At 46.4% G+C, this 72,089-nt stretch overlaps 1 protein-coding gene across 1 annotated transcript; it reads right to left on the minus strand.

Annotated features, from left to right (window-relative positions):
* Nucleotides 1-4,448: 4,448 nt before the first annotated feature.
* On the minus strand, nucleotides 4,449-28,036 carry LOC138758889 (lipoprotein lipase-like). The gene is made up of 9 exons (XM_069928432.1): nucleotides 27,782-28,036; nucleotides 20,339-20,508; nucleotides 17,077-17,256; nucleotides 15,458-15,569; nucleotides 14,045-14,278; nucleotides 8,680-8,922; nucleotides 7,877-7,997; nucleotides 6,185-6,418; nucleotides 4,449-4,989 (listed from the first exon to the last, which is right to left on the minus strand). Exons 1-9 carry the CDS (start codon nucleotides 27,861-27,863, stop codon nucleotides 4,908-4,910), a joined length of 1,458 nt encoding a protein of 485 aa, XP_069784533.1. The 5' UTR covers nucleotides 27,864-28,036; the 3' UTR covers nucleotides 4,449-4,907.
* Between the last annotated feature and the right edge of the window lie 44,053 nt (nucleotides 28,037-72,089).

Consider the following 72,089-nt stretch of genomic DNA (forward strand, 5'->3'; position numbering starts at 1 on the left):
AATGGATTTAGAACTGCGTTTGATGTTACTCTGTTCTATCTTCGACTAGGAGAGCAAATCAGTGCCCAGTTAGTACCATTGTAATATATTGTCACTGGTGTGTAGGTGAGGAGTAAAATCTGGCAAAATGTGGGGAGAATAAAATAGAATTAGTCTGGGCTAGCATGGTCGGGAACTGAAGAGCCTCCTTCCATGCTACATCTCTCTCTACATGTGAGCTGCTGCATTGCTCCATCCAACCACTAACACCTCACCTGAGAGGGTAGGCACAGCCATTGTGTTGCCCTTTGGACAACCCTGTTGTTTAGTGAGAGGGCAATGAGTTCTCACCCTGAATCAATCATTCTACCAAGGGTGTTGTATAGGTCAACAGGCCCCCTCCATCAGCATCGTGCTCCCGAGCCCACCTATCCTACCTTTGCTCTTGTACGGAATGTGTAACAGGAATCCCACTGTTTAGGACAGACTCAGCAGGGCATCACTGTGATGGGGGTGGGTGGGGAAAATATGCATTCCGTGACATGCCAAGCCGGTCTGGGAACCTCCCACATTGCTGATGTTTCCAGGGCAACCATAGCAAGAGCTGCAGATTGTGCTAGTTACAGAGAGCACAAAGGCATCGTGCCAGAATAGACAAGGGGCAAACACTGTGGACAGCTCCTCCCCACCACCCAGATCCCACTGCCACACACTGATATAAATATGTCCATGTTACAGGGCCCATCTCTACTTTTGTACCCAGGTTACGGGGCCCCTCCCTGTACTAATGTACCCAGGTTACAGAACCCCCCCTCCTTCATACCAGATATCCAGGTTTACAGGGCCCCTCTCTGATTCCTGTACCCAGGTTTCAGGGCCCCTCTTTGTTACATGTACCCAGGTTACAGGGCTCCTCTCTGAATCCTGAACCCAGGTTAAAGGGCCTCTCTCTGAACCTGTACCTAGGTTTCAGGGCCTCAGAGACTGGGGCTCTGGTGAATTTTGGAGGAGAAATGCTGCATGTGAGCCATATGCCAAATCATTGGGGTTTCTGAATGGCTAGATAATGTATTCTTGTTGAACTTCAGTTAACTTGGCAAAATGTGGATAGACTACAGTGAGATGCAAAACCAGTGTACACCACATTCACCAAAGGTGCTCCTTGCCAACAGAAAGCATAACAAAGGCAGTAATGGCCAACTAAAAACTAAAATTAATCTCACCAACTTAAGCAGATCCAGGGAGAAATAAAACGGTCAATGGAAGTTAACCGAAGAAACAGTTGCATGATGTAAACATGAAGTGGAGTGGATCATAGAAGGTTGAGAAGGGATTTGATTGAGGTATTTAAAATTATTAGGGGTATAGATTGAGTTGATGTGGAGAGGCTTTTTCCTTTAAGAAAGAGAGAGATACAAACAAGAGGACATGAGCTGAGAGTTAGGGGACAAAAGTTTAGAGGAAACACGAGGGGGGACTTCTTTACTCAGAGAGCAGTGAGTGTGTGGCACAGGTTTCCAGATGAAGTGGCGGAGGCAGGCTCGATATTAGCATTTAAGGAGAAGTTGGAAATGTATATGGATGGGAAAGGAATGGAGGGTAGTGTAGGTCAGTGGGGTTAGGTGGGAGAAAGTGTTCCGCATGCCCTAGAAGGGTCAAGTTGGCCTGGGTCTCTGCTGTAATTGTTTTATGGTTAAATAAATTATAAGGAACATCAATATATCTATTCTAATCGGGATAAAATGTTGATCAGAAAGTGAAAATGAGAAAATGCTGGATATTCAACTGAATGTTTGAGGAGTAGGACCCTATAGCTATGGGAAGGACACCAATAAATTAGTCACAAAGTCATACAGCGTGGATGCAGGCTCTTCATCCTAACCTCCCCATATCAACCAAAATATCCCACCCACTCTAGTCCCACCTGCTTGTGTTTGACTCTTTCCCTCCAAACCTATCTATGGATCCATCTGAATGTTTCCTAAAACATTGCAATAGTACCTGCCTCAACCACCTCCTTCATCAGCCCTTTCCACACACCCACCACCAAACCTGTGTCCTCTGGTTACAAATTCCCTTACCCTGAGCAAAAGACTGTGCTCTCCTGATCAATTCCCTCTCATGATTATATTGACCTCTATGAGGTCACCCCTCATCCTCCTGCGCTCCAAGGAATAAAGGCCCAGTCTGCTCAACCTCTCCCTTCTCAGGTGCTCGAGTCCTGGCGACATCCGCATCAACCTTCTCTGCTCCCTCTCCAGCTTGACAACGTGACAACATGAGCGTGGTGTCTCTCCATATCAGACTTACCAAAATGCAACCCCTCACATTTCTTTGTATTAAACACCATCAATCATGCCTCTCCCCACCTGCCCAGATTTCGGATTCATTGTCAGAGAACATACATGACAGCACATACAACCCTAAGATTCTCTTTCCTATGGGCAAGGCTGAATTACCTCATTGGTATTGCAAAATGTAAACAAATAAAGAAATTCAAGCAGATAATGAATGTAAACAAACTGCAATACAGAGAGATTTTTTTTTTAAATCAATGAAGTACACAAGTAAGAGCCCTTAAACGAGTCTCCTATTGAGTTTGTTGTTGAGTCTGATAGTGGAGGGGTAGCAGCTCTTCCTGAACCTGGTGGTGCGAGTCTTGAGGCACCTACCCCTCTTTCCTGATGGCAGCAGCGAGAACAGAGCATGTGCTGGTTGGTATGGATCCTTGATGATTGCTGCTACTCTCCGTCGGCAGCGTTCCCTGAAGCTGTTCTCATAAGTGAGGAGGGCTTTACCTGTGATGTCTTGGGTTGTGTCCACTACCTTTTGGAGGGTTTTACGCTCAAGGTATTGCTGTCCCCATACCAGGCCGTGATGCAGCCGGTCAGCACACTTTCCACCACACCTCCGCAGAAATTTGCCAGGGTTTCTCGTGATGTGCTTTCTGCAAATCTTTGGCAACCATCTTCACTCTCTACAATATCAGTGTCATCCACAAACTTGCTGATCATGCCATGTACGTTTTCATCAAAATCATTGATTTAGATGACAAACACAGCCATGGGCCCAACACCGAACGCCGTTGCACACCACTGGTCACATGCCTCCAATCTGAGAAACAACCGTTTCTTCATCATCGGCACATCTGTCCACGGTCTTATGCACTGCCCACGCTGGGGTCACCTGTAAACTGGAGGAAGAACACCTGGGCGCCCTCAAATCAGACGGCATTAACATAGTTCCTGTCCAGTTCCTGTCAAACCCCTCCTATCTCCTTCTTTCCCCATCATCTTTCCTTCACCTCCCCACCGTCTCCTCAGAGAGTTACCCCCTCCCTCCATCATCTCTGCATTTCCACCTTCTACCCTCCCGCCCATGATCTCTTACCCATTAGCCTGTGCTTCACCTTTTTATTCAGATATCTATCTGTTTTTTTTTCTTAGAGAGCCCAGGGCCAAACATTGGTTAACCTTTGTGGATGCTGCAAGACCTTCAGAGTGTGTCCAGCCCGTCTCCAGCCCCCGATGTCTGCAGATTTTCCAATTCAACTCTTATCTTTTCTGTAGTAGCTGGAATGGAAAGTCTCATGACATTATATCAAGATGGCACTGGCGAGATCTCCCAGCAGATCCACTCCTTTCATAAATATATGGGCTCTACTCTGCGCCCCTCACTGAACACCCTCTGTACGTCATGCTGCCCTTGCTTTGCACTAAGATTTTTTTTCCTCGGCAATCGTGCTCTTACAGCTGTATGAACATCACAGTTGACCTTTAAATTTTATTCACAGCACGGTAGAAGCCACTTCCGGCTATTTACACCCGCACCGCCCCATCACACCCAAGTTATTCTACAATCCCGTACATTTTGAAAGGTGGGAGGAAATTGGAGAGCCCGGAGGAAACCGACACAGACACGGGGAGATCATACAAACTCCTGACAGACAGCTCCATATTCAAACCCAGGCCTCTGGCTCTGTAACAGTGTAACAGCTGCCCTACCACCTGGATGCTCGTGGGAGAACCCTGCTCGGTACCAGGGATCATGTGACAAATCAAATTAAATAAGTGAGGAAGGGAAACTAGAAGGAGAGATGGAGTGGGGGGGGGGGGGGAAGTTGTGGTGGAGGGAGTGGTGAACAGGTTTGCGGGTGGTGATCTGAGCAGGATGTAGAGAAGAGGAGACATCGGCACTGTGCCTCAATGTCCAAACAACCAGGAGCATGGATCTTATCCAAATGGTGGAATGGGCGTTGACCTGTTGCCCCAATGCATTGCCCCTTCCTCCAATGAGGTAAGGAGTTGGGGTAGGGTCCCACTGAGAGTTACCCCTACCTACCCTGCTCAAAAACAAAAGGAAGGCTCCCAGAGCAGTTCACAAACAACATGGTGGTTTTACAATTCAATCACATTTCTAACAGGGAAACCAGCAATTCACTCTGCACAGCAAGATTTCACACACAGATCTTGACGAGATAACAGGTTTATTTCAGTGAGTTTGGCTGTGAGATAAATATGGGTCAGATATTTAGCTTTCTTTAACAGGAGTGGCATGGGGCTTTACCTTATAGTGGGTGCCAGCCTTGGTTTAACATTAGGGAAGTTGGGACAGGCAGCGTGCGGTCCTCCCCCTTATCCTGCCCCTCTCAGTGGAGTCACTTTGAACGTTAGACCCAGGACTGGACTGCAGTGTGTGCTGCACACCCGCAGAGGGACGAGAGGGCAGCCGGCCGTGCTGCAGATACTCACAGCGCTGAAAAGCTCTGTTCCCTGAGGAAATGCACAGCATCCAGATAACAGCTCCTGGGCTATCTGCTGCCGGGGGGCTTGGCTGGGAATTCGAGGAAGACCAATGTTACAATTCATGTGCACCACCCATTCCTCCGAGCAGTGACACACTTTCCTCTCCACTTTACTCCATGTCTCTTAGTTCTGACACTTCACAAAAGTCACCTCCTGTGACAGATGCAGCTTCACTGCGGGGGCACCTTTCGCACAGAACACAAGCCTGCAGAGAAAGGAGAGACCAGTCAAGGGGATTAGCAGCATGGTGGGTTACAGCAGGGAAACAGGCCCATTCTGCCCACTGAGTATGTGCTCTCCCCATTTACCCAGTCCCTTCTCCAATCCCATTCCATCCCCTTCCCAGTGGCAACCCCCTCCCCCCACCATCGATTCTACCCCTCATCTAGACACTAGCGGCAACTGACCAATTAAACGGCCAGTCCACACATCATTCGGATGTGGAAGGGAGCTGAGGAACCAGGAAATGCTTCACGCAGTCGTAGGGAGAATGTGCAAACTCCGCACAGACAGCGACCAAAGATGCAGCAAGAACCTGGAGCTAGGAGCAGCAGCACTACCTGCTGAGCACCATGCAACCTGGGGTTCCTGCTCTCCTACAGGATGATCACCGTGACCTCGCCCCAACACCAAAGATGATAGTGACCCTTGCCCCCAAACCCAAACGTCGACCGACATCGACTCCTGATCCCGACAACAGTGACCCCTGGCCCCTTGACCCCAATGACAGTGATGGGCGTGAGTTAAGCAGAAGAGCAGGGAGATCCTGTTCCTCCCCTTCCCCCACCGATTTGCACCCAGCGACGTTGCTCTCCTTTCCTCGAGAACAGTCATGGGCCCTGAGGTGGCTGGGATCCCTTGTCCCAGCAAATCCATCTGCGTCTGGCATTGCCTCACACACCTCACCTCCTTCCCCCCGAACCACCACAGTCCAACTTCACCCCCTCCCCCCCGCCCATCCCACCTTGGTCCATCTGCCCCCAACAGGAAAGATTGAGTTGATGGATGCAGGTACAATAGTGTCTTTCAAAAGCTCTTAAATAGGCACATGGATGCAAGATAGAGAGTTATGGGTGTGAGGTGGAGGAAAAAAAACCAGATTGTTGTGTGGAGTTGGTTTGCATAGGTCAGCACAACTGTAGGCCAAAGGGCCTGGACTGTGCAATGTCCTAATGATCATTCAGCCAATCAAATTTGTGCTAGTTTCTGTGGGATCAATCCCATCACCCCTTGCTTCTCCTCCATTGTCCTCTCAGTTATTTTCCATCCAGGCCTGATCAGCTGCCCATTTGAAAGCCTGGCTTGTCCCTGCCTCCATCACAGGAGACAAAACCACACCCCGCCCCCCCCCCCCCCCCCCACCACCACCATCCGCTAAAGCCTGTGCACCCCACACCTACTTTTTCTGGGTCTCTCCCGCCTTCACTCGCACCCTCCTGATTTCCAGGCTGCTGGTGGTCTCCTCACTGCTGTCCCAGAACCTCCAGAGCGTCCAGGGCTTGGTGACCTTGCCCACAATGGTGGACCAGACGGAGGTGTTGTCTTCCCACTTCAGTTTCAACATCAGCAGCTCTCCGATATCCACCTCTGTGTGCAACAAGAACGACGACGTGGTGTTGGGCAGCACCTTCAGGCTACGAGGAACACAAGAGCACGAGCATAACTTGAGTCCACAGACAGAGGGGAACAAGGCAGCTCCAGGAGACTCTGTGGCTTCATCAACTGGATTTCCTGAATTCAGAATAAATCCCAGGATTCCTACATTCAACATTGCAGATAAAGAGCTCTCATTTCAACAGCATCTTTCCCACTCTGACATTTTTTTTAAATTACAGATAGACCACTTTTGAAGTATGGTCTTTGCAGGAAACGCAACTACCTTCACACACCAACCTAATGACAACAAATACCATTTATGGACAGTCCTTCGGCCCATTATAGCCATGGCTATTCACTCTGATCCCACTGGTCCATGTTTGGTTCATATCCTTGGATGTCTTGCCGTCAGCATCTGATTCCACCCCTCCTCTGGCAGCTAGATCCAGATGTTGGCCACTCCCTGTGTAAATAACATTCCCCTCCGATCCTCATCCTCTCACCTTGTATGGGGGAAAAGTTCGATATTTCCTACCTGTGCCTCTTCTAACCTCTGGTCTAAGATCAGAAAGGTGAGGTTTGGAGGGGACCCAAGGACCCAAGATTGGAATCTGGTCCAACCACTCTCACCTTCAGGAAGGGCCTGAGGTGGCAGGGCAGCCTGCGGGGATCATCAGGTGTACACTGAGCTCTCTCTCCAGATCAAGAGCGGCCATGGAGGCCAAGTCATTGGGTGTGTTGAAGGTGGAAGTTGTTAAGTCAGAGGGCTCTAAGGTTAAAGGGAGAAGGCAGTAAAATGGGGTTAAGAGGAAGAATAGATCGACCAGGATTTGAATGGCAGAACAGTCTCGATGGGCTGAATGGCCTAATTCTGCTCCCACATTGCCTGGTCTCACTGGTTAATGAGAGTGGTATTAGTAGAGTTTGATGGCTAGCAGAAACATAGAGGGATGTAGGGCCTCTTTCTGAGCTGCACAATTCATTAAGTCTATCAGATGGTGCACAAGGGCAGGCTTTGTGCAGCTCGAGGGGACCATGAGGCTCCTGGACCCTGGTAAGAGTGCAATGGAACCAGGACACAGTCTCAGGAATTGGGTGGGGGGGGGGGGAGTAGATCCCAAATGGAGATATGGAGGAATTGCTTCTCCCAGAGAAGGACAAATCTGCAAAATTCTCCACCGAAGGAAACAGTAAATGTATTTAAGACATGATTGCAGAGCCAGGAAATTAAGGGTTATGGGGACCAGTCAAGCAAGTGGAGTTTTCTCTCCATCGTCAGAGCAGCCTTGATCTGGTTGAGTGCCAGAGCAGGCTCGATGGGACAGATGACCAAGTCCTGCTCCCATGTTAAATTGACTAACCAACTCTCCCTCCTCCCTCAGTCCCCCTGTGTAATACCAAGTAGTGCCCTCCTGCCAGATTCCACCAAAACATCAACGGTTGTCCTGCAGTATAATAATCAACTCCCACTGCAGAGCAGAGCCGCAGACACTCACATTGGAAGGGCGAGCCCTCCGGTTTCATTCTTCGTCCCAAAGAGGGAAATGAGGAAGTTTGCAGCCGTCTCCGTTCTGTTGACATTTCTGAAGAAATGGATCTTCAGCTGATAGTGGTACACTGCAGGGGGAAAGGGAATACGTTTCTCAACAAGGAAGTCATTCAAGAGCTAGCAGACACCAATCTCAGCCAGTTTAACCCCTTGGGCACAGAGAGGAGCAGAGAGGAACACACGCGCAGACCGCAAACTGGAGTGGAGAAAAAAAACAAGGGAGTTGCTGGAGGAACTCAGCAGGTTGAGCAACATCTGTGGAAGGGAAAAGTCGACAGGGTAGGGTAGGGTAGAGGGGAGAAGGCCAGAGCAACGAGGAATGGGGAGGGGAAGATGGGGGCCTGTAGGTGATTGGTGGGGTGCAAAGGAGAAAGGATGATGGACAGACAGTAGCAGGCTGGGAGTGGAAGACACACTCCTGCACAAAAGCTGTAACCTTGTGAAAAAGGATTAATAGATTAATGGCTAAATCTCAAGCGCATGAGAAGCAGGGGAGGGTCATAGGTTCAGCATTTTATAAGGTAGGGTCAATTCTGGCAGCTCCCATCTGTCGCTGAAGTAGGTCCACCTCAGGCTCTGAATTCCTGTTAATTGAAGATATCACCTCAAGAAGGCAGCCAACATCATAATGGACCCCCCATCACCCTGGTTATAACTTCCTCTCACTGCTGCCTTTGAGCAGAGAAGCCTCTGTGAGCACGGTCACTGAGGTGTGCTCTGGGAGGGGGTGGGCTGGTCCCGGGCACTCACCTCTGAAGGGCATGTCCGCCGCCGTCTTCAGGTACATGCGGCCGCTCCTCTTGCTGCGGACCCTGCGCACATCGTAGCCCAGCGTATTGCAGCGGTTCTTGCGGCAGCTCAGGCACACGCCTCGTTCAAAGGTCTCCTGGTTGGAGCAGCGGTAGGCCAGGCTGGGTGAGTTCTTGTGGAGGAGGGAGTCGATGAATAGATGGATGGCTCGCTCATGTTGGCATTTGATGGCATCTGCCACCGCTGCAGGGGGATCAAAATGGCAGCATTCAGCCGAGGCCCTAGACTGTGCATAGGCCCAACAACTTACGCCTGGGTGGCCAGGTTGTGGTCATTCATATTAGAGAGAGAGCCCTGAGGGAATCATCCTACTCTCATCCTCTTAAGATCTCCCCACTCTCCGTGGAATCTCCCTCAAAGGATCTCCCCACTCCCTGTTGGATCTCTCTTTCCAAAATATACCAGGATACTTGGGATCTTAATGGAACAGCTTGAGAAAAGGAGGATTGTGGATTTCAACGCACAATAATGCCAGACAATCAATACACATAGCACCAATGAAACAGAATCAAAGATACACAGTACTGGTGAAACACGCGGAACCAGGGACACACGCGGAACCAGGGACACACGCGGAACCAGGGACACACGCGGAACCAGGGACACACGCGGAACCAGGGACACACGCGGAACCAGGGACACACGCGGAACCAGGGACACACGCGGAACCAGGGACACACGCGGAACCAGGGACACACGCGGAACCAGGGACACACGCGGAACCAGGGAGGCAGGGTACCATTGAAACAAGCAGTACTAGGGATAAAACAGTTTCAGCGGGGCATGCATGTGCACACACCCACCCACCCACACCAACCCACTGAAACACAGCACCAAAACCAATCTAGCTCACTAAATCAGATTTTAAATATCGTTTGGCACAGTGTTAATGTGATTGACCCCGAGGATGCAGTAGACCAGCTGGGACCAGCTGTGTACCAGTCAGCTATTGAAGGCCCCTCCTCCTGGAGTCAGTTGCTGCAGAGAGAGCAAGTGGGAACGAGAGGGGAATGGGGAGGGGAGGGGAGAGGGAGTGGGAACCGAGAAGGAGGAGGAGGGGGAAGAGGGGGAGAAGAGAGGGGGGGGAATGTGTGGCCTGAGAGAGACATGGATAACACAGGACTAGTGTGGGTGGGACAGTTTGGATGGCAGGGGCAGGTTGGGCTGAAGGGCCTGTTTTCATTCTGTGTGACTCAGTGCCCCAGCTCACCATTAGCCTCCCACCCCAACCCCCACACAGAGGTCAAACCTCCAAAGGGGCGATGATGACAAGGTAACACGGCCATCCATCCCTTTGGGCAAGTCAGCAGGAATGGAGTGAGGCCGCACACTCTGGAGGGAGCCCTTGAGAACAGCCCCTCACCTGGAGGCAACTATCGTCCATACGAAGGGGAAGCAACTGAAGTGCAAAGTTGAGCATTGGATACAAGACCATAAGACATAGGAGCCAAAATTAGGCCATTCAGCCCATTGAGTCTGCCCCATCATTTAATCATGAGCTGATCCATTTTCCATCTCAGCCTTATCCCCATAACCTTTAATCAAGAATCTATCAATTCCTGCCTTAAATGCACCCAATAACTTGGCCTATGGTGACAAATTCCACATATTTACCTCTTTCTGGCTAAAGAAATTTCTCCGCATCTCAGCGGATGCCCTTCAGTTCTAAAATGGTGCCCCCTTGTCCTAGACTCTCCCATCATGGGAAACAACTTTTCTACATCTACTCTATCCATCTTTCAACATTCAAAATGTTTCAATAAGAAATTCCCCCCCCCCCACCATTCTACTAAATTCCTATGAGTACAGGTCAAGAACTGTCAAACGCTTCTCGTATAATAACATTTTTATTCCCAGAATCATCCTTGTGAACCTCCTCTGAACCCTCTCCGATGTCAGCACATCCTTTCTTAAATTAGAAACCCAAAACTGTTTACAAATCTCCAAGCGAAGTCTCACCAGTGCCTCAACATCACATCCCTGCTCTTGTATTCTATTCTCTTGAAATGAATGCCGCATTGCCGACTCAACTTGCGAGTTTACCTTCAGGCTGTCCTGCCCAAGGACTCCCAGGTCCCTTTGCATCCGGGAATTTTCAGTTTCCTCCCGATTTAGAAAATAGTCTGCCCGTTTATTACTTCTACCAAAGTGCACGACCTGACACTTTCCAACATTGTATTCATTTGCTACTTCCCTGCCCATTCTCCAAACCTGCTGCAGCCTCCCTGTTTCCTCAACACTACCTGCTCCTCCCCCTACCTTTGTATCATCCACAAACTTGGCCGCAAAGCCAATCATTCCAGAATCTAAATCGTTAATGTACAACATAAAAAGAAGCCCCCGAACCCCGACCCCCTATGGAACACCACTAGCAACTGGCAGCCAATCGGAATAGGATCCCTGTATCCCAAATCTGCTCCTTGCCAATCAACCAATATCCTACCACGTTTCCTATTATACCATGGGCTCTTATCTTGTTAAGTTGCCTCATGTGCGGCACCTTGACAAAGGCCTTCTGAAAATCCAAACACACAACTTCCACTGCATCTCCTTTATCTAGTCTGCTTGTCACTTCTTTTTTGAACATTTTATTTTAAAAGACTTAAGCAGATACAAACAACAAGACATTTTCTTATCACACAACATAATAAAAATAAAATATTCCCCCTCTTCCCCAGATATTAAACTATAAAAGGCAAAGGAAAAAAATTAAAACACATCATCTGTACCACAACCTTAATTCAGTCTCTATTGATCTGACAGGATGGTTTGTATCTTCATTTTTTTTTGGGGGGGGGGGGAAATCATAAGTGCCTCAGGTATGGTGGTCTGTGCACTGTGCAGCAAAAAAAGAAAAATCACACAGAAACTGTGAGTGAGCTGAACCGAGCACCGACCACAATGGTGACCCCGACTTGACACTGGAAGGAAGGCCGAAATGGGCTATCCAGTGGCAACGAGGGCCCCGGCGGCGCAGGATGTCGTAGAAGTGTCTGAGAGCGGGGCAGCTTCTGGCTGTTGTGAACAGATACGTGGTGCTTCTGGAAACCGACAACAGCCTGACTATGTCCACGTGGACATGGTCAAATTATTGGTGTGTCGGCGGGAAGGACTGAAGAGGGGCTTCCACGTGCCTCTGCACCCTGGATGTCTGACAGTGCAGACAAGTTCTGGCCCAGTGACCAACCTGTTACGTGGGCCATGCCACATGAATCTGTTTGCGACTACTTGTCACTTCTTCAAAGAATTCCAATAGGGTTATCAAGCAAGACTTTCCCTCAAGGAAGCCACGCTGGCTGTTGACTATCTTCTCACGAGTCTGCAAGTACTGCGTAACCTCATCCTTGACAATCGTCTCCCAACATCTTCCCAACCACGCTATAATTTTCTTTCTGCTGTCTCCCTCCCTTGTTGAATAGTGGGGTGACGTTTGAGATTTTCCAGAACCATACCAGAATCTATTGATTCCTGAAAGATTACCAATGATTCCATAATTTCTACAACTACTTCTTTTAGAACCCAAGGCTACAATCCAGGAGATTTATCCACCCTTAGACCATTCAGCTTTCTGAGCACCTTCTCCCTTGAAATAATAACTGCACTCACTTCCCTTCCCAGATACCTTTCAATATCTGGCACACTGCCAATGTCTTCCACAGTGAATTCTGATGCAAAATAGACATTTAGATCCTCTGCTATCTCCTTATCTCCCATTATTATTTCTCCAGTTTCATTTTCTAGTGGTCCAAAATCAACTCTCATCTCTCATTTACTATATATACTTGAAAAAGCTTTTTGTATCCTGTAATATTATTTGCTAGCCTACTTTCGTACTTCATCTTTTCCTTCCTTGTGAGTTTTTTTAAGTTACTTTCAGCAAGTTTTTAAAATCTTTCCAGTCCTCTATCTTCCCACTCATTTTTGCTTCCTTAACCATATAACTGTTTACGGCGTGGAAACAGGCCATGTCGGCCCTTCAAGTACACGCCGGTTCATTTGAACAACTCCACTAGCTTCCCCCTCTTGCTCTCCACCCATAACCCTCCAACCCCTCACATCCATGTACACAACCAACCTTCTCTTAAATGACAGAAGGGACCCTGCAGCAACTATCTCTTTTGGAAGATCATTCCATTCTGCCACCACTCTGAGTGAAAAAGCATCCTTTAATATTTCACCTAAAGTTTTGCGCCTTTTCCTTGTATATTGATTCCCCTCCAGTTCAGATGCAACCTGACCCACTGTACAGGTCATCCAGTAAAGGTTCCAATGATCCAAGAACGAGAAATTCTGCCCCCTGCACCATCTCTCCAGCCACTCATTTGTCTGCACTATCTTCCTGTTCTGTCCTTCCCCAGCTCGTGGCATCGGGAGTGATCCAAAGATTACCACCTTGGAGGTCCTGCTCTTCAGCCCCTTTCCCAACTCCCTAAACATACTTTGCAGGACCTCTACCCCACTCCAGCCTATGTCATTGGTACCAATATATCCAAAGACCTCTGGCTGCTCACCCTCCCCTTTAAGAATATTCTGCACCCCCTCAGAGACATCCTGTACCCAAGCACCCAGGAGGCAACACACTATCATGGAATCTCTTGTGTGCCGCGATGGATGGGTTGTGACGCATTGAGGAGCCATGGTAATGGATGGGTTACATGGCAACAAGGATCCACGGCAGATAGGTTGTGGGGCAACAAGGAAATACAGCAATGGATGGGTTGCATGGCAACGATGAGCCACAGTGATGGATGGGTTGTGTGCCAACCCAGGACCATGGCTATGGTGGATAGAAGGTGGGGGAGCTGCTGGGGGCAGGGTGGATGAGGTAGGGCGATCCACACCCACACTGACTTAGTGCCCCAATGGGGGCCACCAAGAGGAGGTGGCTCATGCAGGTCTTCCTACTCTAGCGCTAGGTGGGGTTGGCCATCCCGTGGGGGTCTTCACCTGGGGTAGAGCCCTGGCGAAGACTCCCACTGGATGGTGCTATGAATCCATTTGGTCCCCTCCGAATGGAGGCAGGCATTGGCCGGAGCCTGTCCCAGCGCATGCTTGTGGCCCGCCACCACACGCACCCCCACCACCTGCTGGACAACCAGGACACATACACCCCTGGCCACTTATGACGTGTGCACCACCAGACAACTAGGACACATGCACGCCTGGACTAAAGTGGAAGTGAGTCGCTGTCGCTGAGGGACCCCCTAATGGTGGACCCCTCCCCAACCGGCTGTGCCCCTCCCCCTGGACTTGGATCCTAGCCCAAGTCCCCACCAACGGATTGAACCCTCCTCCGCCCCCTCACCGTATACGCCCTGTGACCTCATGTTGCTGAGCACCCGGCTCAAGCTGCATCCCGGCTGGAACCGGCCTCCATTGGGATAGATGTCCACATGGGCCACCGGAGCCTGGATGCCAATACTCCGGCCCAGTGAGCCGCGTGTGAAGGTGTGGAGGGCATCCACGAATGCTGCATCATCTGGGGATAGCCGGTGGTGGGCCTCAGTACCCTCAAACTGCGGCCCTGCCGGGTCCAGACCTGCGGGCAGAGGGAGTGGAGACAGGGGTGAATGGAGCAGCACAGAAACAGGTCCTTCAGCCCAACCAGTCCATTATGACCCAGGTGCAGCTCATCCTATTGCTTACCTTACCCATCTCCCTCCACCTTCCCTACCTCTGAACCTGTCTGTCCTTGCATGGACCACTTCCTCTAGCAGTTTGTTCCACACACCCACCACCCTATGTGGAGACCCTGTCTCTATTTCCCTTTGAAGCTCTCCCATTTCACCCTCTTGTTCAGGCTCTCCTACCTTTGGGAAAAGACTGATCATTCACCAGTGGCTAGGGTCATCCTGTGGTCAAGATTCCTTGGGCGGGAAACTCCTGTAAGCAGTTAGAGGTCATGGAGGTCTCCTGTCAGGGGTTAAGGACATAGGTCCCCTGGGGCAAGGGTCTCATGGAGGTCAAGGTTCTCCTGCGGACACGGGCTTAGGTATGTCCCAGAGGTCAGGGTTCTCTTGCAGTCAGGGATCTCCTTGAGGTTGGTCTCCCAGAGATCAGGGTTAGGGGTCAGAGGTGTCCCAAAGGTCAGACACCTCCCAGGGTTTAGGGGTCTCCTGCATTTGGGCGTTCATGGGATGCTCGCTCTGGGAAGTTCCCAGGGTGTGAGGACCCCCCCTCCTTAAGCAGTTGCTCCTCAGCCAGATCCCCGGAAGGTTTGAGCTTCACCACTGCCCCAAGCAGCAATAAGACCACACTGGGATGTCCCAGAATGGAGGCAAGGCCAAGGCTCAGACCTCTCCAGGATTTCCTTGAGAACTGGAGTCCAGACCTTCACCACCTGCCCTCAGCTGTAACAGGGACCCCTACCCCACTTCCATGATGTTCCCATCACTGACTCTCTCACCCATTGCCCCCAGACTGATCCATTCCCCCCACACTGTATGCCTTCCCCAACACCAATCCCCAACCCCACACCGACTCCCACCTTCCACACTGACCCCTATCCCCACACCGTCCCCCTCTCCAACATCCTCCCCCCACACCAACCCCCTCAACACCGACCTCCACCCCCCCTACACAACCCCCACACCAACTCCCTCTCCCCATTCTGTCTCCCTCCCACCACACCGACCCCCTCCTATCCCACCACACCTACCCCCACCCTGACCCCTCTCCCCCTACCCCCACCCCCCCTTCCCCCCACAACGACCCCCACCTGTGATCCTGCCGATGGTGTGGTTGGTGTAGGTGCCAGCAAACCCTGCCACGTGCGCCCCCAGACTGTAGCCCAGCATGTGGATGTGTTCAGCCGGGAAGCCCAGATCCTCCTGCAGAGAGCAGACTCACATCTCACTCCGAACTTCCCAGAACCGTCCGTCCGTCCGTCCGAGACCTCACCCCCCCCACCCCCATTCCCCTTAACCTCCCAAGCCTCCCTGCTGGGACATCCCCTCGTGCATCCCAAATGTCTCCAACTGATTGAAATGGGACTTCCCTGCTGGATTAAACTCAAATTTGCATTTCCATCACGCACCCTGTGGAACTATTCCATCCAGCCTCCGACACACAGCAAGGGTGACTGACATCCCTCCAAACGAGGGAGCAGCCAGGTTGAGAATCCTGCACACTCCTGACATCCCTTGCAGATGAGAACACGGCTGTGGGGAGTCGGAGGGAAGTCAGCAGCCGCAGGATTCTGAGGTGAATGCTTCAGTATTTACAGCCCGGTAGAAAGCCCATCCTGCCCATGGTGCCCAATTCCTACCCAATTAACCCACCAACCCCATAAAATTTGGGAGGAAACTAGAGCACCTGAGGAAAGCCCACACAGTCACAAGGAGAGCGTACAAACTCCTAACAGGCAACAGTGGATTCGAAACTAGAGCTGGTGAGAGGCTGAAAGGCCAAATGTTGCAGATGCCAAAAATCTGCAACAAAACAGAAAATGCTGGAAACCATGAGGTCAGGCGGCATCTGTGGAGAAATAAATGAATGGTTCCTGTTGAAGACCGGATCTGACAAGAGGTCCTCAGTCGAAAGCGTTCCTCTCTCCACAGATGCTGTCTGACCTGCAGTCTACTGTCAGCATTTTCTGTTATTATTATTATTATTATTAGAACAAATAAATAATGAAATTAAAACTTTGAAATGCAAGCGTTTATGGTCATCGGTACAATGAGTATTGTGGACAAGTGTAGACTTGGTCAGTGCATACGTTCTCTGAAATATGGACTGGATACAGGTGTGCAGTCTGCCAGATTGTTCTGCGGACACCCGGATTACATCAGTAATGGAACACCGTGGCTAGAGGTGCAGCAAGATCTGAGATGCAGGTCTTCATTCCCACAGGTGGAATACAGTCTGGTCCTGTGGCCTTTGCTGTATCTTGTGCAAAACGTCACTCTGTCCTCTGCCTTCCCAAAATGATCTGCACCCTGGGAAATGGCTAAAAACAATCAACACTATGGTGTTTCGTCATACCTGTTTGGGCTGACCAAGCCGGAGGCCTGTTACTCTTCACAGACATTGGTCTCGGGTCTGGTGAGGACAATATGGGTATCCCAAATGCTGGGGTTTCCTCCCACATTACATATATGGATAGATTAATTGCTTGGTGCCACTTGACCCCAGTACCAGAATTAGCATATTGGAGGGTGGGCGCGTGGGTGGGTGTTGATGAAAACGCGGGAAGAATCATTTGAACAAGGTTAGGTTCAGTGTAAAACATGGACAGCAGGGAGCTGTTGGACTGAATGGCCTGTCTCTTTGTGTCACCACGACTTGGCTGGGGAGTTTAGATTCAAAGAGCAGAACAGGTAGTCACGTCACACTCACCTCCAGCCATTCGACAAAATCAGCGATATCGCGGCCAACCAGTCTGGTGTTCCCCACAGCCACAGGGTAGTGCTGGTGGGCTCGGGACAGCCAGTCCACAACAATGACGTTGGCATCACCCTCCCTCTCATACAAGGCCTGCACCAGCTTCGGAACCCAGTCCTCAAACATACCAGTAACCTGCAACATAAAATATCACTGAAACCAAAATTCCACATGGATTCAGAAAACGAGAAGTGGGAGAGTGGGTTGCAGAGGAAGCGAGGGGAGGGGGCACCGCCGGGGACGCCAGGATGGAAAGTCTGTACGATTTCCACTGGGTTCTCTGAGAAAGCAACAATTGGACTCAGTGAGGGACTAGAATTGGGGTATATAACAGCGTGAGACTGTGTTGACATCATTTAAGGGAGGTGCTGATTACTGATTTGTATGATGGAGTGAGTGTCAATCTTGATCACTGAGATCGCTTGTAGAGATTGCTCCCACTAAGGGATTTAAATTGTTTGAATGGGACCTTCAACAGGGAATATAGATTATGGCAACTGAAGAGAGTATTTATTGTAAATTATAGTAAACTGTTTGATGAGAGTATTGGTGTTGAATTTTTTTTTTTAAATTGATTACACTGGACAATGAAGATTTTTGCTTCCTGAACATTTCGGATGTATTTTATGGATTTTGGGTTGCTGATCACAATAATTACTTGAAAATGTTCCTATCACATACCTTTTTCTAGATAGAACCTATTTCTGTTATTTCCTGTCATTTTTTAAGTTTACTTCAAACATATAAAACCATGAAGTGTAACACGTCATTGAAAATTAATTTTCTGCACTCGCACTTGGACTTCTTCCCCGCTGATCTCAGTGCAGTCAGTGACGGACACGGTGAAAGGTTTCACCAGGTCATTACGACCATGGTAATGCGATATCAGGGTTACTGGAATACATCAATGCTGGCCGCCTATTATTGAACACTGACACGAGAGGAATTAGATGCTTAGTACAAATGAAAATCAGCGGCAAAACTACAGCAAATCTGAAATTATTGTTACATTCAGCTTGAAGTTGTCTATCATAATCCCCATTTATTTTTCAGGCATAGTGTTTATGCTTCTACAGCGCCAGCGATTAGGACAAGACCAGGGTTCAAATCCCTGCTGTCTGTAAGGAGTTTGTATGTTCTCCCACCTGTCTGCGTGGGTTTTCTCCGGGGACTCTGGTTTCCTCCCACCCTTCAAAACGTACCAGGGGTTGTAAGTTAATGGGGTGCAATTGGGCGGCGCGGACTCGTGGGCCGAAGTGGTCTGTTACTGTGCTGTATGTCTACATTTAAATTCAAACCTATTGAAAAACATTGTTGCCCAGTGTTACTGCTCTGGATTATGCGATCATTCTGAAGTTAACATTATTGAGTGTTTGAAAGTTTTAATATTGGGTTGTTGACACTCAAATCTGAATTGCAAATACATGTTGAGTTTCATAAGTTATTTTTTTTAAAAAAGGTGTTTTGAAATCTATTTTTAAATATTGATTAATTTGAATATTGATCATGAATTTAATTTTTTTTTAAATTTAATTTAGAGATGCAGCACAGTAACAGGCCCTGCCAGCCCACACCACCCAAATACACCCACATGACCAATTAACTTAACAACCACATGTGTCTTTGGAACAGCCCGGTTAGGCAAGGTGCTTAGCACAACACCTTTACAGCGCCAGCGATTGGGAGCAGGCTTCGAATCCCGTGCTATCTGTAAGGAGATTTTACGTTCTCCCTGTGTCTGCGTGGGTTTTCTCCAGGGGCTCTGGTTTCCTCCCACCGTTCAAAATTACCGGGGGTGTTGGTTAATGGGGGGTAACTGGCCCGAAATGGCCTGTAACTGTGCTGTATGTATGTCTAAATTTTTTTTTATTTTAACATGAGAGGAGACCCGTGCGGTCACGGAGAGAATGTATAATCTCCTAGCGGACAGCGCTAGATTCTAAGATGGGAGACCAGTGTTGTAATAGCATTGTGTTAACTGCTATGCTAACAATGCTGGCATGAAATTCTGGTGTCCTTACCCGAGAAAGGATACACAAGCTTTCAAGACTGACAGGAGGTTGGCCAGGTTGATTCTGGAAGTGAGGGGATAATTTTGAGGAGAGAGGAGAGTAACCTGAAAGTTTTGAAGGATGAGGGGTGAATCTTGTAGAAATGTGTAAAATAATGAAGGACTCAACAAGACTGAAGCAGGGTGGTTGTTCCACTGGCAGGTGAAGCTAGAGTTGGGGAGCATGGGCTTAAGATTCGGGGGAGTAGATTTAAAAAGTAGAGCAGAGAGGAGGTTCCTGGTCCCTGAACTCCGCAGCTGTGGGATGTCCTGGTCTGGGTATCCAAGGTTACGTGGGACTGGACATGAACTCAGCATCAGTTACATCTCATCACACAAGTGATCTGGAGGTAAGACCATGTTCTGTGTATCTATGTTTCCCGATGACTACAGTGAGTAGAAAAACAAATTGTGTAGCAGACATGCGTCTGCACAGAGATATATAGACAGGTTAAGTGAGTGGGCAAGGATCTGGCAGATGGAGAACAATGGTGGTAAATTTTTGGAAGAAAAACATCAAGATCAGATTATTATTTGAACGGTGAAAGTTGGCAGCATGCAGCTGTGCAGAGGGATTTGGGAGAGCTTGTTGTGCATGAATCACACTAAAGCGGCAAATAGATCATTGCGAGAGAGCTTGAAGTTAAGAGCAGAGAGATTCTGCTGCAACTGTACAGGGTACTGGTGAGGCCGCACCTGGAGTATTGCACAGAGTCTTGGTCTTCTTACTTGAGAAAGGATAGACTGGCTTTGGAGGCGATTCACCAGATTGATTCCAGAGATGAGGGAGGGGTTAGCCTACGAGGAGACACGGAGTCTCCTATGATTAGATTCAGTGGAGTTGGAAAGAATGGGAAGGGATCTTATAGAGACATAAAATTATGAAAGGACTCAATAAGTCAGAAGCCAGGAGGTTATTTCCACTGGCAGGTGAGACTTGAACTCACCTCAAGGTTTGGGGGAGTAGATTGAAAGTCGTGTTTGCAGTGAGGATTGATTTGGATGGTTGCTATCGTGTATGGAGAGCAAACAGATAAATTTCCTCCAGCTTTGTAATGAGTGTTATTCTCCTCTTGAGTCATCACGACAACCAGCAATGAGAGTTTATTCAGATTTACAGAGCTTGACAGAAGGCAGACGTAAATGTTTCCTTTTGTTGCCACTTACTGTCCACCCATGGATGACCAGGAACATCCGAGAAGATTGGTTGAAGTTGCATTCCGAGATGCTTTGCAACCAGCCGGGCACAAGGAAACAGGAATCGGTCTCCGGATCCAAGGCATTTCGGAGAGAGAACTTTGTCACAATGCTACTGAGATCTTTTCTTGTCTGATGAGCTGTGGAAGGTGAAGACCAACTGTGAATGGAACAGCCCAACAACAGCTATTGAAGATATTGAGAAAAACAGAAGATATTGGAAGCTGGGCAATTTCGCCCCCCCCCCCACCCCGAGATTGTTCTGCCATTCAACAGAGCAACTGTTACCCACAACATTCAGTGATGGAGAACGAGTAAGTGATATCAGACATTAGATGGAATTAATCAGCAAAGGGAGGAGGGAGGACAGAGAAAAGGGTGTGACTGGAATATATGGATCACAGATCAAGGCAGAAGGTGATAGGAGAAAAATACACAACGAAATGTGGAAGATGAATGAGGACAAGTCATGGGAAGTGGAAGAGGACAGTCGCGATTGATCAATAGAAACTAAATTATTTCCTCCATTAGCAAGAACCACAATACTGATGAATGGAAGGGAGAATTTGAACATCCAGATGCACTGGTCATTAATATTGATGTAATCCCCTGCAGCCCTCCCTTTGCCATCTCCAAAGCGCCGCCTGCCCTCGCCTCCAAAGCGCCGCCTGCCCTCGCCTCCAAAGCGCCGCCTGCCCTCGCCTCCAAAGCGCCGCCTGCCCTCGCCTCCAAAGCGCCGCCTGCCCTCGCCTCCAAAGCGCCGCCTGCCCTCGCCTCCAAAGCGCCGCCTGCCCTCGCCTCCAAAGCGCCGCCTGCCCTCGCCTCCAAAGCGCCGCCTGCCCTCGCCTCCAAAGCGCCGCCTGCCCTCGCCTCCAAAGCGCCGCCTGCCCTCGCCTCCAAAGCGCCGCCTGCCCTCGCCTCCAAAGCGCCGCCTGCCCTCGCCTCCAAAGCGCCGCCTGCCCTCGCCTCCAAAGCGCCGCCTGCCCTCGCCTCCAAAGCGCCGCCTGCCCTCGCCTCCAAAGCGCCGCCTGCCCTCGCCTCCAAAGCGCCGCCTGCCCTCGCCTCCAAAGCGCCGCCTGCCCTCGCCTCCAAAGCGCCGCCTGCCCTCGCCTCCAAAGCGCCGCCTGCCCTCGCCTCCAAAGCGCCGCCTGCCCTCGCCTCCAAAGCGCCGCCTGCCCTCGCCTCCAAAGCGCCGCCTGCCCTCGCCTCCAAAGCGCCGCCTGCCCTCGCCTCCAAAGCGCCGCCTGCCCTCGCCTCCAAAGCGCCGCCTGCCCTCGCCTCCAAAGCGCCGCCTGCCCTCGCCTCCAAAGCGCCGCCTGCCCTCGCCTCCAAAGCGCCGCCTGCCCTCGCCTCCAAAGCGCCGCCTGCCCTCGCCTCCAAAGCGCCGCCTGCCCTCGCCTCCAAAGCGCCGCCTGCCCTCGCCTCCAAAGCGCCGCCTGCCCTCGCCTCCAAAGCGCCGCCTGCCCTCGCCTCCAAAGCGCCGCCTGCCCTCGCCTCCAAAGCGCCGCCTGCCCTCGCCTCCAAAGCGCCGCCTGCCCTCGCCTCCAAAGCGCCGCCTGCCCTCGCCTCCAAAGCGCCGCCTGCCCTCGCCTCCAAAGCGCCGCCTGCCCTCGCCTCCAAAGCGCCGCCTGCCCTCGCCTCCAAAGCGCCGCCTGCCCTCGCCTCCAAAGCGCCGCCTGCCCTCGCCTCCAAAGCGCCGCCGCCGCCTGCCCTCGTCTCCAAATCACCGCCTAGTATCATTAGGAAAGTATCTGTTATCTTTTCCAAAGCATCGTTCTCCAGCCCTGAGAATCATTCCCCCTCTCCAGGAATCTGGAAGCAACATCCTTTATTCCCCAGCCCTGGGATTCTTTCCCCAGCTTCGGGGAACTGTTCCCCAGCTCAGAATCAAAATTTATTGTCATGAACAAGTCATGATGGTGTTTTGCGGCAGAATCATAATGTAAGCATTCATATTACAACCAACTTACAACATTACAAAAAAAAATAAAAATAACAGTGCATGAAAAGTTAGGCCGTGTCTTTGGCTCATTGATCATTCAGGAATCTGGTGGCAGCAGGGAAGAAGCTGTCCTTGTGCAGCTGAGTGCTCGTCTTTAGGCTCCTGTACCTTTTCCCCAGATGGTAGTGTGGCCTGGGTGATGGGGGTCTTTGAGGATAGAGGCTGTCCTTTTTTAAGACACAGCCTCATGTAGATATCCTCGATGGAGTGATTCTTCGGGAATCTGGAAGCCGCATCCTTCATTCCCCAGCTCTGGGGTGTGTGATAGCCCTGAACGAGTTTGATAGTATGCTGCAGACACAGGCTGATTGTAGTGGTACTTTGGACTCCAAACCTTATCTTGAAGAATGGGATCAAAGTTTGCATCTCCTAACAGGAGCATTATTGAAAGCAACCTGCATTCCTTGCCAATCCCACTGACCAGCCCTTGATCCATTACCTCCTATGCCTTATGATTCAAGATCCCTCTCCTTGCTGTAAATGGTCCCACCTTGGGGTGATTCCATTGCAAAGATCAGTATAGAGGGTGTGATGATGTAATAAGGGGAGGGCGTATTATACTGCCTGCTTGCTATTGGCTATGGCTGGCCAGTGGGAAAGCATCTCCATCTGTTATACCAGTAGGTGGCGTATCTTTACAGCCATAGACCTGCACTGGTCTGGGCTACTGAGCATGGGTGCCGCCATCTTGGGCATGGACCTTCAATGGTCAAGTATAGGCTGTGGCTAAAATTCCACTGCTCCCTCTGGTCTTCCTGAAGCACACTTCAGAGCAAGCTGCTGCTCTACCCTGGGTGCTCCCAACTGCTGCTCATCAATAAATACATAGTAAATAATGGCATCGAGAGGGGTATAGAGAGTCAGAGTTTTACAGCACCAAAGCAGGCCCTTCAGCCTAACTTGTCCATGCCAACCAAGTTGTCTACCTGAGACAGTCCCATACTTCTCTAAAACTTTCCTATCCATGTCTCTGAGAGTTGAGCCCTACAGCCCTGGCAAGATTTTAATTAATCTTTCTGAACCTTTCCAGCTTAAAGACATAGCTACATAATACTCCAAGTGTGACTCCTCTGACTCCTTCCATCAAGCTAACCCTGAGTCTAACTGACCAACTCATCTTAGATCCCTTGTGATCAAACCTTCTGGATGAGCCTATCAAGTGGAATCTTGTGAAACCATTAATGAAGTCTTTTTTATGCATTATTACCTCTTTTGGTATTAGGGCATGACTCCAAAGCGATCTTAAAAATTAAAGTCCATGTGGACCACATCTACTTATCATTCCTCTCAGTGACTTAAAAAAAAAAATGGAATTTGTGAACCGTAATATTCCAAGGCCATAATTTCCATGAATCATACCTTTCCTTTTCAAATGCTGGTAAATCTTGTCTCTCAGAATCCCCTGCAGAAACATCCTTACCACTAATGTTAGGATCACTGCTGTGGTCCCCTGGATGGACTTTGTGAGCTTATTTAAATAAAGAGAACTCTCCAGTCTTCTGGCACCTTATGCATGGCTAATGATGATGCAAATATTTCTGCCAGGGTCCCAACTATTCCTTTGCGAGCTTTGCACAGTCCCAGGTTTTATCTGGCAGGAGGAGGGGGGTTTAATCCACTTTAATACTCCCTGCATCTCCCCTTCAGTAATATAGACATGTTCCCTTGCCACAATTCCTTCCATGCCATGGACTTTATCTTCACTTCTAGCTGCCTCAGAAAAGCACCAATATATTAAAGGACACTTCCCATCCTTAACACACTCTCTTCTCCCTTCTCTCTCCAGACAGTTGGTATGTGTTTAAAAATATACACTTCCCAATTCAAGGACAGTTTCTTTCCTGGCATTATCAGTCTCCTCAATTGCCTTCCCATTAATAGAAGATAAATCCTTGCAATACATGTACTTTCTCTCTTCAATGCAATACCCTACACTTTTGTTCTATTTAACACTGTGTTTGTATTCTTGCACTTCCTATTTAGAGGTTGACTTGCCTTGTGACACTCCAAACCAATTTTTCACTGTATCTCAGTAAACGTGACAATAAATAATTAATTTAAAGATCTTGTGGGAGGTACAATTAGTGCAATGCTGTTACAGCACAGTAATCAGTAATCAGGACCAGGCTACAAATCCCCTGCTGTCTGTAAGGAGTGTGCAAGCTCTCCCAGTATGTATGTGGGTTTCATCCAGAGGCTCCAGTTTCCTCCCACCATTTGAATTGTACTAGCGGTTGTAGGTTAAGACTCTGCATTCACCCAACCCTTCTTCTTACGATTGTGCACACCAGATCACCCCTCATCCTCCTGCTCTTCAAGGAGTAAAGCCCCAGTCTGTTTAGCCTCTCCTGTAGCTCAGGTCCTGAATTCAGGCAACATCCTCGTAAATCTTCTCTGCACTCTTTCGAGCTTGACAACATCTTTCCTGGAGCCTGGTGATGAAAACTGAACACAATACTCAAAATGGGACCTCCCAACTTCTACACTCCATAGTCTGATGAAGGCCAATGAGGCAAAAAACCTTTCTGACCACCCTTTCTACCTGTGATGCCACTTTCAAGGTACTAAGTTCCAGTAATCCCAGATCCCTCCACTCTACAACACTCTCCAGATCCCTACCATTCACTGTGTAGGTCTCGCCATGTTAGACCTCCCAATCTGCAATACATTTCTCTGTATTAAATCCCATCATCCATTCCTCTGCCCACCTGCCTAAGTGTTCAAGATTCTGCCCCAATCTTTGACAACTGTCTTCACTATCTATAAACCGACATCAAACCTTGTGGTACACCACTAGTCACAGGCCATCAATGTGTAAAAAAAAACCTGCCCCCATCGCTCTATGCTTTCTTCTATGAAGCCAATTTTTTATCCACTCAGCTATCTCATCTTGGATCCTATGCAATCTAACTTTGCAGAGCAGCCTACCATGTTGAACCTTATCCAATACCTTGCTGAAATCCATAGAGGGAGAGGGAGAGGAAGAGAACATCTACAGCTCTGCTTTCATCAACCTTCTTGGTAACATCTTAAAAAAAACTATCTGATTTCTGAGCCACTTACAAAATTGTGCTGACTATCTCAAATCTGCCCTTGTCCATCAAAGCACTTGTATATCTTCTTTCTCAGAACACTCTCCAGTAATTTAACAACCAACAGCTCACTGACCTGTTGTTCCCAGGCTTTTCATTTCAGCCTTTCTTGAATAGAGGTAGAATATTTGCCACTCTCCAGTCCCTTGGCACCTCACATGTGCTAATTGGCAACTCATAAATCTCAGCCAAGACACCTGAAATTTCCTCTCTTGCTTCCCATAGTGTGCTCTGATAAATCTGATCAGGCCCCAGAGATCTGTCTATCTTCATAGGCATCAGGACCTTCAAGACCTCCTCAACTATAATACTGACCGTTCTCAAAACATTACCATTGATTGCTCCAAGTTCCCCAGTCCTCATATTTTTGATCCACAGTAAAAACAGAAGTGCTCTTTGAGTACATTGCCCATCTCCATTTTTCTCTCATTATCATTTTCCCCTTATAAAATCTCTTGGGATTATCCTTAATGTTATCTGCCAGAGCTGTCTCTGATCTCTTTATGCCCTCCTGATTACCTACATTTTTTATATTCTTTAAGGGATTCACTTGATCCCAGTGGCCTCTGCCTGACAGATACATGCCAACCAAGATCCCTACACCAAGCTAGTCCCCTCTTCTCACTGCTACCTTCCGACAGAGAGTATAGAGGCCTGAAAACCAGCACCTCTCGGTTCAAGAGGTCACAAAAGTCTGCGGTCACCATGGTTGAAGTAAAAACAACACTGGAGAAACCTAGCAGGTCAAACAGTGTCCTTTATATCGCAAAGATAAAGAGAAATACACTGGTGTCTATGGCGGCGAGGACTACACTGGATTGTCTATAAATTTTTTGTGCAGTGTTTCAGCAGAATTTTTTTAAATAAAAATATCCCTGTAGCTAGTTTATAACAACAAAAACATTTTTCCTAAGCCCAGCTTACATGTATCAATATACCTACAAGGCTACAATTCGATGCTCATTTACTTTTTGAACCTTCTAATGTGCTCCGGTCACAGCTGTCATTATTGCCCAATTACGACGACATTTCAAAACACGTGGTTTTGTCTGCACGCGCCCACCAGCACGCACTGTTGTTTTCGTTGCTGTTGAAGTTTTTACAGACGCTGCTTTTGTCAAATTTTCTGGTGTTTTAGCCTCAATATTGCGGTCATTAGTATTTGTGAACCTAGATCAATAACTTTTTTTTTGAAAATGAAGCAGGAATTAAAGGAAAAGGAGAAAAAAAATCAAAAGAGGGCTTCCGCTCAGTTACTAATAATGTAACTAATAAAGTTTTCTTTAAAGCCTGGGAACAACAGGTCAGTGAGCTGTTGGTTGTTAAGTTACTGGAGAGTGTTTGGAGAAAGAAGTGCTTAAATGGTCAAGGGCAGATTTGAGATAGTCAGCACAGTTTTGTAAGTGGCTCAGAAATCAGATCTTTTTTTTTGGAAGATGTGACCAAGAAGGTTGATGAAGGCATATCTGCTCTGCATATGACATAGTAATTTAAAGGTGTAAATTTTAATTTTGCCAGTTGTTAATCTCAGTGATATATGGGATTTACATTAGAACAAAAACATTACTAAGGATTCTGTATGGTCGGTCTGGCGCAGGAGGTTGGGGGAAGTGGGTGGAAGGTGGTTGGGACACCATTGAGTTCCGGCATTGGGTGACACCACTGGAGTCATAACTGGATACATAAGTTAAAGGGGGGGGGGGAGAATGTTGGTCTCTCGGTTCGGTTCAAGAACAACAGTAGGAAAGGTCACTTTTTTCTGCCCTAGGTTATATTATCTATATTTTTAAAATGTATTATTTGTTTTAATTCATTGGTATTCTATTGCAGATGGGTTTTTTGGTTATTTTCTCGTTGCTTTTACAGAATACCTATAATAAGAATTTTGGGTGTGTATGTACATTGTACAAGCTACATGACAATCAACTCTGCTTATCCCCCAAAGCTCTCCTGCCCCATGTACCTGTCTTTCCAACAACTGGTCGCTGTGGCAGGCACTCACGGGGCATGTCCCCGCCCGTGTCCTGCTCACCGGGATTGGGGAGGAGGGTTGGGAAACACCGGCGATGCGGCTTTGAGTGGAGCAGCCGGCAGCTCCCTCCCTCCCGTCCCCGCGTCGGCTCCTCCCGCTGCTCATCCGTCAGCCGCGGCGCTCCGCCCTCAGCCCGGGGTTACTGGCGGTCAGTGGCAGGCAGGGTGATCAGGGCTGGGAAGAGCCGCAAGCTCGGCACTGGACGGCAACAAGGCGCAACGATCCGCGCCTGGCGAATCAGGCACGGTGCCCTCTCCCTCCTCCACACCCGTGTCCCACCACATTACCTGCGGGGCTGAGAGCGTGGCCCGCACACGCGAGAATCAAGGGCGAGACCAGAAGGCAGATCCACGGGCTCCCGGACATCATCCCTGAACCGCCGCTGAGTCCTGGGCTTCACGGTCACTATTCCCCGGCGAGCGCCCCGACTTATAGACCTGGAGCGGGGGTTTTCCACTCTGTCTATATACTCGGCGTATATCTTCCCTGCACCCCGTGGGTCCAACTGATTGTCCCTGCTTCTCTCTCAACCCCCCCCCCAATCTCTCTTCCCCCTCTCCCCCTCTCTCTCTTCCCCCTCTCCCCCCTCTCTCTCTTCCCCCCCTCTCTCTTCCCCCTCCCCTCTCCCACCCCCTCTCCTCTCCCACCCCCTCCCCTCTCCCACCCCCTCCCCTCTCCTCCCTCTCCCCCTCTCTCCCACCCCCCTCTCCTCCCTCTCTCTTCCCTCTCCCCCTCTCTCTTCCCTCTCCCCCTCTCTCCTCCCTCTCCCCCCTCTCTCCTCCCTCCCCTCTCCCCCTCTCTCCTCCCTCCCCCTCCCCTTTCCCCCCCCCTTTCCCCCCCTCCCCTCTCCCCCCTCCCCTCTCTCCCCCTCCCCTCTCTCCCCCCTCCCTCTCTCCCCCCTCCCTCTCTCCCCCCTCCCTCTCTCCCCCCTCCCTCTACCCCCTCTCTCCCCCTCCCTCTACCCCCTCTCTCCCCCTCCCTCTACCCCCTCCCTCTACCCCCTCCCTCTACCCCCTCTCTTCCCCTCCCTCTACCCCCTGTTTCCCCCCTCCCTCCACCCCTCTTTTTGCACTCTCTCTGTTTCTTTTTGCTGCTATTTCTACACACACTGCCCGCCGCTCTCTGTTCGAGCTCCTGGCTGTCACACTCTGTTGCTCTCACTCGTTCCCGGTGGGGTATGCTAATCGCTACCCATCCATTGGTTACTCCTTGACCCCGCGGTGGAGGCTTTGCCTTGGAAAGTGCGCGCCTCCGTGCACTCCTGCCGACTGCCTTCAGTCCAAGTCTGAGCTCTGAACGCGGGCGCGCCCGCCTCCCCCCACCCAGGCGGCTCTCCCTGCTGCCACACCGAGTCGCACGTGTGACAGATACACTGAAGGTCCGCTTTTGCCCATGATTCGCACTTCCCCGTACCCGGTGTTACTGCGGGATTCCCGGCGTGTCCTCTCAATCCCAGATCCCTGCTTCAGCCTTGCCCGGTCGCCACCTGAGGCTCTCGGTGCCCTGTAGATTCTAATAGCGGGGAGGTGATACTGAACCTGAACAAGACGCTGGCACAATGCTGGAGAAACTCAGTCGGTCAAACGGTGTACTTTGTATAGCAAAGCTAGAAAACATTTCGGGCTTGAGCCTTTCATCAAAGTATCATGGCTCAAACCTGAAACATTGATCACATTGCAATCCAAAGTACACCGTTTGACCGGCTGAGTTTCTCCAGTATGGGTGTTTTTACTTCAGTCACAGTGTCTGCAGATTTTTGTATTTTACTCCTCTCTTAAAACGCTGACAACCCCATCGTTAGAGCATTGGGTCCTAAGTCTAGTCTCCACACCAGCTCCTGGAGAGGGTGCAGTCGGCAGCAGATGTCAAGTGCTTTCACTTCCAGCATTAGGCAGGAGAAACTGGGATTGTTCACCTTGGAAGCAGATAGTTGGCAAACTGTAGTCATGCTGTGGATATGTAGATTGTCAGTGGGCAGACTGTAGTCACAGTGTAGATATGCAGATTGTCATGGTTGGCGACTGTAGTCATGGTGTGGACGTGGGAATTGTCAGTGGGCAGACTGTAGTCATGGTGTGGATGTGGGAATTGTCAGTGGGCAGACTGTAGTCATGGTGTGGATGTGAAGATTGTTGGACGGACTGTAGTCATGGAGTGGACGTGCAGATTGTCGGTGGACAGACTGTAGTCATGGTGTGGATGTGGGAATTGTCAGTGGGCAGACTGTAGTCATGGTGTGGACGTGCAGATTGTCGGTGGACAGACTGTAGTCATGGTTAGACGTGCAGATTGTCGGTGGACAGACTGTAGTCAAGGTGTGGACGTGCAGATTGTGGGTGGACAGACTGTAGTCAAGGTGTGGACGTGCAGATTGTCGGTAGGCAGACTATAGCCATGAGGTGTCATGGTTGGCAGACTGTAGTCAATGTGGAGCTCTCTGGCTATCAACAATATCTGAGAAAGGATCCCTGACCCAAAACACTGACCAGTTTCTCTCTCCTCAGCTGCTGCTTGACCAGCACAAGGAGCCATTAGTTGGTGGTGGTGGTGGTGAGAAGCTCACTTAGGACAGTGTTCACCACACAAAGTCTTTTCATTCTTCAGCCATGTCCGACCTTCAGGGGAGTGGAGAGAAGTGTTTTGATTTCATTCTGATCAATTACAAGTTGAAGGGGAGCCAAGGATTGTAAGCGGCCTAAATGTTATGTATTGGAGAGTAAACAGAACTGAATACAAGTTCACATAGTCATGTGTATGAGAGGGTTTTGTTTGGCACAGAGTTGATCTGATTTCTCAGAATGGGTCAATATTGATGCATCCACCAGTAAACTTTGTGCTCCAACGTCAGCCCCAGGTTCTTGAAAATCCCCTTTGGCCTATCTTTCAAGTGTTGTTCCAAGCTCAGAGAAGCTTTACACATTTCACCCACAGTCCCCGGGGGGGGGGGGGGGGGGGGGGGGGATCTGCTGACAGAACCTTCAAATCAAAGAATGTGGATGAACAGTTGTAGGAGTAGCATTCCAGAGCCAAGCAGGAACAATTACTGTAGTCTGATTAAAGATAGAAGTAGCTTCAACAAAAAAACAGTCACTCAATACTGAAAGGTAATTCCTTCCTTATAATGCGGTGCAAGGAATCCTTGTTGGGTGAAACAACCACAATACAGTTGCTCCTTATGGGGGGGGTCACACCCATCCTATCACCCGCCAACTCTCAAGACCGCTCCTGGCTGTAAGGTGCCCATGAAGGAATCCTTCAAATGAATGGACTGTTATAATGTGTCTCTTTCCCCAGGAATGAAGTGAATTCAATCTCAGCATACAAACTTGCTGGAGAAACTCAGCAGGACACGCAGCATCCACAGGAAGTAAAGGGTGATCAACGTTTTGGGCCTAGTTCGTCAGGTACATCAAAAACAGGCAGGCACCCAACGAAATAACCCACAATTAGATTAGATTCAGAAGTTCTCAACCTTTTTCTTTCCACTCACATACCATTTTAAGTATTCCCTATGCCATAAGTGCTCTGTGATTAGTAAGGGATTGCTTAAGGTGGTGTGTGGGAGGGAAGAAAAAGTTTGAAAACCACTGTTTTAACCGTACCTCATTGGTTTCATAACTCCAAAGGAAATGGACCAATGACAATTTTTCTCAAGCAAATTATTTCAGTAACAATTGGGTCTAGAACAGTGATTCTCAACCTTCCCTTCCCACACACACCACCTGAAGCAATCCACAGAGCACCAATAGCAATGTGAGTGGAAAGGAAAAGGTTGAGAACCACTGGATTAGATTAAATTCAACTTTGTTGTCATTGTGCCAAGTAAAATACCAAGCTAATGAAATATAATTATCATCCAAATAGAAGTTTAAAAAATAGTGCTGTATTCAAATAACTATGTGTGAATAAAAGCAAGCGTATTCAGTAAGCAAACAATTATAAAAATACTGTAACCTGGTAGGAGCTACAATAGTCAAGGAATAAGTGCAACCCAGGATAATGGGAGAAATTTAAGCCACAGTGGCTGCAACACTGGTGTGGACAGGGAGTGGGGAAGTGCAGCGCTTCCATGGGGTCCAGCCGCCCTGTCGACTGCCATCGGCTCGCACAGGCTTTGAACGGCCTCTTTGAGGGAGCTGACAGTGGTTCTAGTTGAAATCCCACGACCGCAGGGCTGAAGGTGGTGCCTATTAATCTGCAGACTCCAGGGTAGTGGAGGACTGGAGCAGGGCACCATCTGAGAGGGAGACGCGGAGGAGATGACCTGCGGGGACAGTGATCACGGCAGCGGACCAGTGAGGGGGGGGGCCTCTGTGGCTGAGGGACCAGTGCGTGCGGTGGGCTGCTGGCGACTCGAGGCGAGGAACCCGCGGAAGCTGCGGGCTGCTGGAGACCGGCTGTCAGGGACTGCTGGAGGAACTGGCTGAAGGGGTACGAGGTATTGGAACCGGGCGCCGAGTGTCAGAGGTTCGGACCTGGAGCTCGGGTGGCCCAATGATTTGGACTGGGCTCTGGATGGCTGCAGAAGTGCTGGGAGGGGGGGGATGAATCGACAGACACCTGGTGACTTTGGGGGGGGGGGGGGTCGATGACTCTCTTTTGCTTCTTTCCCTCTGACTGCAAGTCTGACCGTAAGAGGCGCTTACACAATTCCTGCCAGTGGCAAATCTATCTTCCTTGCAGCAGGCAAAAATAAATTTCATGTAATAGGACACTATTTTATTACTACGATAATAAATTGAATCTTGAAATAATTTGATCTTTTACTTCCACATGAATGAGGTTTGGAGTAAACCCAGGAATTATTTATTCTTTCCTTTAAACCATTTACTTGGATTCATAAGAAACAAGAATTGGAAACAGAAGGTGGCATTACTGGCTCCAAGAGCCTGCTCTGTTATTCAACTAGGATAATCCGATAGAACTACAACTGTGATGTTCCTCCAGTCCTGCCCAAAACTTCTTTCTGAGGAAGTGCCCAGGCCTGAACCATTGACTGCCCATGGATCTGGATACTGCGTGACCTGCTGAGTTTCTCCAGCTTGCACTCGACCTCAGCGCCTTCGGATTTTTTGTTTCCGTAAATTCAATCTCTTCCCCTCGTCTCTCTGACTCTCCTGCTCCACCACTAACTCCCCATAACAGGCACAACAGCAAAGGCTGGGATGTGGGAGGGCAGGAAGGGGTTAACTGTGCTGGGAGCGGGAGGGCAGTTTCAGTGCCAGCTCGAACTCAGTGACTGGAGTGTGGGGCGGGACGTGTACGGCAGCTGCAGCTCCTCCCGTGCTGCACCCTTGCCCCCCCCTCCCAGTCCTGCTCTGCACCTTCCGGGGGGGGGGGGGGGGGTGTGCGCAGCACAACCCTTCCCATTGGCTGGCCACTGCTGTGAATGGAGCGGACTTGCTCGGGGTGGGGTGAAAGTCAGGCTATGGAGGGACGGCCAATCAGAGAGGGTGCTGGCCCTTCACTCACTCCCCCTCCCCTGAACACACCAACTTTGCAACTGCCTGGAATTCAGACTATTCCACCCAGCTGACAGTAAAACATAGGGACACTGCACCAAAGCCCGTCTCCCATACCCTGTGACAGCAACCAGCCAGATCTCACAGAGACAGGCCCAGAGCTCAAGTGCTGCACAGTAAACCATGCAATGAATACGGGGCTGCCTATTGCAGCCTAACTGAGGCATACTGCTGCCAAGTGCAGCCAACTTGAAGCTCGAGTTTCTGCACTGAGAAACAGGAAGGCAATGGGAGAGTGACCTGCTGAAATCTAATCAGGGTATCTCAGGGAGCCCACATCAAGGAAATTGCAGATGTGTTTGGCTGAAATCCAGTCAAGGGGCTGAAACCGAACTGAGAATCTTGAGTAAAACACCAAAGTCTGTGCTTGGAGGAAAAACTCAAAGCTGGAGAAACTCTGCAGGTCAAACCATGTACAGCAAAGACATTTCAGGCTCAAGCCCTTCATCAGCTTATCTCAACCCCAGCATCAGCAGATTTTCATGTTCCAGTATTCGAGAGATTCTGTGGCTTTATTTACATGTAACACATGGACTGGAGGGAGTTACAGGGTGGGATAAGATAAACAGCCCGCAAGTTTGGGTCGGTAGGTATCTGACTGGGGCATTCAGGTGGTTTGCAGACTTTACAAATTTGACATTAAATGGAATCAACATGCTGCACTAAAGTTGGTAACTTAATGCAGGAGTGTAAACGTTTATGTGGAGTATAATAGAGGTCCTGGTCTGAAGATTGGTGGGGAGCGGATGAGAACAGGCCAGAGTGAGGGAGAGGAGTGCAGGTGGTGGTTATGAAGATGAGGAAGGGGCTACGAGAATTCAGAGTGGGGGTTAGTGGTGATACCTATCTCTGAGAAATCTTCCAATGAGGCGGGTGTCAAATTAATTAGTGGGAGTTAGAGGAAGGGGGTGACAGAAAAGTGTGTGGAGGATTGGACTGTAGGGAGACTAGGGGATAGACGGGGTTGCGGGGTGGAGGGGGAGGGATACACATGAAAGCTTAAATGGAGAGATACAGGATAGACAGAGAGATATCAGGGGCATACTGCTGCCAAGTGCAGCAGTATCATTTTTAGTATCATTTTTATTTTAATTACAGTTAAATTGTTATTTTGTTATACAGTTTTAGTTTTTAGAGTTACCCGATGATATTGCTTACAGTATATAAAGTTATTTAGAAATGTATCTACTTACCTCCGGGAAGATCTGTGGGTCGAATTATGTGACCACGGGCTGTTGCGGGGACTAGGCCTAAGAGCCTCAGGATCGCAGAGAAGACGGAAGCGGTGCGCGAAGGGGAGGAAGCGCAGTAAGCGAGCAGGGATTTGTGCTAGGCAGAAGGGAACCCCTGCCATCCGGCTATCCCGTCCATCCTGCTTACCATTGTCTGTTCCCTGGCGAACAAAATGGATGACATCTGACTCCAATTGGTCTTTACTGAAATGTGGCTCAGCGATAGGGTCCCAGACGCCATCATTCAGCTGGATGGGCTTACTTTATTTCGGGCTGACAGAGGTGCTGTCCTGTGTGGTAAAGCTTTGTGATGGTGGCCTGTGCATTTACATCAACACGGAATGGTGTAAAGATTCTATATTAATCTCCAGTCGCTGCTTAATACTGGTGGAATATGTGATGGTCAGATATAGACCATTTTATCTACTGTGGGAATTCACCACGGTCCTCACAGTTGCGGTGTACATCTTTCCCCCTCCCCCCCACCTCCAGCACTAATGCTAAGGAGATAATCTGGGAACTGTATGAGGCTATAAACGAACTGCTGACTGCACGTCCTGAAGGACTGAACATTATCGCTGGGATTTCAACCAGGTGAGCCTCAAGTCAGGCTACTTAAATTCCATCAGTATGTGGACTTTGCTATGAGAGGGGCGAACACATTGGACCTTGTGTATGAACATTTCCGGTGTGTATTGGGCGGAGCCCCGGCCACACCTCGGATACTGAGACCGAATCTCTGTAATATTAATTCCTCCATACAGACCGCTCATCAGACGCTCCAGACCAGTTGGGAAGCAGGTTAAAACATGGTTAGCGGGGGCCATTCATGCACTCCAAGACAGCTTTGAGCTCACTGACTCAAGGAAGTAGCAACCAAAGGTGACTGCATCAATCTGGAGGAGTATACGGCATCAGTGACCAGCTATACCAGTAAGTGTTCTGACGACGTCACTGTGCCCAAGACCATCACTACTTGCTCCAATCAGAAGCCATGGATGACGGCGGAGCTGCATGAGCTGCTCAGGAACTGAGATGCTACCTTCAGGGCAGACGACAAGGTAGCCCTCGCTATTGTAAGAGCCAAGCTGTCTAAAGCCATCAGGGAAGCAAAGCGTGTGCATGCCCAGCGCATTCACAGTCACTTCCTGGACAGCAAGGACACGTGATTCATGTGGAAGGGCATGCCTGTGCTGGTGATGCCTCCCTCCCAGATCCACTGAACAACTTTTACAGGGCATTTTTAGGTAAAAGACGGCATTGCAGTGAAGATGACCACCTCTCCTCCAAATGACCAGGTGCTGTGTCTTGCAGTGGCCAATGTAAAGAGAGAGTTAGCAAAGATCAACCTGCAAAAAGCTGCTGGACCGGATAACATTCCCAGTAGAGTGCTCAGCCAGCAGATATTCTCACCAACATCTTTAACATCTCCCTGAGAAGCCCCGTGGTCCCAATGTGCCTCAAAGCTGCCACCATTCTCCCTGTGCCAAAGAAGTTGTCTGTGTCCTGCGTCATTGTCTACCACCCGGTCATACTCACGTCCATCGTCATTAAGTGCTTCGAGAGGCTCTTCATGGGGCACATCAAGCTCCTGCTGCCCCCGTCACCAGACCCCCGCAGTTCGTATATGGATCCAACTGCTCCATGGATGATGCCATATCCACCGCCCTCCATCTAGCCCTCACCCACCTGGAAAACAAGGACCCATATGTTCGAATGCTGTTTATTGACATCAACTCAGCATTTAACACAATCATATCACAGTACCTGATGGGAAAGTTGAACCTGCTGAGTCTAAACACCTCCCCCTGTAATTGGATTCTCGACTTCCTGTTAGAAGACCTCAGGCAGTCCGGATCAGTAACAGCACCTCCAAGACCATCACACTGAGCACGAGGCCCCCAGGGCTGCACTGCTGTTCACTCTGCTGACCCACGACTGTGCAGCTAAACACAGCTTGAACCACATCATCAGGTTTGTTGACGACATGACCGTGCTGCGCCTGATCAATAAGATCAACGAGTCAATGTATAGAGATGAGGTGCAGTCACTAACGAACTGGTGCAGAGCCAACAACCTCTATCTGAATGTCAAAACAAAACAAAAGAGATGGTTGTCGACTTCAGGAAGGCCTGGGGGACCACACTTCACTGACCATTGGCGGCTCCACCATTGAGATCGTCAAGAGTATCAAGTTCCAACACCAGCTCCATAGCCACCAAGAGAGCCCAGCAGCACCTCTACTTCCTGCGAAGACTGAGGAAAGTTCATCTCCCACCCTCACTACATTCTATAGAGGATGTATCGAGAGCATCCTGTGCAACTACATCACCGTCTGGTTTGGAAGCTGAACCTTCTCGGACCGCAAGACCCTGCAGAGGATGGTGAAGTCAGCGGAAAAGATCATTGGGGGCTCTCTTCCTACCATGAAGGACATCGACAACACTCGACTCAGATGAAAGACAATAACCATTGTGAAGGACTCCACACACCCCTCATGTAAACTGTTCTCCCTTCTGCCATCTGGTAGGACATACTGCAGCACTCAGGCCCTTGCGTCCAGAATGGGAAACAGCTTTTTCTCCCCAAGCCATCAGGCTGCTGAATTTGCAGAAAATTTGTGGATAGGGAACCATGGACATTTACTGTATACGTCATAAGATTTTAATATTTTAATGTGTTTTACTTTATTCTAACCTATATTTACGTAAAATATGCTCTGTGGTCCTGGAGAAACTTGATCTGGTCTTTACTGTGTGAGCATGATATGAACGATAAATAAGGAAGCATAAGATAGATGGGGAGATACAATATTCACGGGGAAATGTAGGATAGATAGGAGAAGCGGGATAGACAAGGGATACAACATTTACAGGATGATACGGAATAGACAGGGAGATGCGGGATAGACGGGGAGATACAATATTTACAGGGAAATACAGGATAGACGGGGAGGTTGGATAGACGGTATAGACAGGGAGATACAATATTCACGGGGAAATGTAGGATAGATGAGGAGAAGCGGGATAGACAAGGGATACAACATTTACAGGATGATACGAGATAGACAAGGAGATGCGGGATAGACGGGGAGATACAATATTTACAGGGAGATACAGGATAGATGGGGAGGTTGGATAGACGGTATAGACGGGGAGATACAATATTCACGGGGAAATGTAGGATAGATGAGGAGAAGCTGGATAGACAAGGGATACAACATTTACAGGATGATACGAGATAGACAAGGAGATGCGGGATAGACGGGGAGATACAATATTTACAGGGAGATACAGGATAGACGGGGAGGTTGGATAGACGGTATAGACGGGGAGATACAATATTCACGGGGAAATGTAGGATAGATGAGGAGAAGCGGGATAGACAAGGGATACAACATTTACAGGATGATACGAGATAGACAAGGAGATGCGGGATAGACGGGAAGATACTATATTTACAGGGAGACACAGGATAGACAGCGAGACATGGAAATGTGAAGTAAAGGGATTGACAATATGGTGATAATAGGGGTTGGCTGGCAGTCAGGAAGGAGTGTGAGGCAGCGGAGTTTTTGGGAAGGATCTCCCATGTATAGAGGATGGACAGAACAGGAAGTAGAAAGGTAAGGGTATAGTTGGGAACTCTCTGAATTTCATGAGTAATCCCCAGTAATTAATGGTAATTTCCATGGCTGCAACAAGCTGTAAGCAAGTGCAGTAGAGGAGCAGGGCAGGGGGTCCTGGCTCAGCTCAACCACACGGCTCTCAGGGAGGAGGGGTCTGCACCTGCTGGGGCTCTGGACATATGCCTGACAAGGCTTCGGTCTGAGAGGCAAGAACACATGCCAGCCATAGATACAACAGTGTGCTTGTTCTCTTCATGGCCCCTGACTCTCAGAGCAGGGAAACGCACACAGCTGGACCAGAGGATCTCCAATGGGCAAGGAAGTGAGCTTAGAGAGTGACGCCTCCAACAGGGTAAAGGATGGTAAAACAGGCCTGGCAGTGCTGAGTAGGGAGCGAGACACTATTGACCAGAGACTGCAGTATTGATCAGAAACTACTGTATTGATCAGGGAGAGAGGAATATTGATTAGAAACTGGCTGCAATTATCAGAGAGTTTGGCAATATAGGTCAAAGACTGCAGAAATAGGCTATTCAGCCCATTGAGTTTGCCCTGCCATTCAATCATGAGCCAAACCATTTTTGCACTCAGCCTCACTGACTGGCCTTCTCCCCATAAACTTATATGCCCTGGGTAATCAAGAACCTGGGACCCCTGCTCTTTGCGAGTTTTATAAATGACCTGGATGAAGAGGTGGAAGGATGGGTCCACTAAGTTTGCGGATGACACGAAGTTTGGAGGAGTTGTGGGTGGAGCTGAAGGTTGTCAAAGGTTACAAGAGGATATAGACAGGATGTAGAGTTGGGCAGAAAAGTGACAGATGGATTTCAATCCGGATAAGTATGAGGTGATGCATTTTGGAAGGGCAAGCCAGAAGGTTAATGGTCGATTATTTAAGAGTGTGGATGAACAGAGGGACCTTTGTGTTCAAATCCATACATCCCTCAAGGTCACCGCAAAGGTTCATAGGATAGTTAAGAAGGCTTATGGGATTCTCGGATTCATTAATGGGGGATTGAGTTCAGGAGTAGAGAGGTCATGTTGCAACTCTACAAATCTCTGGTAAGACCATAATTAGAGTATTGTGTTCAGTTCTGGTCACCACATTATAGAAAGGATGTGGAAGCTATGGAGAAGGTGCAGAGGAGATTTACCAAGATGTTGCCTGGATTGGGAAACAAGTCTGATGAGGCAAGGTTAGGAGAGTTGGAACTTTTCTCTTTGGAATGTAGAAGGATGAGAGACAACTTGATAGAGGTCTGCTAGATAGAGGCATAGATTGCCAAGGGCAGGCTCAACAAAGACCAGAGGATGCATGTAGAAAGTTAAGGGAGGGAAGTTTAGGGGAGACATCAGGGTTTTTTTTTACCCAGAGCGTTGTGGGTGCCTGGAATGCCTTGCCAGGGATGATGGTGGAAGCTGAAACTCTGGGGGCATTTAAGAGACTCCTCAACAGGCAAATGAATGAAAGTAAAATAAAGGGTTACAGGGTAGGGAGGGTTTAGTACTTTTTTAAAAAAATTATTTTTCACACTATGAAGCATATTGACCAAAATACACATAAAAATTTCCCTCTTGAATATACACAGTGTCATTTTCTCCTTTTTCCCCCATCCCTTCCCTCCCTCCTTCCCATCCCCCTCCCCACCCACTAAACGTTCAACATATACAATACATTAAACCCATTAAACAATGTCATCACTCAATGAAAATAAACAAGAAAATTGTGTCATCTACTTTTACACACTGGGTCAGTTCATTTAATCTTCTTCTCATTCTATCGTTTTAGGTGGTGGAGGTCCGTGGTAGGACTTCTCTGTTGTGTTCCATGTACAGTTCCCAAATTTGTTCGAATACTGTGATGTTATTTCTTAAATTATATGTTATTTTTTCCAATGGAATACATTTAATCATTTCTATGTACCATTGCTGTACTCTCAGGCTCTCTTCTGATTTCCAGGTTGACATTATACATTTTTTTGCTACAACTAAGGCTATCATAATAAATCTTTTTTGCGCTTCATCCAGTTTGAGGCCTAGTTCTTTACTTCTTATATTACTTAGAAGAAAGATCTCTGGATTTTTTGGTCTGTTGCTTTTTGTGATTTTATTTAATACCTCATTTAGATCTTCCCAAAACTTTTCCACTTTCTCACATGCCCAAATTGCATGTACTGTTGTTCCCATTTCCTTCTTACAGCAAAAACATCTATCTGATAATGTTGGATCCCATTTATTTAACTTTTGGGGTGTGGTGTATAGCCTGTGTAACCAATTATATTGTATCACGCGTATCCTCGTGTTTACTGTATTTCTATAGTTCCAGAGCATAGCTTTTCCCATGTTTCATTCTTTATCTTTGTTTAGATCTTGTTCTCACTTTTGTTTGGGTTTACAGCTTATTTCATCGTTCTCTTCCTCTTGCAGCTTGATGTACATGCTTGTTATAAATCTTTTAATTATCATTGTGTCTGAAATCACATATTCAAAACTGCTTCCTTCTGGTAACCTCAGCCTGCTTCCCAATTTGTCCTTCAAGTAGGTTTTCAGTTGGTGATATGCAAACATTGTACCGTGAGTTATACCATATTTGTCCTTCATTTGTTCAAAAGATAATAATTTATTTCCCGAAAAACAATTTTCTATTCTTTTGATGTACTTTTTTTTAAGGAAGGAACATATGGGTCAGCTCAACATCGAAGGCCGAAAGGCCTGTTCTGTGCTGTATTGTTCTATGTTCTAACCTATCAATCTCTCCTTTAAATGCAGCCAAGGACCTGGCCTCCACAACTGCCTATGGCAACAAATTCCATCCTTTGACTACAGAAATTCCAAATGGACGCCCTTCAATCAATGCCAAAGTTGTGCTCTCTTGTCCTAAGTTCTCGCAACAAAAAAAAACCTTCCTACATTTACCTTATCCAGGCCTCTCAACATTGAAAATGTTTCAATGAGAGGCCTCCTCATTCTCCTAAATTCTAACAAGTACAGAGTGGCAAGGTTGGCGTAGTGGTGAGCGCAATACCGTTGCAGCGCCAGCGATAGGGACTGGAGATTGAATCCTGCGCTGTCTGTAAGGAGTTTGTGCCTTCTCCCCGCGTCTGCGTGGGTTTTCCCCGGGGGCTACAGTTTCCTCCCACCATTCGAAGCGTACCGGGAGCTATAGGTTAATTGGGTGTAAATGTGCGGCACGGCGTCATGGGCCAAAATGGCCTGTTACTGTGCTGCATGTCTAAATTTAAAACAAAAAGGCATCAAACATTCCAAATGACCAGATAGACTGGTGTATCCCAGAAGGAGTTTGAAAGACAAAGGCATTTGATAAAAGAGTTCAGCAGGAAGGAGGAGGTTTCCTGTGGTTGCGTTTGTTACGTGAGCTATCAGATAATGAGTGTGATAGCAGAGCTGGCAGTCACATTTCAGAAAGTTGCACGTGTGTGGATGGGAGCTTCGGTTACCTGTGTGAAGGCAAAGAAGGCAGAGCTCCAGAAATGTGGGGGAGAGAATGTCGTCAGCCAAGCCCAAACTGCTGGAGGAACAACGGGTTGGGCAGTATCCGTGGGAGAGAAGGAATGGTCAATGCTTTGCACTGAAGCTCTTTGTCAGGACTGAGAGAGGTCAGGGTGGGTGGGGTGAGGCAGGGGAATTGTCTCAGTCAGTGACCACCAGGCTCAAGAACAACAATGCAGGAGTAAAACACAGAAAGTCTGCAGACGCCGTGATGATAATAAAAACAGAGAAATGCTGGAGGGACTCAGCAGGTCGTGCAGGGTCTTCTTCAAGAAAGCCTCAGGCCCAAATTGCTGCTTATATTATCTTTACCTCCTATGGACACTGTGCGACCTGCTGAGTTCCTCCATTCCTCCAGCAACAAGGATACCACCAACCCCCCACCCCCCCACCCCACCGGAAAGAAGAAGCATGAGTGATTGCAGAAATGGAGAAGGACTTTTCTACCATGAAGAATGTCAAGCTTATTGTCATCTGATTGTACAAGAACAACCCGACAAAACAGCGTTCTCCAATCCTTGGTGCAAAACACTCAGACGCGCGCGTGCACACACACACACACACACACACACACACACAAACAATACCTATGCAGGACAAGTATTTTATCTATACACATAAATAAATAAATATTTATTTGTGCAAATGAGAGTCTCAGAAGGTTAGTGTGAGCGGTTCCTTTGGTCGTTCCTCATTCTCACTGCCCGTGGGAAGAAGCTGTTCCTCACCTTGGTGGTGCTGGCTCTGAACCTCCTGTATCTCTTCCCTGGCGGGAGCAGCTGAAAGATGCTGTGTGTGGGGTGGAAGGGATCCTCAATTATCTTCAGATAATGATCCTGGTAGATCACGTCGATGGTGGGGGTGGGGGGAAACGGACAGGGATGGGAGACTCCAGTGATCCTCTCTGCCACTCTTATGGTCCTGTAGATTGACCACAGTGCAGGAGGCTAAATGTTCAAGGAAAGGGATCAAGTTCAAGGTTCCTTCACTGTTGCACACCGGAACACAACTTACAATACAAAACTCATCAACTTTCCCCTGCCGTAAAGGCACACAAAGAAGCACTCCTAACAATGAGAGAAAGAGAAACAGCGTCCCTTCAGAGACACTGAGTCTCCATGGATTCACCTCCAGTCTCCCGCAGCCTCTGCAACAGCATGTCAAACCCGCACTCCCAATTTGGAACTGCCGATACCATCAAGAAGCTGCCATCACCCGAGGCCCTTCAGGAGCCCTTCTTCACCTTGGCACCCCCCCCCCTTCACGAATCCTAGTCCCAATTCCTGGTTCCCAAGAGCCAGTTTCCAGCACTCCCCAGCCTGTATGGGTCCTTCACCCGCAATGTCCAGCAGCCCACAGCCTGTGTGGGTCCTTCCACCACTGAGCCATTCGCTGGCCCGCTTCCATAGTCACCACCTCAGTAGGGTTGTTTCCTAGGCTCCTCCTTCTCAGCGCAGGATGTTCTTCTGCTCTGATGCCCCATTCTGGTCTGCTCCTGTCCATCCTCCAGAGTCCGCCACCCTCGTGGTCTGCTGCCAAGCATTGGCATTGCCATCTTGGGCTTGGACCAATGTTTAAAAAGCACCATCAATCTCTTCTACAGGCTGTATAAAGAAGGTATCTCACAACCAAGCAGTAGGACTCCTGCAGAGGAGCACTGTATCTCCACACTCCACTTGCCCAGATCCACACTGGAAGTAGTACTGATGTTAATAGCAGCTCCTATCAGTTGAAATAATCAATGAGTGACCAGCCCTTCAATAGGAGCTGGCCTGGGACAAGGGAGACACTTTCCCAGCAGGCAGGAACCAGACAACAAGCTCAGCAAGTCTGCTGACCAAAGACAGAGGAAAAAGCTCACAATCATTTTGGGGTTTGCAGTCCAGTGGCCTAGCAGGAGAACTGAGGGGATTCTAGGTGTACATGAAACGCATGATTAACATCTTTTGAAATATTGAAGTGGTAAAATGATGGTAACAGGATGTCCAGGGTGGATTGAAACAAAAAAACATCACCCTCTCATACTTGGAATATAAAAACAAAGATGTAATGTGGAGGCTTTGTAAGGTATTGGTCAGATCACACTTGGAGAATTGTGAGCAGTTTTGGGCCCCATGTCTAAGGAAGATGCACTGGCATTGGAGAGGGACCAGAGGATGTTTACGAGAAGGATCCTAGGGATAATGTTTGAGGAGTGTTTGATACCTCTGGGCCTGCAGTTTAGAAGGATGGTGGGGGGGGGGGGGGGAATCTCATAGAAACATACTGAATGGTAAAAAGGCTGGATAGAGTGGACGTGGAGAGGATCCTTCCAGTTGTGGGAGTCCAGGACCATAGGGCACAGCCTCAGAATAAAAGGATGTCCCTTCAGAACAGAGATGAGGAGAAATTTCTTCAGCCAGAGGGTGGTGACTCTGGAATTCATAGATGGCCGCAGAGGCCCAGTACAATACAATCCGATTATCCGAAATGGACATGACCGGGCCTACGTTGGATAAACGGTTTTTCAGAGAACCGATCATTTTTTTAAATCAGCCCCATAGCAACAGCAAATTACTTTTATTGGTGCTTAAACAACAGCAAACAACAAGGGAAGGCTTTTAAAGCATTAAAATAATGTTTAATTCTCACTAAACAAATGCTGGCTGTTGTCGATCACCGACACCTCCCCACCAAGGTCCCCACTGCTGCCAGTAGCCCATTGTCCTCGGTCAGTTCAGCTCTGAAAATTTTTTGGATAAATGAGGATTTCGGAGAATCTGATTTCAGGTCATTGGAGTTGTTCTGTAATTTGAGAGATTTCTTTCTTTTTCAATATTTTTATTAACATCGAAATTTCACGGAGTTCCAAAATGGCATCAGAAAGTCAACAGGTGTAAGGTAGAGCACTGCAGGATATAGAAGAATAAAGACAGAAACAGGAAGATCCCCTGAAAAAAAAATACGTATACGAAGAAAGAAGACATCAGGGAAAAAATAAAGAAGCAAACTCGTGGTAGCAAAGAGTAAGAGGCCAACCTCGGGCCCCCGCAGGCATCGGCCGTGATGTTGGCAGGAGCGTAGTCCCGGACTGCCCCATAGGACAAAATCCCACCTTTTAGGGTGAGTGAAGACGGCTTCGCTGGAGCTCAACCTCTCTCTGTAACTCAATCGAGTCCTGGCAAATTTTCTCTGCACCCTCTCCAGCTTGACAGCATGTAAGAAAAACAGAACATAATTCTCCAAATGGGACCTCACCAACGTCTTGTACAACTCCATCATGACCTCCCAACTTCTTTCTGCTGATGGAGGTCAATGTGCCGATAGTCTTTTTGACCATCCTTTCTACCTGTGACATCACTTTCAAAGTACTATGTACCTGTAATTTTGAATTCATGTGTTCTACAACACTCCCCAGATTCCTACCATCCACTCTGTAGGTCCCACCTCACTGTATTAAATTTCATTTACCATTCCTCTGCCAACATGCCAACTGATCAAGGCCCTGCTGCAATCTTTGGCAAATGTCTTCTCTCTTGATAATACCAGACACTTTAATGTCATTCACAAACTTGCTAATCATGCCTTGTACATTTTCACCTAAATCATTGATACAGATGACACACTGCAATGGGCCCAGCTCCAAACACCTGTGGCACAGGCCTCTCTGTATTCCATGCCTCTCCATCTGCACTCTCCTTGTGTATACTTGATGTTTTCAATTCTCCAACTAAAATTTCCATTTTCCTGTCTGATCTTCGCAGATGACAATTCCCACATCTGCAATGAGCTTCTCTTAATCGTCTGTGGTCAGTGCGACACTTCCAGCCTGGAATTGAAACCAATGCATCAACTGCCTCATTGGGCATCTGTTTCAGGCCCCAGGATCAGGCCTCAACTCCAACCATTGGCCCAGTTCCATTTCACTGCTGGTTGTTCTTTCTTCCTTCCAGCTGTTCTGGGGATAGTTATCAAAGTACATGCTGGACTCACATCCATTATTAATTCCCCAGATTCAGTTTCTGTTGGAGAGTGCCAACTTAATTCATCTATTTTAACTATCTCAAGAAATTCTAAACTTTTTTTTTACACCTTCCTCCAGCAGGATCTCACATTCAGGCTTGGTCCAGTGCTCTCTCGATGAAGTCAAGGTGTATGGAACCCCAGTGTTCTGTCTAACCACCAGTATGTTTCTGGTTTGGGTGAGTTCTGTCTGCTGTCGATAATGTTCACAGAGTCACTGACCTCGTCCCAAGATGTCTTCTGCTGCCTTGTCATTATTTGAGCATTTGTTAAAAAACTGCCAAAATGTTTGGCCTGGAAGTCAGCCTGAAGAAAACTGAGGTCCTCCATCAGCCAGCTCCCCACCATGACTAACAGCCCCCCCACATCTCCATCGGGCACACAAAACTCAAAACGGTCAACCAGTTTACCTATCTCGGCTGTACCATTTCATCGGATGCAAGGATCGACAACGAGATAGACAACAGACTCGCCAAGGCAAATAGCGCCTTTGGAAGACTACACAAAAGTGTCTGGAAAAACAACCAACTGAAAAACCTCACAAAGATTAGCGTATACAGAGCCGTTGTCATACCCACACACCTGTTCGGCTCCGAATCATGGGTCCTCTACCGGCATCACCTACGGCTCCTAGAACGCTTCCACCAGCGTCGTCTCTGCTCCATCCTCAACATTCATTGGAGCGACTTCATCTCCAACATCGAAGTACCCGAGATGACAGAGGCCGACAGCATCGAATCCACGCTGCTGAAGATCCAACTGCGCTGGGTAGGTCACGTCTCCAGAATGGAGGTCCATCGCCTTCCCAAGATCGTGTTATATGGCGAGCTCTCCACTGGCTACCGTGACAGAGGTGCACCAAAGAAGAGGTACAAGGACTGCCTAAAGAAATTTCTTGGTGCCTGCCACATTGACCACCGCCAGTGGGCTGATATCACCTCAAACCGTGCAGCTTGGTGCCTCACAGTTCGGCGGGCAGCAACCTCCTTTGAAGAAGACCGCAGAGCCCACCTCACTGACAAAGGAGGAAAAACCCAACACCCAACCCCAACCAACAAATTTTCCCTTGCAACCGTGTCTGCCTGTCCCGCATTGGACTTGTCAGCCACAAACGAGCCTGAAGCTGATGTGAACATTACCCCTCCATAAATCTTCGTCCGCGAAGCCAAGCCAAAGAAGAAATAACCATAGGAAAGTCTGCACCATTTTGAGTTCACCCTTTTGGTTGGTAATACATCTGGACTTTTCATGACCAGCCAGTTAACATTTGTTCCCCCTCTAAGCAGGCAGCATTAACATTGACCTCCAATTTCCATTAAACCCCTCCCAATAGTCTCTTTCCCCATCCCTATGTGCCCTTTCCTCTGACTTCCCAACCCCTTCCCTCTCCTTTCAGAAAGCCACACCCACCCCATCACCTTAGCTCTGCCCTCCCACCTGTATCCACTTATGACCTCTTACGTGTCAGTCTGTGCTCCTCCCCCTCCCCCCCCCCCCCCATTCTACCTTTGTATTCTGGCACCTGTCTGTTTTTGCTTATACCTGACAAAGGGCCCAGGCCTGAAACGCTGGTTACTTCCTGCGGATGCTGGGTGACCTGCTGAGTTTCTCCAGCACTTTTTTGTCTTGCACTCGACCCCAGCATCCACAGACTTTTTTGTTAAGCCAACATTTGTTCATTGAGATATTGTAACTGTGCGGTGCAGTCCTGTAACTTGCACAGACCGGACTCACAGGAAGCTGCTGAGCAGGTTAAAAGCCGGTGGTACTGCAGGAAAGATATTAGCATGGATGGAGGATGCCGGCAGGAAGCGGAGAATGGGGGGTAAAAGGGTTTTCCACGTGCCACAGTGGTGAGACTACTTCTTTTCACGTTATATATCAATTAATTAGAATACGGAATCGATGGTTTTATGGCCAAGTTTACAGATGAGAAAGATGGGGGAGGGGACAGGTAGTGTTGAGGAAGCACTGAGACTACAGAAGGACTTCAACAAGTTAGGGGAGTGGTTCTCCACCTTTTTCTTTCCACTCACATACCACTTTAAGTCATCCCTTGGCCATCAGTGCTCTGTGATTAGTAAGGGATTGCTTAAGGTGGGTATGTGGGTGGGAAGGGAAGGTTGAGAATCACTGCTCTAGACCCAATTGTTACTGAAATATTTTGCTCGAAAAAATTGTCATTGGCCCATTTCCTTTGGAGTTTTGAAACCATGCACATAACGAGTCAATGAAGTGCGATTAAAACAGTGGTTTCCAATTTTTTTCTTTCCACCTCCACACCACCTTAAGTAATCCTTTACTAATCATAGCATAGGGATTACTTAAAGTAGTATGTGAGTGGAATGAAAAAGGTTGAGAACCACTGGGTTAGGAGATTGGGCAAGGAAATGACAGTTGGAATACAGAGTAGAAAAATGTATGATCATGCACTTTGGTGGAGGGAAAAAAAGATGTGGACTATTTTGTGACGTAGCAATGAGTTCAGAAATCTGTGGTGTGGAGTCCTTATGCAAGATTCTCTAAAGGTTAGAGTCAATGGTAAGGAAGAAAAATCCAAGAGAACCTGTGTTTTAAGTCATCCCAAAATGACGTATAATACCTAATACAATGTAATGCTATGTAAATAGTTGTTATACTCCATTGTTTTGGTCTGTGGGTTTGTCCTAATGAACAATCTGAAGCCCTCTGCTTTAGATTTTCCCACGATCTTTTATACATTGAGTGCATTTATGCCTTATTCCCGCTTCGATTTCGATGTATGTAATACATCACTTTTGATGTCACCACTGGAGGGTCCCTCCCCCCCCCCCCCCCAACCTTAGATCAACGATATTCACATGAACCAGGGAATTCTTGGTCCAGTATGAACAGCTCACCCGGTACTGCAACTCAGGTCATTTACTTTCCTATTTAGTGGGTTCCCGGCGTGAAAGGGGCTATTTATATCGGGATAGAATATAAAAGCAGAGATATGACATTGAGGTTTTATAAGATATTGGTCAGACGTCACTTGGAGTATTATGAGCAGTTGTTAAATTTTTTAATTTAGACATGCAGCACTGTAACAGGCCATTTCAACCCACAAGTCTGCACCACCCAATTTGCAGCCAATTAACCTAAAACCCCCAGTATATTTTGAATGGTGGGAGGAAACCGGAGCCCCCGGGGAAAACTCACACAGACACGGTGAGAATGTACAAACTCCTTACAAACAGCGCGGGATTTGAACCCTGGACCCGATCGCTGACACTGTAAAGGTGTTGCGCTTAACCGCTACGCCCACTGTGCTGCCCCTTAATTTTATTTTTTTTTTTTTTTTTAAATTTTTTATTTTTCACACCATAAATCACAATAGCCATGATATACACTTTTTCTTTTCCACACATTTACAGTGACTTTTTCTCCCTCCCCCCTCCCTCCTCCCAAGCCACCCCCCCATCCCCCCCCTCTCATCCATTTTAGTTATACAATCTAGGTTGCATTAATTCAGTTAGACAATGTTGTCATTCAACAAAAATACACCAGAAATTCTACTGAGTCCATTCTTTTCTTTTCTTCTCCTTCCATCAACTTAGGTAATGTTTGTTCCCGGTAGGTTTTCGCTATTGTATTTAATGTAAGGCTCCCATACTTGTTCGAATATTTCAATATTATTTCTTAAACTATATGTTATTTTTTCTAATGGAATACATTTATTCATTTCTATATACCATTGTTGTATTTTCAAATTATCTTCCAATTTCCAGGTTGACATAATACATTTTTTTGCTACAGCTAGGGCTATCTTAACAAATCTTTTTTGTGCATCCTCCAAGTCAATTCCAAATTCTTTATTTTTTATGTTACTTAGGAGAAAGATCTCTGGATTCTTTGGTATATTGTTTTCTGTTATTTTATTTAATATCTGATTGAGATCATCCCAAAATTTTTCTACTCTCTCACATGTCCAGATTGCATGAATTGTTGTTCCCCTTTCTTTTTTACATCGAAAACATCTATCAGATACTGTTGGGTCCCATTTATTTAACTTTTGCGGTGTAATGTATAGTCTGTGTAACCAATTATATTGTATCATACGCAGCCTCGTATTTATTGTATTTCTCATCGTTCCAGAGCATAACTTCTCCCATGTTTCCTTTTTTATCTTTATATTTAAATCTTGTTCCCATTTTTGTTTAGTTTTACCATTTGTATCCTCATTTTCCTTTTCTTGCAGTTTAATATACATATTTTTTATAAATCTTTTGATTAACATTGTATCTGTAATCACATATTCAAGGTTACTTCCCTCTGGTAAACTCAAGTTGCTTCCTAATTTATCTTTCAAGTAGGATCTCAGTTGGTAATATGCCAGCGCTGTATCTCCCGTTATATTGTACTTATCTCCCATTTGTTCAAAGGATAAGAATCTACTTCCTGAAAAACAATTTTCTATTCTTTTAATCCCTTTTTTTTCCCATTTTCTAAAGGCAAGGTTGTCTATTGTAAAAGGGAGTAGCTTATTTTGCGTCAATATTAGTTTTGGTATTTGGTAATTTATTTTATTTCTTTCTACATGAATCTTCTTCCATATATTGAGGAGATGGTGTAATACTGGAGAAGTTCTATGTTGTACCAATTTTTCGTCCCATTTATATAATATGTGTTCAGGTATCTTTTCCCCTATTTTATCTAATTCTAGTCTCGTCCAGTCTGGTTTTTCCCTTGTTTGATAAAAATCTGATAGGTACCTTAATTGTGCGGCTCTATAATAATTTTTGAAGTTTGGCAATTGTAAGCCTCCTTGTTTATACCATTCTGTTAATTTGTCTAGTGCTATCCTCGGTTTCCCCCCTCTCCATAAAAATCTCCTTATTATTTTCTTTAACTCTTTGAAGAATTTTTCTGTCAGTTGTATTGGCAATGCCTGAAATAAGTATAGTATCCTTGGAAAAATGTTCATTTTGATACAGTTTATCCTTCCTATCAGTGTTAGTGGTAGCTCTTTCCAATGCTCTAAATCGTCCTGTAATTTTTTCATTAGTGGATTGTAATTGAGTTTATATAATTGGCCTAGATTTTTGTTTATTTGCACACCTAGGTATCTTATTGCCTGCGTTTGCCATCTGAATGGGGATTCCTCCTTAAATTTTGAGAAATCCGCGTTATTCATAGGCATTGCTTCACTTTTATTTACGTTTATCTTGTATCCCGACACTTCTCCATATTCCTTCAATTTCTTATATAGTTCTTTTATTGATAGTTCTGGTTCTGTTAAGTACACTATCACATCATCCGCAAACAGACTGATTTTATATTCCCTGTCTTTTATTTTTATTCCTTTTATATTATTATCTCTTCTTATCGATTCTGCTAGTGGTTCTATAGCTAGCGCAAACAATAATGGTGATAGTGGGCATCCCTGCCGCGTTGACCTGCTTAAGTTAAATTGCTTTGATACATGTCCATTTACTGTCACTTTCGCTAACGGTCCCTTATATAATGCTTTAATCCAATTAATATACTTCTCCGGTAAACTGAATTTTTGCAATACTTTGAACAAGTAATTCCATTCTACTCTGTCGAAGGCCTTCTCTGCGTCTAAAGCAACTGCTACTGCCGGTGCTTTATTTCCTTCTACTGCATGAATTAAGTTAATAAATTTACAAATATTGTCTGTTGTGCGTCTTTTTTTGATAAATCCAGTTTGGTCTAAATTTACCATTTTCGGTACCTGTTCTGCTAATCTGTTCGCTAATAGTTTAGCTATTATCTTATAATCTGTGTTTAGCAGAGATATTGGTCTATATGACGCTGGTGAGAGTGGATCTTTCCCTTGTTTTAGTATCACTGTAATTATTGCTGTTTTACATGAATCTGGTAAGTTTTGTGTCTCATCAATCTGGTTGATTACATCCAGGAGGGGCGGTATTATTAGGTCTTTAAATGTTTTGTAGAATTCTATTGGGAGTCCATCCTCTCCTGGTGTCTTATTATTTGGTAAATTTTTTATTATCTCTTGTATTTCTACTGTTCCAAATGGTTCTGTTAATTTATTTTGTTCCTCTATTTGTAGTTTTGGTAGTTCAATTTTAGTCAAAAATTCATCTATTTTCCCTTCTTTCCCTTCGTTTTCGGTTCGGTATAATTGTTCATAGAATTCTCTGAAGTTTTCCTTAATTTCTTTTGGATTATATGTAATTTGTTTGTCTTTTTTCCTTGTTGCCAATACCATTTTCTTAGTTTGCTCTGTCTTAAGCTGCCATGCTAGGATTTTGTGTGTTTTTTCCCCTAGTTCATAATATTTCTGTTTTGTCTTCATTATATTCTTCTCCACCTTATATGTTTTTAATGTTTCATATTTTATTTTTTTATCCGCCAATTCTCTTCTTTTGGTTGTATCTTCCTTTATTGCTAATTTTTTTTCTATGTTTATTATTTCCCTTTCCAACTGCTCTGTTTCCTGATTATAGTCCTTCTTCATCTTGGTTGCATAACTTATTATTTGCCCTCTAATGAATGCTTTCATTGCGTCCCATAGTATAAACTTATCTTCCACTGATTCCGTATTTACTTCAAAGTACATTTTTAATTGTTTTTCAATAAATTCTCTAAAATCCTGTCTTTTAAGTAGCATGGGGTTTAATCTCCATCTATACATTCTTGGAGGGATGTCTTCTAGCTCTATTGCCAATAACAGGGGTGAGTGGTCCGATAATAGTCTAGCTTTATATTCCGTTTTCCTAACTCTCCCTTGTATGTGGGCTGATAACAGGAATAGGTCTATCCTTGAGTATGTTTTATGTCTAGTCGAGTAGTATGAGTATTCCTTTTCTTTTGGGTTTTGTTTCCTCCATATGTCCACAAGTTTCATTTCTTGCATTGATTTAATTATAAATTTGGTTACTTTGTTCTTCCTGTTAATTTTTTTCCCCGTTTTATCCATATTTGGATCCAAATTCAGATTGAAATCCCCTCCTATTAGTATGTTCCCTTGCGTATTAGCTACCTTCAAAAAGATATCTTGCATAAACTTTTGATCTTCTTCGTTAGGTGAATATATATTAAGTAGATTCCAAAGCTCTGAATATATCTGACATTTTATCATAACATATCTCCCTGCTGGATCTATTATTTCCTCTTCTATTTTAAATGGCACATTTTTGCTAATTAATATAGCCACTCCTCTTGCTTTTGAATTATACGATGCTGCTGTTACATGTCCTACCCAATCTCTCTTTAATTTCTTGTGCTCCAATTCAGTTAAATGTGTTTCTTGGACAAATGCTATATCTATTTTTTCCTTTTTCAGTAAATTTAGTAGTTTCTTCCTTTTAATTTGGTTATGTATTCCATTAATATTTAGAGTCATATAGTTCAGCGTAGCCATTTTATATTTTGTTTATCTTCTCTTTCCGTTTTTCCATCATTACCTTTCCTCCTTTTCCATTTCTGTTTTCATATTTTCAACTCTTTACCAGACAACATTCCTACAACATCCAACATTTTCCTTATTCTCCTATTTCTATCTTCTTTATCCCCAATCTCCCCTTCCCCTCCTGAGTTGCCCTTTATCCCTTGTCGGACAACCACATCTCCCCTCTCCATTTGGATTTGCGAATCCACTCGCAAGCGTCAACTGATTTTGCAGTGACCGCTCTTTTCCCCCCACCCAGCCCCCCCAGAAAAGATTTCGTTTTTTATATGTCACAAAGGTCACTCTTTTAGTTCCCTCCTTATTCTCTCTATTCCATTACCTTCCCTTATTAATTCTTGTCTATACTCTCTATGTTTTCCTCTAATTACAGATACTTTCACATATGCCCATTGTCTCTATTCACTCTTATACCTCTTTACCCGCATACATATCAATCGTGGTCATTTTTACCCTCATTACCCGTCTTCATCCCTCAGTCTATTTTTGTCTTTACCCACATACATATCAATCGTGATAATTTTTGCTCTCATTACCCGTCTTCATCCCTCAGTCTATTTTTGTAATTGTTCTGCAAATTTTCGTGCTTCTTCTGGATCCGAGAATAGTCTGTTTTGTTGTCCTGGAATAAATATTTTCAATACCGCAGGATGCTTCAGTGTAAATTTATATCCTTTCTTCCATAAAATCGCTTTTGCTGCATTGAACTCTTTTCTCTTCTTTAGGAGTTCAAAGCTTATATCTGGATAAATGAAGATTTTTTGCCCTTTATACTCCAGTGGTTTGTTGCCCTCTCTTACTTTTTCCATTGTCTTCTCCAGTACCTTTTCTCTTGTAGTATATCTTAGGAATTTTACTACAATAGATCTTGGTTTTTGTTGTGGTTGTGGTTTAGGGGCCAATGCTCTATGTGCCCTTTCTATTTCCATTTCTTGCTGTAGTTCTGGACATCCTAGGGCCTTAGGGATCCATTCTTTTATAAACTCCCTCATATTCTTGCCTTCTACATCTTCCTTAAGGCCCACTATCTTTATGTTATTTCTTCTGTTATAATTTTCCATTATATCCATTTTTTGGGCTAGTAATTCTTGTGTCTCTTTAGATTTTTTATTAGATTCCTCCAATTTCTTTTTTAAGTCTTCTACCTCCATTTCTGCTGCTATTGCCCGTTCTTCCATCTTGTCCATTTTTTTCCCCATTTCTGTTAAGGTCATATCCATTTTATTTATTTTCTTTTCTGTGTTGTTTATTCTTCTTCTTAAATCATTGAATTCCTGTGTTTGCCATTCTTTAAATGACTCCATGTATCCTCTAACAAGAGCAAGTACCTCCTTTACCTTGCCTTTCTTTTCTTCTTCTATTTCCCTGTACTCTTCCTCTTCCTCTTCTTCTTCCTCTAGGTTGACCATCTGTTGTTTCTTTGCTGCCCTTTCCTCCTCTTCTTTCTTGTTTCCATTGTCTTCTGTGGTCTCTTCTTGCTGCAGGTGTTCTGCAGCTGTCGTTGCCGGCTGTGGAGATCGACTCCCCAGCTGGTCCCCCCTCCCGTCGGTGTGTTTTTTTTCATGCGCATCGCGCATGCGCGAGGAGTCGCGCATGCGCGGTTGCGCACTTTTACTCGGCTCTGTGAGCCATTGTTGTAGTTCTCTTTCTACCGACCTGAGGTAGTGGGGTCTTCTCTCCACCGCGGGCCTCTTCGGACAGGTAAGGCCTTCACCTTTTTCCTCCGTTGTCTTCTCTTCCTCTCTTCTTTCCGTTGATTTTGATTTTTCTCCTTTTGTCTCCATCTTCTTTCCACCTTTATATTCACTTTTCTTTAACTTGTATTTCTGTGCCTTTGTATTTTCTCTTGTTTTTCCCGACTTTTCTGGAGAGGGCTGGAGTTCACCGTCCGGCCACTACTCCATCACGTGACTCCTCCCGTGCTGCCCCTTAATTAAGGATGTGTTGGCACTAAGGAGGGTCCAGAGGAGGTTCACCAAAACGATCCCTGGCATAAAATGGTTATCAAATGATGAGCATTTGATAGCTCTGGTATTATTCTCGCTGGAGCTTAGAAGGATGAGAGAGAATCTCACTGAAACTATTGAATACTGAAATCATGGATAGAGTGGAGATGGAGAGGATGTTTCCTGTGGTGGGGGAGTCTGAAACCAGAGGGCACAACCTCAGAATACAAAAACATCCCTTTAGAATGGAGATGGACGAATTTCTTTACCTAGAGGGGAGTGAATCTGTGGAATTTATTACCGTGGATGGCTGTGGAGGACATCATTGGGCATATTTAAGACAGAAGCCGCTTTCAGGTGGCCAGAATACCAAAGTAAAGCCGCCTAAAATATCCGAATGTGGCTGTTGGGAGGCCACCTGAAAGCAGAGAACCCTAACCAGAAGAGTACTAACCCAATCCTTCTCGGGTATGTGTATTCTCCGTTTCTGAGCGCTCTCCCTAGGCACCTGAAAGCAGGCGGGGCTATGGCCACAGTCGACAGGAGCTGACATTTGCTCCGGGGCACCTCTCCCCGCTGTGGACCTTTCAGGTGCCAGAACAGCGCCTTCAGCGCTGCCACCTGAATGTCGCTTCGCACATACCTGCATCCGGCTCTGGAGCCGCATTCTCCCAGCTCTTCTTCCTGAAAGTGGCTTGAGGAAGATGGATCTGGATTAGAAAGGAAATCAAGGGTTACAGGAAAGAGAATCAAGTTGGAAAAGACCGTAAATCAGCCATGATGGAATGGCAGGATAGAGTCAATGGGCCAAGAGGCCTAATGCCACTCCTGTGTCCTGTGGTCTCACAACACAGAGAGGCCCAGTCATCCCGGAGGCAGCTTCCCTGTCAGACCCAAGTCCTGTCTGCTTTCCCTGAGCAGAAGCATGAAGGTACAGAGCAGTTGCACTGGAGTGACCCAACATCACTACCCCCCCCACCACCCACCACCCCCACCACCCAGAAGCTGGTCAGCCCTTGCCCTCTATTCAAGTCCCTAGAATCGATCGGCTGGTGCAGGAAGAAAGTACTCCATCACCTACAAAAAACTCTGGAGTGGTGAAAAGCAAGCTTTTCCATTGAGGTTTGGTGAGAGAAGAACTATAGGGCATAGTTTAAGGGTGAAAGAGGAGAACATCAGGGAGAGCCTCTTCACACAGAGAGTGTTGGGAGTGCGGAATGAGCTGCCAGCTGAAGTGGTGAATACGGGCTCAATTTTGACATTTATGAACCATTTGGACAGGTACGTGGAGAGGAGGGTTATAGAGGGACACGGTCCTGGTGCAGGTTGACATGACAAGGCAGAATAAGTGTTCATCACCGTCTAGATGGGCCAAATGGCCTGTTTCTGTGTTGTAGTGTGCCGTGGTTCTGAAAGGCCATTTTGGATCATTCTGTTCTTTCCCAACTGCTCGAATGTGTAAAAAGACTGTAAGGTTTCCATCTTTGCACTCAGGGATGAAGGAATGTTCCTTGAAGCCAGTGGTAAAGGGTGGCGTGTAAATGAACAGTGAATCCCGTACAAGTGAGGACACACTGAGGCAGTTCCTGCCTCTGCCTATCGTAAATGGAAATTCTTGCAATGCAAACAGCTCTTGGGAAATTAATTCAACCTCAAATACCAGGCGTGCTTTCACAAGGTCTCTGCATGTAATTATTTTCTGGAGAACCTCTCATTAAGCAAGCAAGCTGCAAAGTGCTTCGCTGTGTGATCAAAGCAGCTGGATTGAGTTTGGATTTGACAGTGATGTGGGAGGTGTCCGATGCCACTTGCCTAGACCTGCTCTTTGTTGGGGTCCTGTTCCTCGTGCATGCTCCCTCCATGTGGATGTCCAGTTCACCGTTAAATGAGCAGTCAATTCTGCTCACGAGTGTTTCATCAATAAAAGGTCCTCAGGGTTGGCACCAGAACAAGTCCTAGCGGGGGGGCGTTAGGGTAACCAAGGGGCGGGGGGCGGGAACACAATCTAATGCTCGAAAATTTGCTTGGGGGGCAGAAAGGGGGCACTTACCATGTTAAACGCAGCGTCCCAGGGTCCGTAGGCTGTGCGCGTGTACTAGTTCTTGTAGTAGTACTAGTTCTGGCTGGCGCATGCGTAATAGATTGGAGTATCAGGGCCATTAGCATCACTTCCATCGGAGGGATGACACATTATGCTGGACTGTCCGGCCTAAAACCAGACATCTGGCCACCCTAGCATGGGTGGGGTCACAATATCTCTTTTGGGGGATCAATGGCCATGAATGCCCCCTCCTTGTCACCAACACTGCCTCCCCTCCTGCTCTGTCCATCTACGACTTCATATCTGTTAGCCTGTGCTCCTTCCCCTGCCCCTTCCTATCCCTCTCCCCCTATCTTTTTATTCTTGCTGCTTCTCTGTTCTGCTTACACCTGACGAAGATCCCAGACCTGGAACGTTGGTTCCCCGTTACTTTCTTCGACCTGCTGAGTTTTTCCAGTTCACTTGTATATTGCACAACCCCAGCAACCTCAGATTTTCTTGTTAAACCAACATTGATTGGCACATTGAGATATTGTAACTCTGCTGTGGCCGTGTAGCCTGTACAGGCTGGTCTCACAAGAGCTCAGACACTCATCCAGAAGGTTCTCCATCAATGCTCACATTCCCACGGATTCCCCCTCTTTCCCAATTCTCCCTTTCCCTCCCCTCCCCATTCTCCCTCACTCTTTCCATTCTCCCTCCTCATTCCACCTCCCCTACCACTCCCCATTACACCTCCCCCTTCCTTTCCTCCCCATTCCCCAGCTCCCTCCCCATTCTCCCTTCCATCCTCCTCCCCATTTCCCTACTCTCTCTCTCTTCCTATTCCCACATTCCCCCTCTCTCCCCTTCCCTTCTCTCTCCCTCTCTGTTCTCCTTCTCCCCTTCTCTCCTCATTCTCCCTCTCCCTTCACATTCTCTCTCCCCTCATTTCTGCTACCCCTCCTCCTCTCTCTCCCCATTCTCCCTCTCCCTTCAAATTCTCTCTCCCCCTCCTCATTTCTGCTACCCCTCCTCCTCTCTCTCCCCATTCTCCCTCCCCATTCTACCCCCCTCTCCATCTCCATTCCCCCCTCTCTGCCCACTCCCCCTCCCCCTTCCCATTATCCCTCCCTAGTGTGGGACCATCCCACCATTGTGGCCTTTTATTGTCTGGCCTGAACAAGCCCCCTGTGAAAAATTAATTCATCAGTTTAATATTTCAAAAATTAAACAACTGGAGAGAGTCAGTAAAAGTGGGTGCAAATGTTGAAGTGAATTACTTCCTCAAAGGGTGAAAGGACTGAGCTGTGTTGCTCCTTCACCTGCTCCTCCCACTCATCACTGATCCCCAGGGTGGGCTCAGTCCTGCATACTGGATCTTTATACCAGGTCTCAACACCAGGCACGTACAAATGAGGCTGTACACTTCATTTGTACACAAGCCTTGTACACATGGCCTAAATTCTGGGCCCATATACTGAAGTGTGTCAGTGTCCACACTGTGGGTTTGTCAGTGCCCACACCAGTCTGACTCCGTGGGTGCATCAGCGCCCGCACAGAATTGTCACCACTGTGTTTCCTCTATCTCGGCATTGCTACAGTTCAATTATGTGTGCCTGTGATGCTCTTTGAGATTGCTGACAGCATGAAGGGTTCTGAAGTCAGCAGTTCCTGTACACCAGTTGTTGCTTGCCCAGGTGTTGCCAATCCTTCTAGATGTTTCTGTACAGGTATTGCTGGTCTAGGTGTTGCTGTCCAGGTGTTGCCGCTCCAAGTCTTGCTAGTCCAGATGTTGCTGTCCAGGTGTTTTCAGTCCTAATAATGCTGTCCATTGTTACTGTCCAGGAGTTACTAGTCCAGCCATTGCAGGTACAGGTATTTCTGGTCCAGGTGTTGCCAGTCCTGGTGTTTCCAGTCCAAGTGCTACTGTCCAGATGTTGTTTTCCAGGTGTTGCTGGTCCAGATATCAACAGTCCAGGGGTCCAGGTTTTTCTGTCCTGATGTTGCTGATGTAGATGTTTAGAATCCAGGTTTTGTTTTCCAGGTGTTTCTGATCCAGATGTTGCCAGTCCAAATGTTCCTGATTCTGATTTTACAGGTACAGGTGTTACTGATTCAGGTGATGCAGTCCAGGTGTTACCAGTCCAGATTTTTCCAATTCAGGTGTTGGTCTCTAGATGTTGGCTATCCAGTTGTTACTACCAAGCTTTTGTTTTCCAGGTGTTGCTGGTCCAAATGTTGCTAGTCCCAGTGTTGCTGTCCAATTGTTGCTGGTACAGGTGTTGAAGTTCATGTGTTACTGGTCTAGATGTCACTGTACAGGTGCTAATGGTCCAGATGTTGCAGTTCCAGATGTTGATCAAGGTGTTGCTGATCCAGATGTTGCCAGTCTAGGTGTTGCTGTCCAGGTGTTACTGTTTAGGTGATATCTGTCCAGATGTTGCTGTCTGGGTGTTGTTTGTCCAGATGTTTCCAATTCAGGTGTTGCTGTCCTAGTGTTGCCGGTCCAGATGCTGCTGGTTCAGGTGTTGCTGACCAGATGTCACCAGTTCAGGTGGTGCCAGTCCAGGTGTTGTTGGTCCAAGTGTTGCCAGTCCAGATGGACCCTTCAGCCCGTGAACGAGGCTGAGTCTTGACACACTACCAGAGCTGATTTCTGCAGATTTCACACTATTGATTTGACAGGACATAGTACAGTAAGCCCTGATTTATACAGCCCAGGCCCCTTCCCCTTCTTACCTTCCCCAATTAGTTCCAGGACAATCCTGGCGGCACGGTTAGTGTAGCGGTTAGTGTAACACTATCACCGCCAGCAACCCAGATTCCAATCCACTGCTGTCTGTAAGGAATTCCATTCGTTCTCTCCATGTGCTGCGTGGGTTTCCTCCAGGTGTTCCAGTTTCCTCCCATTCATCAAACCATAGAAGGTTGGTAGGTTAATTCATCAGATTTATTTGTATTTGAGTGGTGTGGGCTCATGGAGCTGTATATCTAAATTAAATGAAAAATTGAACCCATCAGTTATGGTGCTGCAGGTCAGCAGATGTTCACCGGCCTACATCAGACCATTAAACCTATCACAGCCCCATATCCGCCCTAGAGAATAGCTTCCAATATATTTATGTGTATGTGTCAGCCCTGTGGTCCAGAGAAATGGTGATTGTAGGTGGACAGTCAGATGTTAATAAACTTCAACTTTCCAGGGTCACATGAGAGACTGCAGACACTGGAATCTGGAGTAAAATCCTATCTGTGAAAGTCAGCCCACACTGTAATAAAATAAAAAGCAGAATCAATTAAGTTTCCTTTATTCCAGTGGTTCCCAACCTTTTACTTTCCACTCACATACCACTTTAAATATTCCTTATGCCCTAAGTGTTCTTTGATTAATAAGGGATTGCTTAAGGTGGTATGTGGGTAGAAAGAAAAAGTTTGAAAACCACTGTTTTAATCATTCCAAATTGACTCGTTATGTGCACAGTTTCATAACTCCAAAGGAAATAGGCCAATGACAATTTTTCTCAGGCAAAATTTTCAGTAATAATTGGGTCGAGAGCAGAGATTCTCATCCTTCCCTTCCTACTCACATAACCACCTTAAGCAATCACTTACTAATCACAGAACACTTATGGCATAGGGAATACTTAAAGTGGTATGTGAGTGGAAAGGAAAAGGTTGGGAACCACTGCTTTATTCGGCCTTGTTAACCCTAGCAGTAGTGAGGGGTACAAAGAAACAGTTCAGTAACTCGTTCCCTACACTGAGCCCCACTCAGAGTATTGATCCCATTTTTACACACCTGTGTGAGACTCTACAAGTTTCACACGACTGGCAATTCCTGTTTTTACAACAGTATGTTCCATTGTGGTATCTGCAGACAAGCCAGCAAAAATAGGATATCCTTGGTGTTAGTTCTCACAACAGCACGGGGAAGATCATGTTAGAAGACAGTTACCTTCTCACTTATGTTACATAGCAACTATATTCTCACCCAATTCATTATCCCTTTGTTAAGCATATTCGTAAATCCTTTTCTTTCACAACTCAACCAATCGAGCAGCATCTATGGGAGAGAAGAATGGCTGAGGTTTCAGCTGGTTACATCAGAATATCAGATGAGGAGGCTCTGCCTGAAATACTAGCCATTCTTTTTTTCTCCCACGATTGCTGGTCGACCCGTTAAGTTCCTCCAGCAGACTGGGAGTTTGCAGTCCTCATAATTTAATTTATATTTATTGTTTGCGAGTGCATTTTAGCTATGGCTCACAAGAATTCTGGTGGATTGTATTTTGCATGTGATTGTATTTCTCATTGCTTACTGTAAATTTTCTGTGTCACACTACATCCTCTGAACTCTTCCAGCATCTCAAAGATTTCTCCTCCAGCCTTCCCGACACATTCCTTTGCTACACCCTCCCCGCTACTCCATCGACTAGGACAAGTCTAGGTTTGCTTCCATCTCCAACTCGGAACTCGCTTGCAGATTAAATTACATTAACATTAAAACATTACAGCACTGTACAGGCTCTTCAGCCCTCCATGTTGCACTGCCCCATATAAAACCCTCCCTACCCTATAAAAAGCTTGGGTGAATGCTGTCTTCTCTGCTACAGACCTCACTTTCACTGACTTTATTGTCCACCTCACGTCTGAGTGCGATCTCTGGAAACTGTGCATGTTTCCTGCTGGATGTGGGCTTATCCTTGCAGGAGCCGGCGCTTCCGGAGAGGAATCCTGGGAGACTCCGGTTATGGCTGGTGTGAATGGATCAGTGGGAGCACTTGGGATAAAGAAGGCCCAGTCTGAGAGAAAATAGGCGACGGATTGAATAAAGACTCCCATTTAATGCGGGAGAGCAGCACTGTGCTTCAAGGGACCAGACCTTGTGTAGCATTAACCCTGCAGTGGAGCTGCCCAGTCTGGGAAAGGGACAAACATTCATTGGGCAGGGAAATTCATTCTGCGTAATTTTATTTTCTTTGTGAAGGATGAAGTGGGCTTTTTGGAGATGTTTACACACTTCACAAGAAACTGGTTCAGCCAATATGTCAAGGGAGGTTTCCTGTCATTTTATGATATTTAATCCAGATCCCCAACCGAATAAAGAATCTTTCAGAGAGGCTGAGAGCTCAGCGTAAGGATGCCAACTCTGACCCTCACCCAGAAGGTCGGCTCAAGATCCACTCAGATCAAGACTGCGCAGTTCAAGTTCAACGGCATCTTTTGATTAATGTGCTCCATCTGCCCTTCAAGGCAATGACTGCTGAGTCTTCATGGGCCCAGAGAGGGAGAAAGGACACATTCTTCCCATGTTGCTCCCTGTTGAAGAATGAGGAACTGTTCTGTGCTCCTCGGAACACCCTTTGCAAACATCTGACCCCAATGCTCCAGACGAGAATATCCCGAGTGCCAGAGCTCCCACCTGGAGAGATCTGGTTGGCAGGATGGCTTAGCTCCAGGCACCGCGTCTGCGGTACTCCCCCCACCACAGCTTCACTGCCCAGGTCAGGGAGACTTGGGCAGGCAGGGCAGAAACAAGGGGTGGGTTGTGGATGGGTCTCGCAGGGGTGGACAGCAGAGACAGACATACATCAGGAGGAACCTGAGGAGGGTGGGGCAGAGGGAGGGTGGGTCATGGAGAGGGTAGGAAGGGGGAATGTGGGGTGGGACAAGAAGATGGGGTGGAGATGGGGAAGGGTGGGGCAGGGGAGAGGGTGGGGTGGGGGTAGGTGAAGAGGGAGGGAGGGTGGGGCATGGAGAGGGTGGGGCAGGGAGAGAGTGGAGAAGGGAGGGGTGAGGAAGAGGGTGAAGCAGAGAAAGGGTGGAGAGGGGAGAGGGTAGGGGAGGGTGGGGTAGGGAGCGGGTGGGGAAGAGGGGAAGGGAGAGGGTGGATGAGGGAGAGGGTGGGGGAGAAGATGGGGCAGGGAGAGGGTGGGGGAGAAGATGGGGCAGGGAGAGGGTGGGGGAGAGGGTGGAGGAGGAAGGGGTGGGGAGAGGATGGGGAAGTGAGAGGGTGGATGAGAAGGTGAATGAGGGAGAGGATGGGGAAGGGAGAGGGTGGAGGAGGGAGAGGGTGGGGAAGGGAGAGGGTGGAGGAGGGAGAGGGTGGAGAAGGAAGAGGGTGGAGGAGGGAGAGGGTGGGGAAGGAAGAGGGTGAGGAATCTTTGACCCAGAGTAGGTAAATCAGTAACCAGGTTTGAGGTGAAAGATTTAACAGGAACCTGAGGAGTAACTACTTATACAGTGGGTGGTGGGTGTACAGAACAGACTACTGGAGGAGGTGGTCGAGGCAGGTCCTATTGCAAAGTATTTTTTAAATTGGACAGTCCTTGGATAGGATGGGTTTAGACAGATATGGCCAAACACAGGAAGGTGGGACTAGAGTGGTGGGACATTTAGGTCATCATGGGCAGGTTGGGTCAAAGGGTCTGTTTCCATGCTCTGTGACTCTACGTTTCTTCCTCATTAAAACCGATGCTCTAATCCCCTTGGCCTGTACACCCCAGAGAAACTGGTGCCAATTGAATCATCTGAAGTTTACTAGGAGATTGGAATCACTTCCTAACATTCCTAACACAGCTGGACTAGACTTCACAGCTCTTGATGTGAAGATGATTAGGCTCAATAAACTGCAGCTGTACAACAGGACTCTATTTACCATGAGCTGCAGTCATGTCAACTCTGGGCAACGCCACACTAGTCAAAGCAACACTGGGCAATACAACACTGGTCAATGCAACACTGGTCAATGCAACATGGTCAATATAACACTGGTCAATACAACACTGGTCAATCCAACACTGGGCAATGCAACACTGGGCAATATAACACTGGTCAATACAACACTGGTCAATGCAACACTGGTCAATGCAACATGGTCAATATAACATTGGTCAATACAACACTGGTCAATGCAACACTGGGCAATACAACACTGGGCAATATAACACTGGTCAATACAACACTGGTCAATGCAACACTGGTCAATGCAACATGGTCAATATAACACTGGTCAATACAACACTGGTCAATGCAACATGGTCAATATAACACTGGTCAATACAACACTGGTCAATGCAACATGGTCAATATAACACTGGTCAATATAACACTGGTCAATACAACACTGGTCAATGCAACACTGGGCAATATAACACTGGGAAGGAGCAGGGGGAGTCAATGATCCACGGAGTTCCGTGTGTCTGGACACAGTCGGTCATTAAACCACAGCAAAACAATGGTCACAGGTCTGCCTCTGTGTGAACACTCGACTACAGGTCGAATCATCAGGCACTTTCCCTTCTCATCATCAGATCACCAGGCACTTTCCACCCCATCACTCCATCACCAAATAACCAGGCATAATCTAATCCCATCACCTCATCACTGGGTATATTCCCACACCATTGCCAGATAACCTCTCTGAGAGATTTTCCTGTCACACACCAAGTCCCACCCTGAGAGGGGAACAGAGAGGTGTTCCTTTCTCACACCGGGTCCCACACTGAGAGGGAAACAGAGAGGTGTTCCTGTCACACACCAGGTCCTACACTGAGAGGGAAACAGAGAGGTGTTCGTGTCACACACCGACCGGGTCCCACCCTGAGAGGGGAACAAAGAGATGTTCCTGTCACACACCGGGTCCCATCCTGAGAGGGGAACAGAGAGGTGTTCCTTTCTCACATCGGGTCCCACACTGAGAGGGGAACAGAGAGGAACTGTAAAAGACTGAGCTGTCGGTAGGATAGATTGTCAGTTTACCCCGCTGGTAGGAGTATCAGCCACACCAGGACCTAGATTTAACAGGATATGAGGGTTAATCTTTTTTACATGGAGAGTGATTGATATTTGGAACTCAGAGCCCGGGGAGGGAATGATCTTATAGACCTGCGTTCAACCCTCATCTGCAGCACTGTCTGTGTGGAGTTTTTTTAAGTTGACCATGTGACTACAGAGATTCCCTGGGATCTTCCTAAAGACAAGCTGGTTGGCAAGTTAATTGCTGCTGTAAGTATCACCCATTGTGAAGTGAGGGGTAGAATCTCGCAGTAATTGATGGGAACGTGCAGAGAATAAAATTGTTCAGAGAAGAATCCATGTTAAAAAGGATGGATGGACTGAAGAATCTTTTCTCGTGCTTCATCTCGCTACGACTCTGCTGCCAACACACCTGCAGATAGTTACGGACACAACCCACAGTGATGGACTCAGCAACGCCAGCTGGCAGAGGTAGCCAGCTGTCTGGACGTGAACCCTTTCTGAGAATTCCCAACTCATCCCTATCTGGGCAAAGGTCGGTTTGGAGGACGCATGCCGTGCACAGATTGTGACAGTGCTCACTGCCCTCTGCTGTAACCTGCAGATATTGCAGAATATGTTCAACATGCCGTTCTCTCACACTCTTTGATTCAAACACCATGTAAACAGAGCTGGGTCATCCAGGCCCAACAACTGCTTCACCCTTCAATGTTTCCCCATAAAGCCAGCATGGTAAACCCAACGTCATTTCAGCGCCAGCTGTCATGATAATGAATATGCATGAGATGTATGCAGACAGAGGTTGAGCTATTAACCTGACCGGAGGGGCTTGCGCGCTATGTATACAGGTGCGGAATGGTGGAATAATGGAAGCAGAGAAATAAATACACGTCGATGTTCAACAGGTAAGTCATGTGTTGATGGTGCTATCAATTTCACATTTCAGGCCACAAATGTGACATGGGCGACGAGGAGAAACATTTTGGATTTTGAATCCGTGGCTTTGATCTGGAACGTTTCATCATGGCAGTCACTGGAGCTGAATTTCTAGCACTTCGCGGTGTTCCTCATTTTGACCCGACGGGCGATGCAAGCACTGTAAGCGTGAAGTGGAAGGCATGGCTTGAAGAGTTCGAAGCTTACGCCGACAGTCGTGGCCTATTTCTCGATGGGAGTACGGTGGAGCAGAAATTGCAGCGGAGGGCATTACTTCTCTTCACCGCAAGACCTGCAGTTTGGGAAACTTTTAAGACGCTTTCGAATACTGGAAGGAAGGAGGAATACCATAAAGCTGTAGATGTGGAGGAGTCTCGTGATGGAGTAGTGGCCGGTCAGGGAATTCCAGCCCTCTCCCGAAAAGTTTAAAAAAACACACACAAAGCACAAAGGTACAAGATTAAAATTTACAACAAAGTAAAAATAAAGGTGAGAAGAAAATGGCAGCGAAGATAGAAAAGTCAAAAACAATGGGAAGAAAAGAGGAAGAAAGAACGTCGGAAGAAGAAGGTGAAGGCCTTACCTGTCCGAAGAGGCCCGCCGCGGAGAGAGAAGCCCACTCCCTCAGGTCAGTGGAAGACCCGGGCTCGGGACTACAAAAATGGCTCGCAGAGCCGAGTAAAAGTGCGCAACCGCGCAATTAAAAAAACACACTGACAGAGGGGGGAACAGCTGCGGAGTCAATCTCCGCAGCTGAGAGAGACACCTGCAGCACAGCAGCAGGTGCAGAACACAGAAAATAACGACAACAAGAAAGAAGAGAGTAAAAAGAAAACAAGGAAACAACAGATGGTCAACCCAGAGGAAGAAGAAGAAGAAGAACAGAAAGAAATGGAAGAAGAAGAGAAAGGCAAGACAATGGATGTATCTTTTTTTAAAGAATATATGGAATCAGTGAAAGAATGGCAATTACAGAATTTGATGAGATAAAAAGAAGAATTAAGAGTGCAGAAGAAAAAAATGAATAAAATAGAAATGGTCATGTCAGAGATAGGAAAAAGAGTGGAAAATATGGAAGAAAGAGAAATAATTGTAGAAATGGAAGTAGAGAAATTAGAAGAATCTAATAAAAAAGTTAAAGAGGCACATGAGCTGTTAGCTCAGAAGATAGATATAATAGAAAACTATAATAGAAGAAATAATATAAAGATAGTGGGCCTTAAGGAAGATGAAGAAGGCAAGAATATGAGAGAATTTATAAAAGATTGGATCCCCAGGGTCCTAGGAAGACCAGAATTACAAGAAGAAATGGAAATAGAGAGGGCACATAGAACTTTAGCCCCGAAACCACAACCACAGGAAAAACCAAGATCCATTTTAGTAAAATTCTTAAGATATTCAACAAGAGAAAATATATTGGAGAAAGCAATGAAGAAAGTAAGAGAAGACAAAAAGCCACTGGAATATAAAGGTCAAAAAAAATTTTTCTATCCAGACATAAGGTTTGAACTCCTGAAGAAGAGGAAGGAGTTCAATACAGCAAAAACGATCTTATGGAAAAAAGGATATAAATTTATGTTAAAGTACCCAGCGGTACTTAAAATAATTATTCCAGGGCAACAAAACAGACTATTCTTGGATCCAGAGGAAGCAAGAAAATTTGCAGAACAACTACAAAAAAAGCAGAGAGATGAAGACATGTAATGAGAGTAAAAGTGACCACGAACTATATGCATGTGTATATAGGGGTATATGTGTGTATATATATAGTGTGTATACATGAATGTATCCGTATTTCCATCCGTGCGGTACCGGATGTAAACAGCGTCTTCATTGTTGGGGTCTTTCATGGCTTGGTTCAGCATCATGCTGAGGAAGATTGAAAAGAGGGTTGGTGCGAGAACACAGCCTTGCTTCACGCCATTGTTAATGGAGAAGGGTTCAGAGAGCTCATTGCTGTATCTGACCCGACCTTGTTGGTTTTCGTGCAGTTGGATAATCATGTTGAGGAACTTTGGGGGGCAGTCTCTTCAATCTGAGGCGCCTGCAAGCTCACACCAAGACACAAGAGAAACTTGTCCGTGAACTACTCTTTGCAGATGATGCCGCTTTAGTTGCCCATTCAGAGCCAGCTCTTCAGCGCTTGACGTCCTGCTTTGCGGAAACTGCCAAAATGTTTGGCCTGGAAGTCAGCCTGAAGAAAACTGAGGTCCTCCATCAGCCAGCTCCCCACCATGACTACCAGCCCCCCCACATCTCCATCGGGCACACAAAACTCAAAACGGTCAACCAGTTTACCTATCTCGGCTGCACCATTTCATCAGATGCAAGGATCGACAATGAGATAGACAACAGACTCGCCAAGGCAAATAGCGCCTTTGGAAGACTACACAAAAGAGTCTGGAAAAACAACCAACTGAAAAACCTCACAAAGATAAGCGTATACAGAGCCGTTGTCATACCCACACTCCTGTTCGGCTCCGAATCATGGGTCCTCTACCGGCACCACCTACGGCTCCTAGAACGCTTCCACCAGCGTTGTCTCCGCTCCATCCTCAACATCCATTGGAGCGCTCACACCCCTAACGTCGAGGTACTCGAGATGGCAGAGGTCGACAGCATCGAGTCCACGCTGCTGAAGATCCAGCTGCGCTGGATGGGTCACGTCTCCAGAATGGAGGACCATCGCCTTCCCAAGATCGTATTATATGGCGAGCTCTCCACTGGCCACCGTGACAGAGGTGCACCAAAGAAAAGGTACAAGGACTGCCTAAAGAAATCTCTTGGTGCCTGCCACATTGACCACCGCCAGTGGGCTGATAACGCCTCAAACCGTGCATCTTGGCGCCTCACAGTTTGGCGGGCAGCAGCCTCCTTTGAAGAAGACCGCAGAGCCCACCTCACTGACAAAAGGCAAAGGAGGAAAAACCCAACACCCAACCCCAACCAACCAATTTTCCCTTGCAACCGCTGCAATCGTGTCTGCCTGTCCCGCATCGGACTGGTCAGCCACAAACGAGCCTGCAGCTGACGTGGACTTTTTACCCCCTCCATAAATCTTCGTCCGCGAAGCCAAGCCAAAGTAAGTAATCCGTATTTAGAGGAAAATATATAGAGTTTAGACAAGAACTAATAAGGGAGGGAAAGGGAATAGAGGGAATAAGGAGGGAATTAAAAGAGTGACCTTTGTTACATATGAAAATTGAAAACTTTTCCGGGGGGGGGCTGGGTGGGGAGGAGTTACGGTCACTGCAAAATCAGTTGATGCTTGCAAGTGAATTCGCAAATCCAAATGGAGAGGGGAGATGTGGTTGCCTGACAAGGGATAAAGGGCAACTCAGGAGGGGGAGGGGAGAATGGGGTTAAAGAAGTTTTAAATAGGAGAATAAGGAAAATGTTTGATGTTTTAGAAATGTTGTCTTATAAAGTGTTCAAAACAAGAAAGCAGAAATGGATAAGAAGGAAAGGTGATGATGGAGAAAGGGAAAGGGAAGATAAACAAAGTATGAAATGGCTACGCTGAACTATATGACATTAAATATTAACGGAATACATAACCAAATCAAAAGGAAGAAACTGCTAAATTTACTGAAAAAAGAAAAAAATGATATAGCATTTGTGTAAGAAACACATTTTACTGAATTGGAGCACAAGAAATTATAGAGAGATTGGGTAGGACATGTAACAGCAGCGTCGTATAATTCAAAAGCAAGAGGAGTACCTATATTAATTAGTAAAAATGTGCCAATTAAAATAGAAGAGGAAATAATAGATCCAGCAGGGAGATATGTAATGATAAAATGTCAGATATATTCGGAGTTTTGGAATCTACTCAATGTATATTCACCTAACGAAGAAGATCAAAAGTTTATGCAAGATATTTTTTTGAAGATAGCAGATATGCAAGGGAACATATAAATAGGAGGGGATTTCAACCTGAATTTGGATTCAAATACGGACAAAATGGAAAAAAATTAACAGAAAGAACAAAGTAACCAAATTTATAATTAAATCGATGGAAGAATGCAACTTTTGGATATATGGAGGAAACAACACCCAAATGAAAAGGAATATTCATATTACTCGGCTAGACATAAAACATACTCAAGAATAGACCTATTTTTGTTATCAGCTCGTATGCAAGATAGAGTAAGAAAAACAGAATATAAAGCTAGAATATTATCGGACCATTCACCCTTGATATTGACAATAGAGTTAGAGGACATCCCTCCAAGAATGTATAGATGGAGATTAAACTCCATGCTACTTAAAAGGCAGGATTTTAGAGAATTAATTGAAAGACAAATTAAAATGTATTTTGAAATAAATATGGAATCAGTGAAAGATAAGTTTATACTATGGGATGCAATGAAAGCGTTCATTAGAGGGCAAATAATAAGTTATGTAACCAAGATGAAGAAGGACTATAATCAGGAAACAGAGCAGTTGGAAAGGGAAATAGTAAATATAGAAAAAGAATTAGCAATGAAGGAAGATACAACTAAAAGAAGAGAATTGGCAGATAAAAAAAATAAAATATGAAACACTACAAACATATAAGGTGGAGAAGAACATAATGAAGACAAAACAGAAATATTATGAACTAGGTGAAAAAACGCACAAAATTTTAGCATGGCAGCTTAAGACAGAACAAGCTAAGAAAATGGTATTGGCATCAAGGAAAAAAGACAAACAAATCACATATAATCCAACGGAGATCAAGGAAAACTTTAGAGAATTCTATGAACAATTATACCAAACTGAAAATGAAGGGAAAGAAGGCAAAATAGATGAATTTTTAGCTAAAATTGAACTACCAAAATTACAAATAGAGGAACAAAATAAATTAATAGAACCATTTGAAATAGTAGAAATACAAGAGATAATAAAAAAATTACCAAATAATAAAACACCAGAAGAAGATGGATTCCCAATAGAATTCTATAAAACATTTAAAGATTTATTAATTGCTCCCCTCCTGGAAGTAATCAACCAGAATGATAAAACACAAAGCTTACCAGATTCATGTAAAACAGCAATAATTACAGTAATACTGAAGCAAGGGAAAGATCCGCTCACACCAGCGTCATATAGACCAATATCATTACTTAACACAGATTATGATAATAGCTAAGCTATTAGCAAACAGATTAGCAGAGTATGTACCTAAAATGGTAAATCTAGACCAAACTGGATTTATTAAAAAAAGACGCACAACAGAAAATATTTGTAAATTTATTAACTTAATTCATGCAGTAGAAGGGATTAAAGCGCCAACAGTAGCAGTTGCTTTAGACGCAGAGAAGGCCTTTGACAGAGTAGAATGGAATTATTTATTCAAAGTATTTCAAAAATTCAGTTTACCAGAGAAGTATATTAATTGGATTAAAGCATTATATAAGGGGCCATTGGAGAAAGTGACAGTAAATGGATATATATCAAAGCAATTTAACTTAAGCAGGTCAACACAGCAGGGATGCCCACTATCACCCTTATGGTTCACGTTAGCTATAGAACCACTAGCAGAATTGATAAGAACAGAAAATAATATAAAAGGAATAAAAATAAAGGACAAGGAATATAAAATCAGTCTATTTGCGAATGATGTTATAGTGTACTTAACAGAACCAGAACTATCAATAAAAGAATTATATAAGAAATTGAAGGAGTATGGAGAAGTGTCAGGTTACAAGATCAACGTAAATAAAAGTGAAGCAATGCCTATGAATAATGCGGATTCTCAAAATTTAAGAAGGAATCTCCATTTAGATGGCAAATGCAGGCAATAAGATACCTAGGTGTACAAATAAACAAAAATCTCGGCCAACTATATAAACTCAATTATTATCCACTAATGAAAAAAATTACAGGACGATTTAGAGCATTGGAAAGATTTACCACTAACACTAATAGGAAGGATAAACTGTATTAAAATGAACATTTTCCCAAGGATATTATACCTATTTCAGGCATTGCCAATACACTTGACAGAGAAATTCTTCAAGGAGTTAAAGAAAATAATAAGGAAATTTTTAAGGAAAGGGGGGAAACCGAGGATAGCACTAGATAAATTAACAGAATGGTATAAACAAGGAGGCTTACAACTGCAAAACTTTAAAAATTATTATAGATCGCACAATTAAGATACCTATCAGATTTTTATCAAACAAGGGAAAAGCCAGATTGGACTAGATTAGAACTAGATAAAATAGGGGAAAAGATACCTGAACACATATTATATAAATGGAGTTCTCCAGTATTACATCATCTACTCAATATTTGGAAAAAGGTTCATGTAGAAAGGAATAAAACAAATGACCAATTACCAAAACTAATATTGACGCAAAATAAGTTACTCCCTTTTACAATAGATAACCTTTCCTTTAGAGAATGGGAGAAAAAAGGGATCAAAAGAATAGAAAATTGTTTTTCAGGAAATAGATTATTATCCTTTGAACAAATGAAAGATAAATATAATATAACTCAAGATACAGTGCTGGCATATTACCAATTGAGATTCTACTTGAAGGACAAATTAGGAAGCAGTCTGAGGTTACCAGAGGGAAGTAACTTTGAATATGTGATTACAGATACAATGATAATCAAAAGATTTATAACAAA

Source organism: Narcine bancroftii, chromosome 3 (genome assembly GCF_036971445.1).
Source record: "Narcine bancroftii isolate sNarBan1 chromosome 3, sNarBan1.hap1, whole genome shotgun sequence".
NCBI classification, from domain to species: domain Eukaryota; kingdom Metazoa; phylum Chordata; class Chondrichthyes; order Torpediniformes; family Narcinidae; genus Narcine; species Narcine bancroftii.

Excerpts from the sequence above, each read along its gene's own strand:
- LOC138758889 (XM_069928432.1), bottom strand. The coding sequence starts at position 27,863 with ATGATGTCCGGGAGCCCGTGGATCTGCCTTCTGGTCTCGCCCTTGATT. Across the intron at positions 8,923-14,044 it reads GAGGTCACAGGGCGTATACG|CGGTGGCAGATGCCATCAAA; the intron begins GTGAGGGGGCGG and ends ATCCCCCTGCAG. Across the intron at positions 6,419-7,876 it reads GGAGGGCTCGCCCTTCCAAT|CCTGAAGGTGCTGCCCAACA; the intron begins GTGAGTGTCTGC and ends TGTTCCTCGTAG.